This window comes from Seriola aureovittata, chromosome 13 (genome assembly GCF_021018895.1).
Source record: "Seriola aureovittata isolate HTS-2021-v1 ecotype China chromosome 13, ASM2101889v1, whole genome shotgun sequence".
NCBI lineage: Eukaryota > Metazoa > Chordata > Actinopteri > Carangiformes > Carangidae > Seriola > Seriola aureovittata.
In genome coordinates, this window is record NC_079376.1 from 15,748,691 (window position 1) to 15,813,594 (window position 64,904).

The 64,904-nt window shown below is 41.3% G+C and overlaps 4 protein-coding genes across 9 annotated transcripts; 3 read left to right on the top strand and 1 right to left on the bottom strand.

The window, feature by feature from the left end:
• Positions 1 to 543: 543 nt before the first annotated feature.
• Positions 544 to 19,177, bottom strand: LOC130179812 (RAS guanyl-releasing protein 1-like). 6 transcript variants are annotated; one of them, XM_056392885.1, is made up of 20 exons: positions 19,038 to 19,177; positions 18,222 to 18,286; positions 17,954 to 18,006; positions 15,956 to 16,379; positions 15,165 to 15,337; positions 10,681 to 10,788; positions 9,101 to 9,161; positions 8,882 to 9,013; positions 8,051 to 8,204; positions 7,695 to 7,868; positions 6,770 to 6,886; positions 6,369 to 6,644; positions 5,887 to 5,967; positions 4,600 to 4,704; positions 4,306 to 4,415; positions 3,722 to 3,866; positions 3,520 to 3,556; positions 2,965 to 3,096; positions 1,994 to 2,313; positions 544 to 1,896 (listed from the first exon to the last, which is right to left on the bottom strand). In XM_056392885.1, exons 4-20 carry the CDS (start codon positions 16,090 to 16,092, stop codon positions 1,762 to 1,764), a joined length of 2,397 nt encoding a protein of 798 aa, XP_056248860.1. In that variant the 5' UTR covers positions 16,093 to 16,379; positions 17,954 to 18,006; positions 18,222 to 18,286; positions 19,038 to 19,177; the 3' UTR covers positions 544 to 1,761. The 6 variants fall into 6 exon arrangements, with proteins under 6 accessions (XP_056248860.1, XP_056248856.1, XP_056248859.1 ...); XM_056392881.1 differs by having other exon boundaries at positions 15,165 to 15,340; XM_056392884.1 differs by lacking the exon at positions 17,954 to 18,006 and having other exon boundaries at positions 15,165 to 15,340.
• On the top strand, positions 19,173 to 23,238 carry exd1 (exonuclease 3'-5' domain containing 1). The gene is made up of 11 exons (XM_056392888.1): positions 19,173 to 19,425; positions 19,548 to 19,616; positions 19,727 to 19,760; positions 19,840 to 19,916; positions 20,069 to 20,142; positions 20,430 to 20,516; positions 20,652 to 20,756; positions 20,836 to 20,916; positions 21,038 to 21,181; positions 21,292 to 21,483; positions 22,006 to 23,238. The coding sequence occupies exons 1-11, from the start codon at positions 19,296 to 19,298 to the stop codon at positions 22,732 to 22,734; spliced, it is 1,722 nt and encodes a 573-aa protein (XP_056248863.1). The 5' UTR covers positions 19,173 to 19,295; the 3' UTR covers positions 22,735 to 23,238.
• A 20,815-nt stretch (positions 23,239 to 44,053) lies between these two features.
• LOC130179813 (delta-like protein 4) lies at positions 44,054 to 50,929 on the top strand. The gene is made up of 11 exons (XM_056392887.1): positions 44,054 to 44,474; positions 44,566 to 44,817; positions 45,303 to 45,360; positions 45,869 to 46,132; positions 47,027 to 47,087; positions 47,385 to 47,515; positions 47,632 to 47,801; positions 48,059 to 48,278; positions 48,373 to 49,114; positions 49,269 to 49,371; positions 49,489 to 50,929. The coding sequence occupies exons 1-11, from the start codon at positions 44,421 to 44,423 to the stop codon at positions 49,492 to 49,494; spliced, it is 2,061 nt and encodes a 686-aa protein (XP_056248862.1). The 5' UTR covers positions 44,054 to 44,420; the 3' UTR covers positions 49,495 to 50,929.
• An 829-nt stretch (positions 50,930 to 51,758) lies between these two features.
• Positions 51,759 to 53,897, top strand: LOC130179816 (glutathione-specific gamma-glutamylcyclotransferase 1-like). Its single transcript, XM_056392889.1, has 3 exons — positions 51,759 to 52,474; positions 52,679 to 52,714; positions 53,037 to 53,897. The coding sequence occupies exons 1-3, from the start codon at positions 52,304 to 52,306 to the stop codon at positions 53,454 to 53,456; spliced, it is 627 nt and encodes a 208-aa protein (XP_056248864.1). The 5' UTR covers positions 51,759 to 52,303; the 3' UTR covers positions 53,457 to 53,897.
• Positions 53,898 to 64,904: the final 11,007 nt, after the last annotated feature.

Consider the following 64,904-nt stretch of genomic DNA (forward strand, 5'->3'; position numbering starts at 1 on the left):
CTCCAGGAGCAGACATTTGCCCTCTCATTAATGACAGGCCAATGCTAACTTTGGAGATGGGACTCGTTACCAGCAGTAAAGCCCAAGGGACGGGGCAGATTGGCACAGTCTCCAGACAACAGGGTGACACACATTCTGTCTTTAGAAAAGGTTTACGTCTCAGAAATGCATCCATCTCATTCATACTGAGCAAACAATGCACTGCAGATGTTTAGATTTATCTCTTAACTGCAGTTCTACATTAGTTTTTCCCCTATTAAACAGTTTTTCTCTTAATTAAAAATAAACTTGACATTAAAAGCTACCTCATTTAAAGTTAACCACGACATCACAAAGAAAATGATCTGCCTGTGATGTTTTTGGTCTCTAATTTGACAGAAACAGTCTTACAGTTAAACACACAGATAGCTAATTAGAGTGCAACGTTTACAGAGCGGGCAGCTGGGAATCTGCAAACTGAAAGACAACAATCATTAGTAAGAAGCTGAGGAAATATGACAAGGCTTTAGTGACCTCCAGTGGTCAAGTAGAGTAACACAGGCAATGATTTTACAGTTTATTACAACAATAGAACAATACTGAGAGAGAGAGATGAATCTTGATATAGCTAGAATGGCACTGTGTATACTTTGTATTTACAGTACATTACACACAGTACAAACACACCCATCTTGACTGCCGTTCACAGTACAACACTGCTACAGTGGACTGCACAATAATTCGATGACATGGCTGCACAATAAAAATAATAAGGATCAATATGATGCCAACACACACAAGCATAAATAATTCACTGACAGTACCAGCATACTGTACAAAATGTTCATTTGTCTCACTCTTTATATCAACTGTGTAGTGTTTCAGACAATAAATATTAACAGACGCACTGAAAACATCTTGTGCATTGATATGAACAGGGACAATGATGCAGAGCAACAACAGTTGTGTACATCTGAGGCCATTCTGACAGTGCTGAACTTTCATTCTGCTGCTTTAATCAGTGGGCTCGTTAGTACTAATAAAAACAATAGTAGTAACGCACCTGTCATATAAGCCACAATCCTCTTGTTTTTGAAAAATATATAGCTGCATTCATTTTACCGCAGCCCCCGATTTCCATTTTATGTTTAACATAAATATCCAAGGCCATTAATTGATCAAGAATCGATCAAACACATTCTGCCATATTTTGTCTAAAATACTGCACTTCTTCATTCATGTTTTTTTTGTTTACATACTTTTAACAGAAACCCCCATACCAACTGCAACTACTCTTAAGGGTTCATTAAATTCTGTAACTAATGCTCATTGCGATGATTTTCATTCTTCTGTAAAACTGTACAGTAAAGGGGCTCCTTCACTTTTTTAAATACAACACTACAGCCTTTTTTAGCATGTTCATACTATACAGTTATTTTGATATGTTTTTTGTTAATTGGTAAACTGTATTTTCGCTGTACTATGTGCTGTAGCTTCCATACACAGCTTAAAAATGTCCTTAACCTCATTATTGGTGACATACTGACTGGCTTTTTTGATTGGCTGTCTAACATTACAGCATTAGAACACCTCTACTGGATATGTGCAATGTTTCTCACTTCATACCATGGGATGCCATGTTGTCTGGGTCTCATTATACTGATAAATTACTTGCACTGTTCATGACCAATAAGTTAAATATTGGATCCAGAATTATGCATGCTGCCAGAGGGGGCAGCAGCAGTCTCCCTGGAGAAGGTTTAGTATAATGTATGTACAAGTCTAGGACGAGGAATCCTCCTCCACGGGGTGGAGAGCGTGCCTCTTTAGCAGTGTCTTTAGTATCTCCACTTCCCGCTCTGTCTCCTTCAGCTTCCTACGTAGTGTCTCATTGGCTTTCTGCAGCTTCTGGTTGTCCTGGGAAAGACACAGAAGATTTGTATGACATAGCTGTGGTGCATTCAAGTGCTGTAGTAGTTAGAGGGGAAAATAGAAACTTGGTCCTGGCACTTACTGATTCCAGAGTTTCGTAGGTGGGTTTGCTCTCTTCTTCTGGTTCTTTAGGCTTATGCACAACAGAAGCTCTGTTTTCCCACTTGGCACAGTATTTTCTCTGGGGCACCGGGCTGGGACACGAAGTAAGGGTAGGTGTTGTTGGGACTAACAGAGAAGGCTGAGAGCGACTGAGGTCGGCAGCTGCAGAGGATAGCTGGGGTCCCTCTGTCTGGGTGCCACTATGGACCCTCTGGGGCTTCGAATGGGAGGTGAACGGGGAGTCTGGGCTCCAGTCTTTGCCGTCATCTGCTGGATAGGGGAAAGGACATTCTTCTGAACCTGGAGAGTGGGACATCATGAGAAATGATTTCAAATGAGACAAATGAAAAGTGTAGGTTGTTAATCGTGGTATACTTGACTTTTATATCTAAGGAATCAATGACCACAAAACAAAATGACTTCAAGTGAAGTAATGTTTAAATCAGCATAACATAAAGATTGTTTAGATAGGGCCTATGTTAATATAGCCCTGGTGTCTTCATGCGTCAGTAAAACTGAAAGTCCTTCTGATCTTAAGACTAACTTTCTTGTAGCTGGTGGGTGATTCAGTATTACTGTAACTGAAACAGTTTATAATGACAGCTAGAGGGAAATCACCCAGACAGCAGACCCTGTTCTCGTCTTTCAGCTTCTGCAAACTAACGTGAAATTGCGTAAATTCTGAAATTCTGATTTTAACAGTTTTTCTGTAGTGTGTCAGGCAGTGATTACAGGAAATAAGATTTCTTGGTTAAACCACACAGTATATATAACAACTCTCAGCCACCAGATGGCACATCATAGAGATTTAGTGATAACTTCCATGTTAGATGCATGTTATGGTCTGCATACTTCTTTATTTGTTGTGATGAATAATACTGTGTGCGTGCGTGCGTGCGTGCATGCGTGTATTAATAGGACTTTTTATGCTTCAAATGACCTCAAACCCACCCTCTGAGGTGCCCATGGTGACAGGCGTCGAGCTCGGCGTCGGACTGTCAATGGCGTTGGACACTTTGGTGTTCTTCTTGCACTCAAACGCCACCTGGTCCTTGCACAGCTTGTGGCAATTCATCCCACAATCTGAGCAAGCCAAAACAATGCATAACATGTCAGAACAGGAACTAGCATCAGTCTAACTTTGACAAACTGACTTCTAGTGACTTCTGCTTCAACACTATCTGTTCTGCAAATGCAACTGTCAGACCTTTGCATGCTTACTGTCAAGCAAACAAATAGTTCTCAGATCCTTTGAAGGACGGGGGAGGGGGAAAACTGTGGTTCTGACTGCAGACTTTTTTTCTTTTTTTTTCATGTGTTGCAAGGTTCAGCTCGCAATATGCAACATAGAAAACCGCAGTACACCTTCCTAAGATAGCTTCACTTTACCTGCTCCCCACAAGACACTGTGTGCGCCTCTCCACAGTATAAAACTAACATGATACTCACATTTGGCCAAAGATAGACATGCCAAAGTTGCACAATATAGAGTGAGTGAATAACTACCTTTGCATCTGTAGCCTTGCTTGATGACACCCCACAACTGTGAAGGAGAAAAAAACACCCTTCACATAACTTAATATCAACAAGCAACAGCAAGACTAATAACCAAATTAAATATTGTTTGAGTATTTATAGACACCGACACAGCAGTAAACAGTTTTATTTCATCATACACTCTTATCCTTGAGTTTGTGTGTTGACTTACAAATCCTGAGCAGTTGTCACAGAAAGTGGGTTTCATGTAAGTCGCCTCCTGGAAGTTGTGGACAAACCCAAGCCCCAGTTTGGAGCAGATGACACTTGCCCGCATGAAATAGGCTGTGATCTCGTCTCTGCTGACAAGGCCTTCCCTGCACAACCCCAAATCATACACAGTATAATGTAATAAAGGAAACAGAGCTGTAAATGATACAATATTTATGGGAAATAAACATATTAATACACATTTAATTTCATACTTTAATATCTGTTTCTGCCTCATGTGCTTAACACTGTATTCCACTTTGTCACTGTATTGTGACAACATGGTAATATTAACTGTTGTGGTTTTCACATTTAGGTCTAATTGAGGTATCACATGTGCGTCTCTAAGTTGTGAACATCGTACAGCACTGGGTGTGCGTGAGAAATAAAAGAGTGAATATTTAGCGGGGGGGGGGTTATGGTTAGTTCTGCAGCTATTTTATGTTTCCTGTTGCTACAGTCATCACTACAAATACCACTTTTGCTTCCTCTCCACTGAAGTCACAAATGAGCTTGGAGTGAGTGTGCGACCTGTCAAACACTCACTTCTCTTTGTCCATGACACAGAAAGAAAAAGGAAAGCTAGCAGCAATTTTCTCAAAGTCCTCTTGTGAAATGAAGCCATTCTCGTCGTGATCGTAGTTCTTAAACACAGACTGTGAAAGACAGGAGGCAAAACCCATTGTTGCTCGAATGTTAGTGAACAATAGCTGCAACAGCTGTCAAAGGCTGTCAAAATGGCAGCATGCAGAAGAATAGTTAAAATTAATTATTATTATTATATAATAGTTTTACTGAGTAGTTATGTGGAGGCTGCACTTTAAAAACGGAAGCACTTACATCCACCATTCTCTGAACATGTTTGCTGATGGTTCGGGGGTCAGGTTTGGGAGCCACTCCTGGTGCCCAGTCAACAACCACTGGAGGTCTGGAAGGGGTGGCTGGCTGATAGAAAATTATAACATAATAAATATAATAACATGTAAAACAAAAACAAGCAAGACCAGGCAGCTAAACATGTAAAATATGGTCTATTACACTAAATTGATGCACAGTGCTCTTCAGAAGCAAAAGCAACACTGTCAACCGGCTAGGAGTCAAATAATTAGTTGAGCAATGCTTAGAAACACATTTAGGCATTTTGACATTTTGGGATATACACTATACACTAGCTTTATTGCTGAGAGTTAAATGAGAAGATTAATACCACCCTAATGAAAAGTATGTTGCTGTAGCCAGCAGCTTGTTAGCTTAGCTTAGCTTAGCGTAAAGACTGGAAAACATGGAGAATCAGCTAGCCTGGCTCTGTTATTAGATTAGATTAACTTTATTTATCCCACAACTGGGAAATTCATTTACCACAGCAGAAAATAAACATCTATAGAAGAAAACATCTATGGAAATATACAACAAAAATTATACCAATATACACTAATAAATACAATATACACAATACACACGATATGTACATGAAAAAGTGCAAGTTTGCACATGGTCAGGAAGAGCAGGAGTTGTGGAGTCTGACAGCTGCTGGAATGAAGGACCTGCGGAACCTCTCCTTCTTACAGCGAGGATGTAAAAGTCTTGTGTTTTCCAGTCTTTACATTAAGCTGAACTAAGCTTAGCTAAGGGGGTGGCTGTAGCTTCAGTTTTAGTGTGAAGAAATGTGTATTTTCCCCAAATATAAACTATTCCTTTAAGTATTGCTCTGCTTTTTAAAAATAATTTAAATTAAAGAATTTTGACTCCTAGCTTATTAAAAGCTGTTTCCCCATGTATTCTCTTAAGCTAAGCTAACAGCTGCTGGCTCTAGCACCATATTTAGCGTACACCAGAGTGGTATTGATCTCATCATCTAACTCTCAAAAAGAAAGAAAATAAGTATATTTCCCAAAATGTTAAACTATTCCTTTAGCTGTTTCCCACAATTACAGCCTTTAAGCTAAGCTAATATTAACCAGCTGCTGGCTGAAGCTCCAGATTTACTCTACTGACATGAGAGTTAATATTATCATCTAACTGTCGAAAACAAAGCAAATAAAAGGTATTTCCCAAAACGTCAGAGTACTGCTTTAAAGCCAGCTGTTAAACAGGTGTTCATTTAAAGTGTCTGCTTTTATCACTCACAGGTGCTTTACAGTTCTTAGGTTCCCTGGCGTAAGACAGTTCATAGATCTCATCCTCGGTGTAGTAAAGGTCCAAGGACAGCTGTGGGCAAAGAGACAACATATGTCAGCACATGGCTTGTAAACAGAAAGAGAAAGAGCTCTCCGTACCTCTGGATTTCTCCTTGAAACATGTTTTGATGAGGGCAAATTTAGGTCACAGGCTAACTATTATCTCTTCATGGGCATTCTGGCGTTCAAGTGCGATTAAAGCGCTGCACACAGATAGCACAACAATACAGCAATCTCAACTCACTCTCATTCACACTCAGTTCATCACCCACACACTCATAGATCATAGACTCTCATAACACCCACACAAGCGCGGACAATCCACATGCTCTAACATGCTCATTTGCATCTGTGCTTGCGTTTAGTACAATGCAGTGAATCAAATGAAGCTACATAACAATTTAAAAAGACTCTAACTGAAAGGTGCACTACCGTCAACAGATGGACCAAGTCCTTGTTAGCATCCAGCCTGGGTGGGATCTGCTGGAGCTGGATCAGCTCATTAATGTGGCTGTAGAGAGCCTGGAGCTTCTGGACATTGACCTTGTTGTCCTCCACGTAGTCTGACATGGCCTCGTTGACTGAAATCAGGTCTTTAAGGTGGACGCCCAGGATAGGGATTTTAAAACCTGTACACCTGTTGTAAGCTTGCCTATAGTTGTCATAATTTCTGCATGAGGACAGCAGGTCTGTCATCTCGTTCAGTACCTGGGGAGTGAATAGAATTTTTTGAATGTTTTGCTCTTAACTAACACACTGAATTTATTTCATGTATTCGGGTCTTTGTCTCATTTAAAAACCAGTGATCAGAGATGTGTTTAGCTGTCCTTTACCTTGGTGACCTCACTAGGTACATGTGAGGTGGTGTCTTTCAGTCTGGAGATCGAGCTGTGACAAAGGCCTCCTACCACCGCCATTAGTGTGTTGTAGTTGTGCATAAGATGTAGACTCTGGTGGATGCAAACATAAAAAGCACACATATCAGTCTATCCCTACACGTACACACATGCACAATTTAACTTGCTCCAGGTAGGCCAGGTTATGTAATCGCAACACTGCCGTTACATAAGCCACTTGTATTGTTGGCTTTTCTTACTGCCCTGATATCTCACTCTTCTTGGAAGTGCTTTTCTCTTCCCTTCCTTTCAGTTCTGCAATTTGTGCTGTCACTGGAGCATTATGGTGTGAAATTCGTTTCCACACCCATGGGTTTTTGAGGTTCACGGCAGTGAGCAGCAGCAAACTGGTGCATTAGTGTTACAGGGAGGTCCTCCCGAGTACAAGCCTGCCTAACGGCTCCCTGAAGCTGGTGCATCACTTCTCAGCAGGCTGCATGCAGCTTCACATTGAAGTGGTTTTAACAAGCAAGCTCTGATCAGCAGCTACACTCACAAGTCATTTCTCTCTTTTCCGCTTCCACAAACTCCTCAGAGTGTAAGTGTATTCTACCAGATGACTCCATTAGCTTGTATTCAGCTAATATTTTTCTATTGGTAAAATCTTTGGATATGATAAAAGCCTGCAGCAGAGCTCTTGAGAATCATTACCAGCTCTCTATGAATATGCATTATGCAACTGCCAATTATGTAGCATCTATAGTGTTGCTCAGAGTGTGACAATAGACTGTCATTAGTTAGATAAGGTGTGTGAACAATAGCACATAGATGCAAGCAAAAGATGAACGTGTAAAAAAATTTTTTTTCTCAACCAGGAACAGAAATTGTGAGAGTCCTAGTGAGGGGCTGATTGAACCACTACCTGTGCAACGTGGATAAACTTGGTGAAAACTTCAGCTCTCAGCTGAGCAGTCGGCCGGCTCAGCACCATCAGCTGAACCCACTGGGAGATACCATTACACAGGGCAATGGAACGCTCCATCACGGGAATGTCCTTCATGCAGCAGTTGCTAATGTAATTCTGATAGTCTACAAACTGGCAGAGAGAGCAGAGAGAGGAGCATGAACTGCTGCAAGGAAACTGCAATAAATTTACCGTGGGGAGGAAATACTAGGAGAAGCTTGTGCAATAAACAAATCATCAAAGTGCAAAAGATAACCTACGTATATCTGAATGTTTTTTTTTTTTTTTGAGTTGACATGAATGTGTATACTCACTGATATCCTGCAAAAAGATTTAAATTCCAGGTAGGTGAGATGTTCAGCCAATTCAATGGGCTCCAGGTGATCAAAAAGAAGAGAAACTTTCCTCTTTTTACTGCTGTTAGCTTTGATCTTCTGGCTGGCCTTCCATGACCAGTCCCGTTCATTTCTAGAAAACAACATGTTAGCATAACAACATTTACAATCAGCAAAGTTGGCATGACTTTATAATCTGGAAAATTACAGTTTTAGACATTGTTGCGCATATCAGTATAAGCTCAAACAGACATTTCTAAAAGCCACAGAGCATTATTTTTATTTTAGTCAACAAAAACACAAACAAAGATACCAACATGCTCAACTACAACACAGATTACATTTTCACAAATACGTCATTTTGAATTAGAATAGAGCTGGAACAATAAGTTGATTGAAAAATTGATCAATGGACTGAAAATTATTAGCAACAATTTTGTTGCAGTTAATTAAGTCAGTTAAGTTGTTAAAATCACTTTCAAGCAAAATGGCAGAAATTCAGTCCAGTCTGAATATTTCCCTTGACACTGTGGGGTCAAGTGTGAGATATAGCAACACAAGGAAACAAGGAAACACAAATGCAGCATATACATGTGCTGTAAATGTGATGTGAAGCAGTGTGACAAAAGCAAATCAAGCATTTGATCCACTTTAAAGCTCATTTAACAGCCTCAGAGTTAAACAGTTCACAGTTCAAAGTCTGGATTCTTGATCGTGACTGATTGCTGTACTTTCCATGACTCAACAAACAACTGAGAGTCGTGAAGGCCAAATGTCTCAGTTGCCAGCTGGTCAGAGATTAACACTTACATCCATTTGGTCTCTAGAAGAGGGCAAAGATGCTCCTGTCCCTGCTCTCTGATCAGCTCCCGGAACTCGTCCAGGCTGTCTGACAAGCTGTGGTGCAACCGAAACATCATCCAGAATTCCTGGGTCCAATGCCTGGAGGTCGGAGACGAAACCACGTGACTTATACAAAACACACAGCTAACGTTACACTCTGAAATTGTGTCAGTGTGTTGGACTGACCTGATGAGGTAGCATATCCTCTGGCACTCTGTTGGCTGCTCATTGTCCAGCGCTGTTTTGAATGTAAGGACTGTGGTTAAGGAAGTTGACAGATGATGATTATTAACCAGGTTTTATCACCTGAAAGTTAAAGCGGGAATTCAGGTTTCGCCACACTTTTGTTTTAGGTGAAAATATCTCGCCAGTAAATCTGCTGATCCTCGACACTGTTCACGACAGGTACGTTATGAGTAAATAATGAACATATGGCTGATTAAACTGCATAGTGTCTTCCCTACAAACAACTCATTAATAACTACAGCAACTCAACTAAAAGGCAAAGAGAAGTGACATTTGGAAATGTGGGAGGAGGCGACTGCGTGAAGCAAAACCCAGACGAGCATCCCAGAATGAATCATTCTGGCATACAGGAGTAAATGAATAACAAAATGTAAAAAGAAAGTACACAATCAATGTCGCCTATTCTGGAGAAAAACTGTTGATTAATGTGCATTGTTTACTGGCAGGACTCGGAAGATATTTTAATCAATGCCGTCTGCCCATAAGATCATAATTCATAGCTGTGGTTGCTCTGCCCTCCATTTTGCACATGTTGACCACAAAAACACTGGCCTGTCAATTTATATACAGTACGCACAAAAGCAGTTCATTATTATTATACGAAGCAGCTTTTATAAATAGACCAACACGGTGGCTCTCAATCGGCAGAAATCAGCTTGAAGTGTTGCACATAAAAAGGCTAATTGCGTCATGGGAGCAGAAGAACGGCCCACGCAATCCCAAGGCCAGACTGTGATGAAGGCTGTTAATGGCCCCGGTGTCTCTTCCCTGATCCTAACCCACACACTGAATTTATTTGATGTATCCTTTTGGGTCTTCAGCTCAGAGTGAGAGGGTTAAAAATAGCAAAGGGGCCATTCGGCGTTGCACGCTCTGACGTGGGTTCGTGTGAGCAGGGGCCTCTTTAAGCAATAGAGGGTCTATGTTTATATATAGTTGAAGAGGTCTTGTATGTGAAAGAGGCAGAGGTAATTAACACCTGAAACTTCAAGGCTGTTCGTCAGGCCAGTAAGCTCCTCTGAGAGGCTTTTTGACGCCACTGCTGTTTCCTGAATGGAAGCGTAGATTACAGTCCCTCTACTCAAGTCACAAGACACTACAAGAAAAACATGCTTTTTTTTCTAAGTGTGAAGTGGGGAAAATGAAATCAAACATTCTGAAAGAGACCAAATACACAATGAGGACAGATTCCCTGTTACTAGCATGGGATACAGTGAAGGAAATTTACACAGGGCAGCTAAAAATGGCTAAATGACAGAGATGTAAAACGTCTACAGCAACTGGCAGCAGGAGCAAACATGAACTGCCACTCGCCTATCAGATTTTGCACTGACAGCTACAGGCGGCATTGTAAGCCAAGTACAAGCTTGATTGCCCGTTGCTGTTGACAACCAAATGAAAGCAGCACACAGAGAGCCAGTGGCCTGATCCCATGTTGCATTTGGTGCTAAAAACAGGCCAAACGCACTGTTTGAATTGTCTGGCTGTGTTGCGATAGCGGTTATAGCTTGATAAAGGATATAGAGTAATGAGTTTGTCCAGCAGATCACTGGAGGAGATCAGGGAACGGTGCATGGTCAGGGTGATGTTCAACAAATGGCTGCTCCCACATACACAACCGTCCGAGTCTGCAAGACAAAATGCACACACTTGAGTGTACCATCATTTAATCAAAGTGACAACATGTCTGCATCACAGTGACATGGAAATTTGATTTCCCATGTGATTAGATTTTCTTCAGAAATTAAATGAAAATACATACTCTCAGAAAAAGATATAACACATTTCTGAAAGTTTGGCAGCCTTATCTAGAATATATAGGCACATCACTTATGCTACAAAAGGGATGTGATCACGTCTGCTTAGCTACAGGGACTCTTTCAAGGCTATAACACTCTGTTTGTACAGCGTCACTTTGTGTTTCATTCTATGCACTGACCTTAACCCTCTTTTTTTTTTTTTTTAAATAAGGGAAGTGCAGGGAATAGGTGTTTGTTTTTCTCCTGCATATCTTACATTAAATTAACAGTCCACATATGTGTAGCTTATTTCCTATCATTTAAATACTTTCACACACACACAAAATCCCCATTTCCAGTCTCTTAAATGAAAACATCTGCTGTTTGTTGTGATTATTAAGTGAATATGAAGACATTTAAATACATATGTACTTATGTAAATGTTGGACATTTTAAACATGATGAATTGAAAAACATGGATTGGTTGCTGGATTACTTGATAATCAAAATAATCATTAGTTGTCGCTCTAATCAAGTAAAAGACCTGTCTAGTCTTAATTTGGATCAAAACAAAAAGACATAACAGTCAAAATATTAATGACTATTTCCAGGCAATACTGATACGATGGACAGACTGCATTATGTAAATAAATCATTGAGATGAGGATGATGAGGAAATAAAGAAAGATACAACTGTATAAACCTCAGGTGTTATCTATGAGAACTGTAACACAGATTGTTCTTTCCATCAATGGAGAACAGAGGGTTAAGTGAAACCCCGACTGATGCCCACCCTAGTGCATTTGAACATACTATCCACAGACCCCGTCCTTGCCTCATCCTCTGACTGTGTGAACCTCTGCGGCTTGCATGTCTCACTACCTTTGTCGCTTCCTCTCTCCTTACATATTTCGCTTCCTCTCTTTGTGACCAGACTACCTTTCCTTATCTTTCTTGTCTGACTCAAGCACTTTGGGGAAAAAAAAAAAAAAAAAAAAAAGAATACAACATGCGTAAAAAACTATTCCATAACATCACAATACCAGATCTGACCTATAATTGCAGAAAACCCATTTACCAGCCCACTTAAGTGAACCAACACACCACTTATCCTCTGCGAAACTTCAAACCACTGTGACATGCAGTGAATTAGTGGCTGACATAAAGAGGAAGACCATTTAATTGTAGCTCTGAGAATATTATTTATATACCATGGACAGACAGTTTAGGCTGTTTACATCTTCCTCCCACAATCTGTAGAATATGAACACATCGTGCTGAAAATTTGAAGAACATTTGTGAATTGTAGAGCTGAGTTTGCCTTTAAGCTTTGGCAGTATCTTGACACCATCAAGGACAGCAGGAATCTGAGGACCCACTTTTAAACCACATCACCTTGGAAATACCTCAGACGCCATGGCAACATGTTTTCAAATCTTTGTTATCTGTAAGCAACTCACCACTCCAGCCACAGCTGACTAATCCAGCCCTCATATCCTGCATGGGGTGTGTTTCTGTTTGTAAGACACAGCCACTAACAGCTAAATCCAGTGACCTCACCAGTCGAGTCAACAACAGAGTGAAAGAGACAAGTGAAACAATGTCTTGTATTCAAAATGACATGGCTGTTAAAGTAGCAAAGCTTAGATGCAGTTAATATACATAAAGCAATACCGAATCGCCTGTTCTAACAATTTCGACTTTTGTTTTAGCTCACAATCTCCACACAGTCAGGTGTGAATCAGCCAGAGTCAGAACTGCGGCAAATGCACAACAGGAAGTCATGACTCCCCATCAAGTAAACAATTGCTCCATCCTTTTTTTTTTCACAACTTTCCAACCACTAACCCACCCCATGCAGGGTTAATTGCAAGAGGAAATCCCCTCTGGACTGTGTGTTAGTGACTGGAAAAATCAGGAAAGCTGCTGCCCGCTACACTGGAACTGTACGATACTATATGGCGATAAACACTGCCGAGGGCACACAGCGCCTGGCCTGCTTTTAAGGTTATCTTAGACATTCATCAGCCACACGCAGGTCTGGTGTGGCTCATGAATGTTTCCTTGTTATGACAGAGGCTATCAAGCTGGATGGTCCCTTTGTTTTAGAGGAATCCAAGTTAGATGCAGGATGATGGTTATCTCTCTGTATGCTGTGCAAAATTCTCCATAATAATCAGGATCACGATAACTATTTATAGTTTAGAGCAGCGATTCCCGAGCAGGGCTACTATTGCAGCTCTCAGGGATACATCAAAAGACTGTGGAGTAGCTCAACTCATTTGATAAAACAGAAATTATAATTTGGTTTAAATATGTACTGTATATATAAAACACCACTTGATCAAGAGTGCACAAAAAACTAGTTAGCAAGTGAGAAAAGAAGTTGAGGCAGTTGCTAAAGGTAATGGATCAATGGTAAAAACAGATTGATAACTTATTAAAATAAGCAGCTGAAAGTAAATAAATAACTGAAACAGACCAAAATGGCTAAAAGTAATGTAACAGTAACAGTTTGTTAATAGTTGATTCAAGCAATGGATAAATAATTGAAATAGTCAGGTAAAAGTAATGGATGAACAGTTGAAAAGTCGTGGTTCTGCCACTCCAAGTAGTAGTAGCACGAATGCAAACCTTGGCTGCTCAGTTGTGTAAAAAAAAAAAAAAAAATACTGTACCATCCACTGTTATATTGATTTTTATCCAGTATAAAATCAATCAAAATGAACATGTTTGGAACATGACAGGTAGTATTAGTGAAGGCGTGCATGAGTTTATCTGATGGGGTTATACGTCTGATAACAAAGGCTGGGAACCACTGCCGAGGGTGAAAGCGAACTGTCAGCCCAGTAAAAACCTTACTCTATTATTTTGAAGTTTGGGTTTGATGGTTACAGATTTTATACATGATAACTGATAAAAATCTGAAATTAAATCTAACTTTTACAAAAAAAACCCTAACAACAACAAAGTATACATGAATTAGTTTGACGCTGGGCATGATCAGAGCGTGCAGTGAAGCCCAGTGCAGTGTGGTCTAGAGAGACTGATGATGTCAACAGCTATTGATCCACACCTCATAGTGCTCTGCGTTTCAAAGGCTGGTCAGCATCTGAGGACCACTGTTTGGGGAGCTGACCTTTCGGCTCAGCCAGGCTTGAAGCTGCCATCAGGTAATCCTTCAAATAACTCTTACGTGCACTCTCACATTTGAAAAAGGTGGCAGGACTCATGGACCTTCGGGGGTTCGCCTGTGATGTGGGGCAGGAGGAGCAGGACGGAGCTCCATTTTATCAGGAGAGGCCATTCAAGGAAAACCCCAGTTATAACACACCGTACTGACAGATAATATCTCGAGCATGTGCGTATGAATCTAGTATTTTGCATAGTGACACCGAGATCACTTTTTTTTTTTTTTTTTTTTTTTTTTTTATATAAAAGGAAGTGGTTCACGGCACTCAATATTATTGTATTCTGGAGTTACTTAACTCTTCTTCTGATTAATCCTGTTTCCTTCATGAATCTGAAATGAGCGGCATTACTGCCTGGTTCTGCCTCTTTACAGATAAATGTCGTTATGGGATGTCATTTTATGTGCAGCTCATTGTAACACCTCTCCATTGCTCTTGCTCCATTTGTGTAACCAGGCAACGGCAATTTGAAAGCTCATCTCTTCAGAGACGCAATCACCATAACTCTGAGAGCACTCCAGACAACTTGATGAAGCCAATGATCTTTGCTTGATTGATCCAGCTACAGCCTCCTCAATCACTGCTGTGCTTTTTTCATTAAGAAAAAAACCCTCTATTAATCTTGTATCCAGTTGAATATTAATACTAATACAGTAATTGACAAATACAGTGCCGAAAATCACAATATCAGACATTGGCAAGCATCAATGGGAGTGAAAAATCTTACATTAAACAAAAACAAATGCAGCTGTATTAAGAGAATCCATTTTACTTTCAAATGCAAAACACCACCCTCCTCTTCTTTAGAAGCCTGCCCAAACTTGTCAGAGATTTGCAGCAAAGTTCCAGGACAAGTGGTGCGAAAAACAGAGACTTCTTAGAAACTACAACATGTGATAACACAAAGCACGGTTTCAAGTGTCTAAGCTTCCAATCTTATTGTTTCTCAATGGCAGAGACAAGCTCTCCAGAACAGCTCAAGTCAAACATCTCTGCTCCTGCTGTACACTTCACAGCAGTATTTCACCTTGTCACACTCAACAAAACTGCCAAGGCAGGTCAGCATGGACTTACCGAAAGACTGCAGACAGGCCTGGATGAGCTCCTCCCAGCTCGCCCCCTTGGTGAGGTGTCCCAGGGACATCATGGATTTACCCAAGGCGGTCTGGGCCGGGCTGGGTTTGTGGAACCGGTGAGGACGGCCTGGAGGAGAAACTCTAGCCCTGGAGCTGCATCTTGGAGTCACTCTACTTGAGAAACAGAGTGAGGGGGAGGAGGGGTGGTTGTAAGGAAAGTGCGTTTGGTACATGAGGATGTATACTGTGTGCATTTGTTTCAAACCATAATGTTATGAGACCACGGATTATTACACATATGAAATGATTCGTGTAATTGTCAGAGAAAAAAAATTACAGCTATTGTTTGAATTTAACAACCCCCACCCTGGGAATTTGCTATTCATTGTTCTCATTTCCTCCCTTTTAACTTAGGGAAATACCGGTTGATTGCGGACATCCAGTTGAAACTGTTGGGTGAGCAGTAAACAAGAAGGAATTTGGTTCAAGCATAAGCAGTGGAAGTGTGGCAGGTCGGAAAGTAACAGCTGAGGTTAAAGACTTCGTTCACCTGTGGCGCTTCTGTGCGTAAAATACTTCATCAATTCAATTTTTGGCACCGTATTATCATCAAATTAAGACACCTGTTTATTCACAGCTAGAGAAATCATCATAAAATCAACCCCGACGACTGAAATGATCAAGTTACTGTTGAAGGAGTGCGCACATTATCGCCAGAACCACACCTGAAACTCTTCAGCAAAAAAAAAAAAAAAAAAATTATAAAAAAAAGCAGATGATCTGACTTACGTATCGTCCTTTCCCTTCTCATCCGGCGACACACTTTCGTTTTGGTTGTTTTCTTTTGATTGGCATCCCATGGCGAGGTACTGGGCGACGAGCGGCTGTACTAGGCTGTCCATCTGGGTTCTCCTCGCTGGGAGCATTTCATCGCTCTGCTCGGATCAGTGCGCCTCCGCGGTCTCAGCAGCATTGTGCTGACTCGTCAATGAACATTACACAATTAAGATTCACCCAGCTTGTGTGTGAGTGGGCGGCAGTGCTGTTGCCGAGCTTGTCACTCATTCTCTGTCACACACGCACGCGTGCGCGCACACACTCACACACACACACGAGTGGGCTCTGCACTTCACCAGTCCTTACTACTTGCGTCCGAAGTCGTGATCGTACAGGTTTTATCATTTACAACTTTAATCAGAGGAGTAGTTTCTCTCTAGAGGGGAAGATCCAAGAAAATGAGAAGCAGTTAATACACTTTACAATCACCTCACTCATTTGAAAGTGTAATTCTGAAACTGTACTAATTTAAGTCTCCACACCTACATCAAATCATATTTAGAAATTAAAAAAAATATATATCATTACATTCACATAAAGAAATCAGGGTCCAGGTCTCTTCACATCCTGAATAAAACCTCTGCAAATCTGTGAGATAATGTGATCCCTCTGGTAGTTTACTAAAACTTCTTGTTTGTTCAGTCTGCAGAACAGGAAAGGGTGGCCCTTCCTCTACAGATAACATTGGCTGTAGGTTCCATTATGGCTTATATTGTATGAGGGATAACATTATTGTTGGTGGACCAAGGAAGATGTTTCCTGAAGTCTTTCGACTGCTTTAAGAAGTCTGCCGAGTCTTATCACACTCATCCCGGGTGGAGGACTGAGCTCTGTGATAAGGCAGTCTGTATAATGTGGACCGCATGCCAATGAAAAACAATACACTTGTTAACATTTTGATTTGATTTGTTAAACACCCAAGAGACATGGAAAATATTGATCTTAGTGATTTAAGGTCAGTGTTAATCTAGTGTGATGAATGACATTCACACATCAGAGTTGGTTTTTAAATCATACTCCTAATGAAATGAATTTTTTTTTCCAATTTTAGTGCCTTAATTCTTAAGTTGAATGTTTCCCCCTCCTACAAAAAGCACCTTCTTACTCACAAGAAGTGCTCGTCACTTCACACATATATATAAATATAGATAATGTGAAACCCCTAACAAATTACATCACTAGAAATATAGTTAATCAAAGCTTTTTGTTGCACGTAAAGCAACCAGTTTAAGCTTTGTGTTTGCCCCTTTTCACTTGACTTTAACTGAGCATATAAGCTCAGGAGTAACGCACACCATAGGACAAAGCATACAAGGTGCATTGTACATCAGTCTGTGATAACGTCTGAGACAGCTCTGTGCCCCCTGCACCCCAGAGCATCCTCCCTTTGATTAGGTGGCTCCCTGTGTGCTGTCCATGGACACAACAGTGGTTTGAATCCATGTGTCTCCACAGGGAGAATGAAGACATGAGATTCTGTGTATTAGCAGCTGGCAAACTCTGATAAGATAGCTTATCTGTACCCTTTTCTGTTGTTATCAGACTAGCCAGCTATGCCTTAAGCCTGCCCCCATGTGGCTAGACACACATTTAAATCTGATTTCTTTTTTTTTTTTGTCATGACCATGAGCCCAGTAATGCTGACAGGAATCCATTGCTTAAATCAAAAGTAACTGCATGAATTTCCAAGGAATTAGTGAAGCAGCATACATTACCGCTGGGGGTTTGTGTTACAGTACTACCATTGCCTCGTTGTGAGTCACCACCCAACCTTTAACCAACAACAAACTAAATCCTGATAAGAAAAACTGAAAGGTGAACTATTGAATAAAGGACATGTACTTCTACTAAAGAAGAAAGCATTGCTTCTGACATATTTCCATATCTTTAACTGAACAAGGCAGCAACAAAGAAACAAATGTCAAATGTGTTAAAGAGAGTTATAGTTACAGGTCTTTCTTTTTTCATAGAGTCAGCCGTCTGTCTGTGTGGGTTATATTACACTGAAAGACAATTAAAAGGTTTGGATAACAGAAATCACTGTGGTTTTCATGTGCTGTGCATCACTGTTGTTCTTATTCTCATCATCTTTTTTACAATTGTTTTAAGAAAAGTGTATGCACTACCTTCAAATTATTGTTTTTTTATTTGCATCTGATACAAATATGTTGAATATCCAGTACAAAAGTAAAATATCAAGAGTGTTTCCTGCGCATACCTGAACACAGATGATTAAAGATGATCAGGTAGCAGCTCAGGCATCAGCCCTGATGTCTGATGTTGCTGTAAAATATGCACCATGGCAAATTAGTAGTCAGCCATTTGCTGCTGCAGTTGTCAGCATGGTGATTTATGTCTGAAAGATGGCCTCCGCAGACCAACACAGTGCACAGATATGAAATCCACATACACAGAGAGACTTCACAGTCACATGCATGTACTTTGTAATGAGGATTAAAATGAATGGGCCTTTTCCTTTCCTTCAAAAGAGTGACAGACCTGGGACTAACAGCATTTAGCTCAGTGCTTGAGCTGTGGTCACCCCCTGGTGGATATTTTGAGTTATTCACTGACCAACCTTGGAAATATACTGGCCTTTAATATTTTGAATTATAGCTACAGTGTTAAAATGTTTCATTAATGTGTAGTCAGTCGTTACTGTACAAGCTCTGACTGCTCCTGTTGTTATTCCACCACCTCACTCAACACTGAGCAGAATTTAGAAAAGTAGGGCTTGTTAACAGTCTTGGATTTGACAGTATCTTGACTTTTAGCTTGATGTCCTGATTTTTTCGAAAAACGTACATTTGTTGAACTGGCCTGACGTCTAGTAACACAACCCTATTGAAAACAGTTTGAAACACACTAACCTCATCTTCAACTCATATCTGTCCAAATATGATACAAATAAAAAAAACTGTCAACTTATTCAAATGGCAGATTTACACAAATCATCACTATATGCTGATGTGCAGTTTGGTTAGCGAAGTATATAATAGCATGAATACATTTATATCATAACAAAAGATATTACCTTCAATTGGTGTTATTTTGGTCCCGTTAGCCAGGGGCTGTAAAGCTGAATGTGGAAATAACGGGGAGCTTTAAACGCAACGTTAAATTCGTTGATTTGCTTGCAACGGTAGCTAAGCTAACTAGCTAAATGACAAGTTGGAAACTCAACCGAACTAGTTGTTGCTTCGTCTGACGGAAAAGCGTTGACAGGCTTATACAGCAGCTTCACTGTTGTTGTTTTTTTTACTGCTTGAAACAACTCTTTCATGATTTTAAAATGGTTGTTCACGACATCCAGTTCATGAATGTCCTCAAGGGAAAACGCGTCAAACTGACTCTCAAGACTTCGTCCTACCTTGGCGTCGTCCAGCGTATAAATCCCAACAAAACGCTGATTTTGTCAGACGGTTAGAACATTTTTTCATCACATTGTTGAGTTAATATTGGTTTTCTTAATAGGCATTTGCTTCCTGCAGGCCACAAACATTTTGTTGTTGTAATTGACGTTATTTCTTGTATATTGCGTCAGTTGTTAGTGGCAGTAATGGCTGTAAATTTCCTGGCTCAAAAATGTTCTTTGGACATGAGATTCTCAACGGTGAGTACACTGATTACAAGTGATGGTTAAGAAAAAATAGGCTGAATATTTATAATACTTACGTTTTGATAGCTTGCTAACTTGGCGTTTTTGTGTAATTAAATCAACAGTGGAATTTACCAATGAAGTGAACAGTGACAATGGGTGAGTAAGAAACAGATAATGTGTCACTACTGGTGACAAAACACTGGCCATAGACTGTAACAAGCAATGTGTTGCACAGAACTATCAATGACCACAGACTTGAGGACCACTTGACTGTGGAAAAATTTCAGCCATACAGGAAGACAATCACAATGGGTGAGTTTAATTAAAAAAAAAAAAAAAAAACAAAGGACATTCTCTAAAGTCTTTCATATATTTCCCTACAGCTACATTCCCACTAACAGCCTCAAATTCATGTCTTTCAAATAGAAATTATTCATCACTTTCCTCTTCTTTTTTTTTTGCAGATGAAGATGAAGATGATGAGGAGTATATCAACTTTGTAGTCATTGATGAGTTTCATGAGAAGTTTGGACCTGCTGTATGTTGATTTAAAGTTTCTTTTCTGTTGCATAAATCACTGAAGTGTTTTTGACATAAATTTTTCTGAATGCATTTACGATAAACACAAGAAGCTTGTGCTACAGAAAATGGACCAGACTCAGTGAATAGCTCCCTAAGCTTAACATGTCCTATGATAACTATTAATTTAGCTATACAGACTAATGAGCAGTGATAATATTTATATGGACAGTAAATAACAGTGGAGATGTGTGTGTACTGAGACATCTTATCTTAAAAACGTAATCTCGAGTTGCCATCATTTAGGTGATGCACATCAAGAAGCAGTCTGTGATCAGTGTGGGAGCTGATGGAGTTGAGATATATCAGCATGGGAGACTGTGTTGGCTGCAGGTGAGAAGTCCTGTGAAGCACACACCTAGATTAAATTCCTGCTTTGTTGATTTCTTCCTTCCGACCCTCCTGCCTTTCTTCTTCCATTACGTTTCTCTTTAAAACAATAACTTTGGCTCACTTTCATTTTTGTAGATTGCCACTAAAAACAAGGTATACCTGTTTGATATTCTGTTACTCGGAGCTCGGGCCTTTAAGAATGGTCTTTCCATGATCCTGGAAAATAAGCACATATTAAAGGTAAGCAGTTTAGAAATCATCTTTAGTCACAGCATTGATTACTATCACAACATCTGGGTTGATTTTACATTTGGTACAGGTGATTCATGACTGCCGAGCCATCTCTGGATGTCTGATTGCTCAGTTTGGAGTAAAATTAACCAATGTCTTTGACATACAGGTAAATGCATACTGATATAAAGAGTAGCCTACACATTTCAGAAGGGAACATGACTTGTGGCCTGTGTCTCACTTACAGTTTCCATGTTTATCTTGTGTTTTTTTCCCCCGCATGTGTTAAGGTGGCAGATGTCATGTGCTTCTACTCAGAGACAGGTGGGTTTCTGCCTGACAGAGTCAGTACTCTGCAGGAAGTGGTGAGTCACCATCTGAAGGTGCCTTCCTCCCAGCTCTTATCCCTTCAGATGAAGTCACAGCTCACCAAGGTACAACACATACACACACCTATCTCAACATCCTCATGGTACGGCAGGAAAGCTGTTTTACTATATAGTTGTATCTGTATGTGCTTGAATCCATGTGTGTGTTTTTACAGGAGGAAAAGGAGATGTGGTACAAGCGTCCATGTCCTGTAACCCTGCTGAAGGTCATGGCTCTGTCAGTGATCCACCTGCAGCCTCTCAGACTAGTGCTGCTGGATGCTCTCATGACAGACTATATGGCCCTGGTGGATTCATACCTCAACAGCAGCCACTATGAACCTGATGAACTGGAGCATGTCAGCATGGTGAGTAATTCAAAAATGGGTTGTTTATTTATTTTTTTTGTCCACTTTGTACTTTCTGGCCACGGTTCTATGACAAATTAAGTAAAAGAAAAACAATATTTCTGCATCTAGGCTGGCCTCCGATTGGTTCCCTTTTACCCTGGTCCATTCAAAGAGTTGACATCTAAACGTCCTTTTCCTTCTTTCTGGGTAGTTAACTAGTCTGACATCGAAAGTAAACAAATATTGAAGTGAAGATCCATGTGATTATATATATATTTTTTAAATAAATATTTCACACACTACCTGCCTGTGTATGCATGTACCAAAACATATAAAAGTTTTGTCAAACACTGACACAAAGATTATTGATATGTATTTAAGCTGTTAAGTACACTAATGTTTTGGTTAGCACCTCAGTATTGATTTTAAGTTATGTAGTGTCTGAATTGATGACCAGAACTGTCTCTTTTCTAATACACAGTAATGCAGAAGCATCCAGGCTAATAGGTTAACCTCCCGTCTACTTGTTTACATCCATAGGAGAGTGTGTTGGAGTTGCCCAGAGAGCTCAGGCAGCTGCAGCAAATGCACCATGAGCGTCAGGAGTGGGCCGCTAACCACTACCCTGTCACACAGCACGGTCTGCTTGCTCGCTTCAACCCCCGAGCCAAGTCTCCATCCCAGACTTCACTTACAGCAGAGGAGGATAGCCAGAAACAGACAGACTCCTTTGGACCTGTAAATGTGAAGTCACCTTCATCAGCACAACTGGAACCTCTCCTCGCTGCAGAGGTCACTAGAGTTTCTTCGGTGGATGTTCATGCCTCTCCTGTCCCGCCAGCTCAGGCTCCAGTCACAGCCTCGATGTCAGACTTTGGGAAACAAATGCCCCCTGTCAATCCCTTGTCTGTAGGTGTAGGCAGAGGATGCACAGAGTTGCTGATTGACACACTAGGTAGAGGAAGATCCCTTGGGAAAGACCAGTCAAGCCTACATTCCTTACCTGCGATAGGAAGAGGCTTTTTTCTCCAGGTGCCCCCAGCCCATAACCCCAGAGAGAGCACTGGGGTCAAGAAAAGTCCAGGCAGGGCAGAGATGACTCCCTCTAGCCCCAGCTTCACACCATCCCAAAACGTGAACCCCCTGCCTGGCACCAGTGCTACTGACCTGCCCAACGTCACTTCTGGCTTGAGAGGAGACCTTTCTTCACCAACTCCCCAGTCCCTCACATCTTCACTGAGGCAGTCATTCAGGTCTTTCAGATATTAAAGGAGGAGTCACGAGGCCATAGAAGGACATGCCTTACAAATGTTTGCTGTTCCAGACTTTGTGATTTCATAGAGTGACCAGTAGATGGCAGTAAATATTCTGTGTTGTGCAAAGGTTTGTTTGATACCAGGTGTTTGTGAAAAATCATTTATGTTTGAAAAAATAAGAGAATAAGATTTTGTTGTTCAGACATTGTATTCTAGTTTACTTAAAATATATTTGTTTTGTTTTTGACAAAAGGCCTCCTTGTCTCTATATTTGCTTGTATTTTATGAGCTTTATGTCTGTAAATCCTTCTCATTTTTATATTTTTTAGTTTTTGATTGAGGGATAATTGATTGCACTCTTAATAGCAACACCCAGATAATTGATACAGTGTTTATAACTAATTATTTTTATCATGCTGAATGTGCTCTGATAGTACTTCAAAGTGCCAAGAAACAATAGCTTTGGCTGGTGGGACACAAACTACAACCAAAAACAGCACCGCATGCCCATTAAACCATAATGTGCTAAGCTTAGCGTGATTGATTACCCATACAGCTTGGCTTCTGTGTTGCAGTTAATTGATTGTGAAAAGCTGAAGCGGGCATTGATGGATCTGTTGTTAATTGAGCAAAAACATTGCTAGCTGACACTTATTTGGATTACTGGCAAAAAAAACCCCAAAAAACATTAGACTTGGCACCAGCTAAACAGTGATACTGACTCTGCTGCTTCAGTCATCGCTGCAGTTCAGATGTACATGATCACACTTGGCCAGCACCTGTGATGTCCTACAAAAGCAGATCTGGTCAATGTAATTTGCTGCTTGAGGTGCCCTGCAGACTTTGTGGAGAGCCACTGTTCAGCCCTCCTTGCCTGGATCATCAGAGGTTGGTGGCTGGGATCAAAACAAGGCATGGACACAACAGCAGGGCGTTGCTGCAGCCTGCAGCGCAAATGGGGCCCCCTTATATTAATCACATCTTATTGCTATGGTTATCTACATGCAGAGGATTGGGCCCTTTCCAGAGCTTTCTAATTGAAAGCATGAAACAGATAAAGTAGGATTTTAATTAACTGGGAGGGAGCCCGGCATAAAGCCTTGCATCTCTCTTAGCAACCAGCTCCTCCTCAGCTTCTGCTAAACACAAGCACGATGGATCCTACCCATATGCCTCCTTTAACCCTTTGAAGCGCTTTTGTTGCTCAATCTGTATGTGGGTGGGTCCAGCAAGGAACAAAAGGTTTAACACAATATCTTAATGCTGATTCATTTGATGTAAATTGCTGCACTCAAATCCTCCCAAAGTTACTCTTATGATACAGAATGGAGGCTTGTTGTATATGTCTGCATCACTTAACAGTGAAGCTGTGGGGGGGGGGGGGGGGGGGGTTATGTGTCAGGGGGTTCAGGTCTCTGTGGGGCTGTGGAGGACAGGCTCCTGTCATTGACAACCAGATTGGGGCTCTTATTTTAGAGGACCTTGCATTTCCTCTCCGTCACAATAATGCCTTATGTGTAGCACTTCCTGTTTCTCAGGCCTGGGAGGAAGGAACAGGGCGCTTGTCACACGGTAGTCACCGCTTCCTCCCTCCCTCCCACCCGGCCCCCCCGCTCCCTCTGCTCCCAAACTTCAGACAGTGTTGTGTCCTTCAGAGAGGAAAGATGACTGCACCTTCAGCATCACAGCAGGATGCGGCCGATCTATTTTTAGACTCAAGGCGGAAAGGTAGCGAACAGACATAAACACAAACTTTAGGATGTCCAGCTGTGTTGATTTAGCATCTGAAAATGGAGGTTCAACCGTGTAGGGCCGATTATTGTTTTGACTAAGCAGTGGGAACCAGGGGGGCCGCTGTTTGCTCAAGGTGTAATGGAAATAGGTCACACGCAAACAGTGATTAGCGCTTTCAAATGTTTCACATGCTTTCCTATTTACAGTTTTGAACCACGCACAACACTGCAGATATTTTGGTCTATCAACAGCAACAAATCCAAACGGACACATGCCAGACTTCATTATTGATCACCTGGGCTTGTGGCACCCATCGTGACAGCACACATAACAAAGGTCTTGCTGCCCCCCAACCCACCATCTTATTTAATTTCCACCTTATAAATGTCACACTCCAGTTACCAACAACACCGAAGTGACAAGGTATTCAGAACAGGCCGATGCTCCTAGGCAACCCGTCCTCCTCTTGATGAGTGTTAGGCTACAAATTTGTTCATAATTAATAGGCTTTCGTTAATTATTAAGAACAGAGGGATAATTTACCAATAACAAAAACAACTCCCTTTAAATGGCAGCGTGTAAGAATTGTCATGTTGTAAGCTGGTTTGCACTTCTAAGCACACCGGTCGTTGAGTTCGCTGACAAAGTGCGCATTCAGATCACGGTGCATTTCTTTAATACTGCTGAAGGGAGGGAAAAGGTGATCACAGAGTTTGGCCCACTGGACTGTCAGTAATCAGACTGTTTGTGAGCTTTACCCGTGACTGAGTCCTGCCACACAGACATTTTTCAACCACTTATTTCATGAAGGAGTTGAATTGAGCTTTAGGTGGCAGAATTGTCCAGAAGCGACTTCTTTGATTGGCTTGTTGAAAGAACATCATCTGTTGGTCTTACCTGAGTAGTGCGGTACAAAGAGACAGATTGATAGACGGCATTCAACAGTTCACAACTGTGGCACAACAAATTAGACACGTGTCAACAAAATAATCTCATTTTCATTATTCATGTAACCACATGTAATCCCTTTGTATTTATAGGGAGGGAGGAATATAATCAGATATCAGGTTCCACTATGACACTGAACTATATCCCTGCAGCCAATCTTCCATCTGTTAGGAAAAAGCTATTGTTGAATCCTGCTCAACTCCCCCCTCAACCACCACCACCACATCTCCCCCTTTCTTTCTCTCACATTACAAAATGACCCTCTTTCGCTCTCCCCGGCCGTATTCAACGGGAGGATGAATATTTAACGTGAGAAAGGCTGACCTACCCAGATGGCCTCTCAAGTACAGCAAAAATGAGAACAAAACACAGCATCAATATTTCAGCCGGGCTTACCAATGGCATGTATGTATCCCTGCAGTCAGGAAACCAAACTCAGGAAGACCCCTCAACATGCACGCATTCATTTAAACACACACGTACACAGATGCAGGCACACAATATGCATCTTTATGAACTGCTGTGCAATGTTTACTCTGGCAGCATGGAGCACTGGGACCTTAAAGGCCTCTCCAAAGGAATCAGCCATATTGTGACCTTCAGCTGGGACGGACGAGCTCAGATAGAGGATGAGTGACAGGTGAAGGAGCAGATGAGAATGTGTTTGAATGGTGTTTGGAATGTCACTCTTCAGCTGTACGATGTTAGTTTGTTTTTGTGTGATATGTTCAATAAAGCTGGAAAAGTCCTGGAGGGAAGGAGGAGATCGGATAGCATGCGACAAAGATCCCATGCTGGATTCAAAGACATTCTTGTTACAGGTAATTCTTTCGCCAACAAAATACTCTAATCCATTCACTCTCTGTAAAGAAAAAGGTTTGTTCTTCCAACCTCAAGCTTAGCTCATGGGGAGAAGGCCGAGGACACAGCAGGATTTAACCACAGAAACTCGCATCAGAAGAGCAGCTGAACGCTTCTAAGCATTTTGGCCGTCACTTAACCAACCGCAGAGTCACTGGCCTGGCCACAGTCCCCGGGGCTCGGGGACTGCGCTCTCACTCACAGGAGATAATGACAAAACGAGCGGGATGTTAATGATTTGTGCAATGAACATGGACATGTGTTAATAACAAGCATGCAAATTAATGATGCAAGACTCCCAATGAGCTTGTAATGTTCAGGAATAATTCAACTTTTTACGATATGATACCTTTGGCCACATCTGTGAGAATCTACTCATGTAGTTCTTTTACAAGAGCATCAGAGGGTTTCAAAAGGAAAACCTGTCCTCCAGATTTTTTTGCACTGCTGGCTTTTGGAAGATTTTCAGGCTTTGCTTGATTGAGAAAGGCCACTGTTGGTCAAAGGAAAAAGTGTTTATTCACCAGAATTTTTGGTAATTTGTCATTAGAATATTGGCAACCCCCTCAGCTACAAATGTCTTTGATTAAAAAGATTGAAGATTAGCTTTTGGCAAGTTTGTCATAATTAAAGCCTGCATTGTATAAGGTGTGTGTGTGTGTGTGTCTGTATGGATGAGGGGGCGTTGTAGCCACAGGGAGGGCCTGGAAGAAGAAGGGGTGCAGGGGGGTGGTTCCCTGTGGCTGGCTGAATTAGTGCCCGCTGGTTTGGCCTGGCAGCTGCTCTCTGAGCCTGGCACACTGACAGCCTGGCACTGTGGCGTTGTGTTGTCAGGGCCAACCAGCAGACTGGAGGTGGCAACGCCAGGTCCACCAAACACAAACTCTTTCACCATCACAGGCTTTGTCTTCCAACCAGCCATACTTGCGTTACTTGTTATGGCAATATCACTGGATTAGTATGAGATTAAGTTGGGTAATTAAAAAGGGCAAATTAAACTCATGTCATCAGGGAAAATGTAAATGCCACACTAAGCCGGTCATGATATTTAGCCTTAATGAAAAATGTGACCATTGTGTTTGTTAAGCAGCGATTGGTTCCAAAACAGTCAGGTGTCACATTCACTGTGCTGTGCCTTGGCTTGGCTGAGTGAGTGAAGTGAATGTCTGTATGATTCACTTAAGTGAAATTCAATTTAATTTAAAGTGCTTTGTCAAGAGTGCTCAGCAAAAGCACTAAACGGTAAATTAAATGTGATACACAAAGCAATGCCATCTGTTTCAACACCTGCTTTTGACTGCAGTAATATGAAAACTGCCTTGGCAACCATATGCATTTAGTCACACCTTAAAGTTCTATTTGAATGAAATGGTAAATCTGTATTCATCTTGAATGTGACGCAGCATACTTGTGAAAACACATGTATTTAGATTAATATACATGCCCACCTGTCATTTCAAGCACCATATATCCAGCTAATTCATCACCATAATAGTGCCATACTGAAAGTGTCATCAAGTATCTGCTGCATGCTGCTAAAGGTGTTTATTGAGTCTTTGGCCACCCTTGAGTAGTAGAGGGTGTCACTACTGGGATTTGGGGAGATTCTGGGTCTGGATGGGCCTGCCAGGGCCGGCTGGGCCTGTCTTGGCCCAGATGCAGCGGCTTCTGTCCAGGCATGGCACCGGGATATCTGTGGGGCCCAAGCACACCAGCTGCTATCTCTGTGTCACAGACAGCTGTATCTGAATATTCATACAAAGTGCAGATTAATGTGTGTTTGTTTGGCCCCACATGGTGTGCCGTCAAACAGGCCAAGGTGTGAAACTGTCCAAAGAGGTCGCATAGGTGTAAAAGAAATACAGTGTGTCTACATCTACTGCAGCGTGAGTGGAAAACTCCCTCAGCCTTTGAATCTAACCTCTGCCTGAGAGGGAGTTGTTTACCATTGTGTACAATTCAGAAATCGATTTAAGCTGTTGTGGCATGCTGGCTCATTACTTGTGTTTATATTTTGGCCATTTGATGTCTGGCTATGGGAGGACCAGAGAGCAGCTGCCCATCCTCTTTTACTAGTGGCTACTCTTGTGGCTGTAATGCCTCCGCTCGTTCTCAGTCCAACTTTTCCTTTGGTCGATTCCATTCATCTTCAGCCAGTAGGAGATGAAGCAAAGACCCGCTGACTCTCACGTTCACATTCAAAGCAATGGCCTCTGTTCACAGCTGTGGTTTGACCAACCTTGGCCTTCTTTGAGGTGTATTTTGGAGGGAGTTTCGGTGGTCAAATAATCTGCTGGCCAGTGGCAACAGAACCTGTGAATACGCATCAGTGAGTGTTTTTTGAGACTGGAGTTCTATACAATGAGCAGATGGTCTTTACTTCCCTGCCTGAGTAAGTGGAGTGAACCAGTGGGCACACAGAGTCAGATTTGTGGGTAAACTGTTTTTACCTCCCCTCTCTTTGTGTTATAATGGGAGAAGGCAAAATGGTTGCTAACTGCTGACGGACAATGGCTCGACCCTAATGAGAGCAAAGTGTTGTGGTGCTGCTGGTATAATGAGGATGAAGTGGGGAAGCTAATTATTGAAACCATCTGAAGGTATCAGAGCCAGATGAGCCCATATTTTGTTTCCACCATAACATAATACAACTGATGATATTGTTCAGTATTGTATAATTCACATATCTTCAATACAAATGTATTTAAAACACATGTAGGAAATACTGTGTGAGGGCAAAAGTGAAACGGAAAGTATCTTATCACTGCAGTAAGTAACCATCCCAGGATAGTAAAGCAATGAGATGATTGGGTGTATTATAGTGTATTTGCTCAGGCAGGTGTGCTATAGCTCTTATCTGCTGTCAGGTTCCTTTTTGACCCTGAGAACTTGTAAGGTTGACACAATACCAGTAACACCAGCTGTAAACCCCACAGGTCGTGAAAGCTTTGTTTCTTACTGGTGAAGATCTCCCTGGCAGCCATGTTTGTCTGGTGGGTGTCCTGGTGATTTATGGAGGAAATAGTGAGTGGGTGTTCCTCTTCTGTTCTAACCAGTGTCCTCCACGCACCCATAACTGGAGCCCAATCTGTCAGGAGTCTTAGAAGGACATCAGAAATTGTTAGTATAAAGACAATAAACAACCACAGTTTTTTCCATGTTTTTTTATGCCAATTGTGGATCGTTCTAGTTTGAATGTTTTGTCCAGAAAAACCTTATTTTGTTTTCAATTTGTGATGTATTACATCATTCCGCAGTAATCACTCCGTAATGATCTCTGATAATGAGCTCGATTTTTGCTTCCAGCACATAATTGACTATTGGTTGATTACAGAATGGGTTATATCCTTGGATAAGCAGCGTAAACCCTCCTCATCAACAACAAGCTTGCAGTGATTGTTGTACCAGTGCCCAGGCAGAGTCAAACTGGATGGTGATTGCCCTTGCAGAGTGGGTACAACAACACATAAACAGCTCATTTATAAACAAAAGAGGCCATCTAATTCAAATTGTTGGAGATTCTTTCAAGTGTAGAGTCATGGGAGACAGAGAAAACAAGATAACATTTTATCCCTCATATTTTAAATCTAATGAATATCAACTATAATGACTTAAAGCGTGTACGATGAACCTGCAAGAACTTGCACTTCACCAGTTGGCATAAAAGACAGCCAAACTTTGCTCTTTTTTAAAATTAAATTACAGAACTAGCTCAAGTTCCTCCATGAGAAGTTAAGGCTTTCTAAACTCTAGAGGTCTTTTTTTCCCCATTCTCTCTTATGTACAAAAATACTTTATATTGTGTAACTAAAGATAAGAGCCACATGCTATTTCATCTTTTGAAATTTATGGTTGCAGAGTGTGGGTGTAACAGAGTTGACAGAGCCCTAAAAGGAGACATTTTTGCAGAGGCTTACAGTTTCCCATCAAGCCTGTGCCTTTGCTCTCTGTGGCAGCAGGGCCAGAGCACTTTCCCGTCATTATGAGGGCTCCAGAGGAAAAAGAGAAGCAAAATGGTTTCCAGGTTTTAGTGTAATCTGGAGAGGGAGGGGTGAGAGGAGGTGGGGGCTTGGTCACAGGTAGCCGTGTCGACCTGTGAAGAGACTCTGGGCTGTGGGAAACCAAAAGGAACCAGTGCACAGTAGCAGTGGGTCACAGTGACATGACATGATACAGAGAAGGCTCTACCATGTCTCGTCGAACACACACACACACACACACACACACACACACACACACACACACACACACACACACACACACACACACACACACACACACACACACACACACACACACACACACACGTATACACAGCAAACAAACACACACAAGCAAAAACTGAATGCAGAACTACACGTATTAACTAACTGTATTTTGGACAGTGCATACATATTTCACTACTAAGATTATCAGTCGTATATCAGTCTTTCATGCATTATTCTCAGGCTGTCAGCCAGAGGCAGCCACTAGAACAATGAGCATTGTGAGGTCTGACAGCGACAAACCCCTGCAATTCTCTGAGTTACACCGGGGGATGACACCCATATGAGGGGGAAATGGGTGCAGATTAGGAAGGGAAATGACACAATTTCCAAATGTAATTGTGTCACAGACAAAACGACAGCAGGGGTCCTGAGTTTCAGTAAGTTTCATGTCAGCAGGTTTTCACAGCAACGTGATGTCATTACATTTATTGTTTCAAAGTTGTTGTTGTTGTTGTTGCTGTTTTTGGTTTTTTCTCATGTACTTTACTCTTTGGTGTTTTCATGCAAAACAATAAAGATAAATGTATGTTAAACAAGTCCCATAGTTTAGATAATGATCATAACAAATGAATGACATGCTTTTTTAGAAGGCTTGTATTCAACACTAGGAGGAAACTTCAATTCAGCACACTCAGCAGGCAAGGTGGGTCCTCCAGTAGGACTCCCACATTGTCCCCCGTCCAGAGGAGAGCCTTATTGTCTGAAGAGGAGCCATATTGTCTACAGAGGGTCCCATTCTCCTTTGTGCCCTGATAGGTTTACCAGCAGCAGCGTGGAATAAGGAGTCACTCTCTCCCATAGGACAAACAGGAACCAACCTGAATGTGGCCCTGATGCTTATCTGCTTCTCCCATGACTACTGTCTGTGCTTTGGAAACTAAATGGCACTAATATTATTTGACAGTTCTTCATGTCAGACTATAACTCAGACCCTGTACAGTATAGCAGGAAAATATCAAAAAGTAGATTTTGATGTTTCGAGAAATATATATATTTTTGTATCTTGCTGAGAGTTAAATCAGAAGATTTACACCGACATCATGCTCGTATGCTACATATAAATCTACAGCCAGGAGACAGTTATCTTAGCTCAAAGACTGGAAACCACTCGCCTCTTGGCTCTGTACAGTGTAATTTTATGTAATGTAATTTTAACAAGATATAACATGTTAGTTATAGTCACAAATCTAGAGGTGCTGTCTAGCTATGCTATCCTTCGTATCCAGTCTTTGTCCTAAGTTAAGTGTAAGCTAACACGAACGTTGGCTTCATATTTACTATACAGATGTGAGAATTGTATCGATCTCATTTGCAAGAAAACATTTCTAAAAAGTCTATTCTGTCAGCCTGTGAACAAACAATAGATGCAATGCCAAATTTCCAGGGTGACCCCAAACTGAACAAAACCTCATTTAAAATCTTTTGTTGGTTTTACTTTTTCTCATTAATTAACTGTCTTACATCATGTTCTCTATCTAAATTTTACATCTGCAGTGTGTGTGACATCTTGCCAAATGTGAGGCTTACAAAACGTCCACCTCAAACACTCGAGATGTCCAAACAGCTCTAAGCCAAGTTAGCAGTACTTTTACATTTGAATCTGTTTGTCTCCCCAACACCTGCAATGAAAGGGGAGAAAGGGGAGCTTCCAGTGTGGTCCTGCATCACTCTAAGCATCACCTGCTTTAACGCTGTCATCTTGCCATCTTCTCCTACAGAACATTGGATGCCATGGTAACAGCTTTTTAAGGATAGTGATAGTAGTTAGTAAGAGTTGGGTTTGTCTGGACTATTTAGCCTATCCATACACCGTGGAGAAGAAATATGGGGACCTGCAGAGCAAGATCACACCACTGAAAGAAATTGAATGAATGACAGGAATCATGGGAGAGAGACTTGAGCTGAGGATATGAAGTTTTAAAAGTAGACTATGCATTGTAAACTGCTAGCCAAACAGGACAACCCTCACCTAATAATGTATGATAAACACTGCCAAGAAAACCAACAGTGAAAGCTAAAGTAGACAAGAAAAGAACCAAAATATACTGGATCTCAAATACAGTGTGCGAATTGTTCTGGTGATGAGCTTCCATCCGTAGTGTTTTTCATGCCCCCAGGGGTTAATCCTTGCTGATAAGGAAATCCAGAGATGCAGAGCTAAACAAATGCACACTCATTCCAAATGAGGTATGCAGTATTTGTTCCTGTACAAAACTGGAAGCACTCCTGTGATACATTGTGACATAATTTAAAGCAAACATGCTTAGCTTTGCATAAACAATCAAAGCCGGAGAACAATCCTCTCTCCTATAAGGGAGGAACTTCCTTCTGATTTCCCCTACACTTGCAGGAATACTGTTATTTTACAGAGCGGGAAGTTGTTTTCGTACTGAATCACAGTCATTTTTCATTCTCCAGGGTCCCTTTCCCCTCGCCTTGCAACATTTCCTTATCAAAGTAATTTTGTAAAACTGTTACTTATTTGGCTTTTTATCAAAAGCCGTGTGAGGTTGTGCGTGGCTAATCTCAAGGTTGTGTGCTTAACTTGGTTGGTTCCCAGCACAGCTCAGCCTGGCATGAGGTAGCAGAGAGTGACCCAGCTGTGAATAGGGCCTCATGTGTGACCTACCCCTACTGTCCAGGGGGGAATGACTACAGGCATAGTTTTGGGGTGGGGGGTTCCCATGTCACAGCTAAGGCCATGCTGATGTTATGGGCTTACTTTACCGCATGTTTTTATTCTAGCTCCTCTGACAAGCCTCTTGACTCTTCAGAGACCTTTAATTCCTGGTCCCTCTCTGCTCACTGTCAATCACAGCCTCCCCGGGGTCATTTCCATCCATGGGAACATTGGTTGTGACACTTGGATTCCCCAAGGGGATGGCACAGGGAAGAACTTGACAGAAACGCATGGTTTTATAGTTTAAAATTTCTCTGCTGCAGCCAAACTGAAGCAGTTTGAGGTTCAATGTGGGTGGCGGTATATTTCATAAGGAGTCAGCACTCTGTCAGCCTTTGGCTCCCTGCATGGACAGACCATGTGCTTCTTCCCGGAGACTTAGGGACAGTAACAATAATAATATTGATAATAATAATAAACTTTATTTATATAGTACTTTTCTTAACAAAATGCTTTACACAAGACCAGACAAAGCGAAAAGAACATGAGCACAGGAGGATGTGTCACCTCTGCCTAGAATAGGTCACTGCTGCGGGACCTTGATGATATAGGTGAGAGCATGAGGGCTGATTAAGGGCCAGGATGTGCGTGAGACATCCTCTGATGTTCAGGAATTCCCTCATTAAAGAGGGTCATGTTGATGTACAGTCTGCGGAATAAACAGGGGTGGTTCTTCCAACAATTACAAATAAACACACTTTTCATTTAGTCAACATGGAAATGGTGCTCACAAATTTTGTGCCATTGTATTAAACCCTTTGAATTATATAGGAAAATAGCAATTTGTCCCTTTGCATGAAGTAAATGTATTATTATAGCCCATATAATCCATCCATACATACTGTATAATAACTTCTCACTCTATCAGCCTGTCACAAAAAGTGATAAATATGGAAATACCATGGAAGTGAAATAGCCTCAAGCATCTGAGTAAAGCATAAAATTAGAAAATTTCTTCCAGTTAGCCGATAGTTGAACAATCTGGATAATATTTTTCTTAATAGCCTGAATTGCAGCCATTAGAGCAACCGTTAACTCAATGTATGGTCCAGTGCTGGGGCTCACATCAGGGCCCTGATTTTGTTGTTGTTTTTTTCCCTTTCCTGGCTCCCCCATATCCCCCTTCTCATGTCTGACAAATCGTTTCCAGCTAATTTACGATGGTCAAACTGTGGGAGAACAATACCCCTATGGACGTAACGTAGCGCAAGCTCTACCACATGTCCCAGAGAAGAGCGCGGTGCTCGCAGGAAACACTTGCTGAGATAACAAGATAGTAAGGAAAGCAGGGGCACTGAAAGGCCATGCAGAGGGCTGCAGAGGCAGAGACAGGGGTTGGGGGGGGGGTTGCTTTAGTCTGACCACTATGAGGATAAGCATCACATGCAAGTATTGAACATGACTTCAATCTGAACTATGTGTTTCCTTTCTTTCTTCTTACTTCTTTTACGGAGTGTAACTCAGCTGATTGAGATGAAATTGTTGGATATCGTTGTTCTTGCGTCTTCAATGATCCACTTGGCTGACCATCAGTCTGTGATGTCAGACCAGCAAGAGCCTTGTCAGGACAAATAGAGCTCGAATAATATGATGGAGCATCTTGGGTACAACCCCTGCAACCAAGAAGGGACCCACTGTACCATATGGGGGTTTGTATCCATGCTAACGCACAACACATCATTTTCACTGCCTCTGTCTACCACACACACAGACACACACACACATACACACACACACACACACACACACACACACACACACACACACACACACACAGACACACACACACACACACACACACACACACACACACACACACACACACACACACACACACACACACACACACACACACACACACACACACACACACTGCTCAGCTCTGCCTCCTGGTGAGAATAAACATTTGATAAAACAGTTTAGATGTGCATCTGCAGAGGTTGATTATATGTATTTAGCCCAGATAATCATTTCTGGATCTCATGTGCACAATAATTACAGACAGCACCTGTGCCTGGCCCACCTGCAGTCATTACCACGAATGCCAAGCAGCAATTTAACTATAATTATATCAACAGGGGAAAAGGAAACATTCAGCAGCAGTGCAACTCAATAACTTTACTATTAAAAATGCTGCTGGGTTTTCATCGTGGAGGAAAAGCGCTGTCTCAATAGGATTTACTGGAATAATGAACTACCAGAAACCAGTGCATGAAAACATTCTAAAACCCTGCCACCCCCCAGGGCAGAGCAGTGTTTAAATCTTTCCAGCTGGGTTAGGGTTGAGCAATACAGGTGACACACAGGACAGCAGGATCAAGGTTATCAGTCAGGCTAATTGATGAGCCTACTTGTTTTCACTGAGCCCAAGTATAGGCATGAGGAGGAAAAGGAAGGTAGTCGTCAAGGCTGCCATGTTTGTGTTGTGAGGACAGAGGTGAGAGGTCAGGTGTTTGCTTTGAGTTTGTAGCTTATTAATCGGATCCTTCCATTTGCCAGCGAGCGCCAGGGTGGTGAGGGGCACATTTCTCCTCTGTACAGTCATTCTGGTGGGAAAGGAGAAGCAGGGAAGTGGCAAGCCCTCTTAAGATCAATGAATGCGGTGGAAAAAGGAGTGGCCCAGGGCAGCCAATAGGGGCTGGACCACAGGGAGCTGCATGGAGATAACGTAAACAAGGAAACCACCTGATGTGAGCGGGGTCAGATAAATGCTCAGCCCTCCACACAGGCAGGTGCTTCCTGAGTCCTGCTCTCTCAATCAGTTGAGCCTCACTGCCCTCCTCACTTGCTTTCCTCATTCTTTTTCTGTTTTCCCAATCTGTCACAAAGTACTTTCCTAAAAGTATAACTCATGGCATGATAGCAAGGTTTAAGATCAACCCACAATCACCGCCTGTTTTCCTCACACTGACAGCAAACATTCAGGGACAGTAAAAAGCCAAGTGCATTGAGAGTCACTGAAGTGATGACGGTCACACAGGCAGTAAAGATAAGAAGATCAGCCGGCTGGTTTGTCACTAGGATAACATACAGTGCATAATGGTGAGAGCATTTTTTTGCAGGGGCTCTGTGTCTGCAGATAAAAGCCCTTTACCTTTGAAAGAGAAAGTCAGGTGAATATTGGAGATTGCAGAGATAATCTGCGTTTGCAGCACAACCTGCACAGACTGAGAATACCCAAGCTCGACTCTCCTGCTGCTCTTTTTCCTTCTCTCTCTTTCTTTTTCGCTTTGCTGGTTGGTCTGTGATTGTTTTGTGCTGTCCAGTGAGGAAGGAAGTCGGTGTGAGAAAGTGCCTGTTTTTTTGGGACCAACAGGAATTGGCCTCATCACAAGCGGTTCCTTTTTTTGCCGCTGGAACAATGCACTGGCGTCACACCCCTCGACTGGACCTCGGCATTTCACATGGAAAAATGTTCCCAGAATTCCGCTCCCAGGCTTGGGGTAAGGCCGAGGATGGGGTGAGGGTGAGAGGGCGGGAGGTGGAGGGCGGAGGGTAACGGCTGGAAGCGGAGCGAGTGACACAAAGTCACCAATGGACACTTGTCACTACCACAACCAGGGAAAGTAAAGTACCACTTCCAAAATCATAGCATGTCAACAAAAGCAAATTAAATCTTCAAACCTTTGACTTTCAATGCAAACCTTGGAAGCAGTAGAATCATGACTGAACACATGGTCCATATATGGTCCGATAATCTATGGTCCATCACACAAACTGCAGCACTAAATTCTAATAGTTTTAGCTTTTCAATTGAACCCATACAAAATAAAATCCTGATCCCTCCACTTGCACAAATGGTTTCCCCCATTTTCCTCCATAAGTGAGGCCACACCTCTGCAGACTTTACCATGTAGTGCCGAGCCAGCATCTGACCACACAGATGAAAGGCTGAGTGAGTTGTATTGTGTGACAGGTCGGCTGAATGCTCCTCAGGGGTTACATAAGCTTCTCATAGCACTGTGTTTGTAATTACCGTGAGAGGGTACACACTGCCGCTCTCTCAGAGCCTTATCAGCTCCAACATGTTATACAGATTTTGTGAGCATTTTATGGCATAAAGAAATCATTTTATACAATGTGGAAAATAATATAAAATTCATGTAAGTTATATACTGATAAAATTATATAAATTAATTCAATAGATTCGATTCTTTGGGTCACTTTGGTAGACGTTGATCTAATGCTGGCACTGATCAAAAGAGTAGCATCAACTTGGAAACCACTGCTGAGACTGTAAAACTGATATTAATATTAGTAATATTAGTAAAAGTATATATACAGGTTGTAATACTAATAGTAACACTTATGAACCATTTTCTTTACTGAAAAAACATCACTTTGAAATGACTTGAGGCTTGGACATATAAGAAATCTATGTAATATGGTTGGCATCACAGTATTTAGTATTTCTCCTACAGCACAGGGCTGCAATATAAACAAATTAGTGCTGCTCAAATGTGCTAGGTCTGCACTTATACTATCAGTGTAATTCATCATTCTGGCTAATAAATCATCATGGAGTGTGTGAGAACACAAACTCTGAACAGAAAGATAAATTTTCATGGCATAGTTAACTAGTCATCTGAATCCATTAGACATGTTCCAGCCTTGAAAGAAAACATCGAAAATCCACGTGTGCATGTAGGAGCGGCATAAAAGGCATCATTGTGTCACTTGAATGTTGATGAGCAATCGCTCCTCTTACACACTCCTTTTGCACAGTTTTTCCACATAAGGAAGAAATTGGTTGTTTAAAATGCGACCATTGCGCAGTGGTGCATTTTTGAAATGATGGCATATTAAAAGTATGAGTATGGTCTGGAGAGCACAGAGTTCTTGAGAGATGTCAAATATTGGACAGAGACATGAAAATTGCCTATGAGAGCCAAGTCAGAGGAGTAAGAACTAGGGCAACTTGGGATTCATGGGGTCAAGTTGGAACAACACTCCACAGCTATTAGGCCTGGCAGCGAGGGAGCTCCTCCTGCGCTGCAGGCCCGACTTCAGAAATTAGGCTGAATGCATCACTGCTGCAGCCTGCTATGGGCACTGGGAGAACATATTCATCACTGTAAACATGAGGTCCTTCTACACAAACTCATCAGTGAAGATTCAAACCTCAATGAGCCTTTACTAGACAAACAGGCTGCACCCAGACTCCTCACCAGTGAGAGAATTAATCACGCAGCACCCAGTCATCCCCTGCTGTCTAAATGCGGACAGAGGCCTGAATGATGTCAACATGGCGTGGAGCCCACTAACTCATTGACCACAGGAACACACACTGGCTGTGGAAATGTATACATCTTCCATCTGTGCGGTACACTTCTGTTAACATCATGTCCAGGTCTTAAGTTGACTTGGATAACAATCATTCTACACAAAAGGATTTGTATCTGTTGTTTGTCCTGCAGAGTGGAGATACACAGTGAGCAGTTATGAGGTCAACTACAGTTCAGCTAACTACATGGAATCCAAACAAATGGTCACATTTCACCCTGATGGCTGCTGAAAGCTCCTGATGACTCTTTGGTGGGACAAAGAGAAGGCCTTGCACTGGCACTCTGAGTCCTTACACTCACAAGACACACATCCATGTGCATTATCCTAAAACATAACTTTCCCACACACACCAGCAGAACAAACTCCCATGACTCTCATGAAATCGGAAGCACAGGTAGGAAACTGCTTGTGTACAGACCGAATGGGAGAAGAATTTATAGGAATTTCAAATCATCTAAGGAAAAAACAACTGAGCCTCCTAAAATAGTTCTGTGTCTAAATAAACAATAATATGTGTGGGTGTAGTGTACTTTGGGTCATGTGCCCCTGGGTCAGGAAGTAGAGGAACAACAGCAGATAAGAGATCATTAAGTCTCTGGATAATTAAACCAGAATCACAGGCCCTCATCACACCAAATCACAGCATCTAACAGCATGGCATGCCAAGGTGAAATTACTGGATGTTAATGACGCTGATGGTGTTCAGTGATTATGCTGAATTTCCCCTGTTCTGACTCTGAGGCCACAACCTTTGCAACTTTGAAGATTAATATTGGTTTTAAAATTTCCCCTGATTCACAAAACCAGGCAACTTCAATAAAAGACAATTAATAGGAGCTATTTAAAACTCCTGCCCAGGGGCCCATCTGTGCTGCCAAAACCACTTGAGGACACAAAGACACACAGTGTGAAGCACATAAAGGGCATGCACCTGTTCACACCTCATATTAACAGGTAAATTAGTGTGTGAATTGGGGGCTGGTGAGGCCTGAGGATTCATAGTCTCAGGATGGTCTTCCTGATTGGCTTACTGGTGCGGTTTTAACAGCCCTCTTCACACCAGCACGCTCTTCCCTCTCCTCCATTTATCTCTTTCCTTTTCCTGCTGTGAGGTTTTGTCTTGCGTAAAGCAATGATGCTTTGACTCTGGCCAGGGAGGATTTCCTCAAGGCTACAGTAGCTTCTTCCACACACACACACACACACACACACACACACACACACACACACACACAGACACACACACACACACACACACACACACACACACACACACACACAATTAGACTTGCATTGGTAATCACTCAATAACTGCTTGGACACAAAAACATGTTTGGCTTTTGTGTGCTGTGCCGGGAAGTATCCTTCACATATTTATTTTCTGTCCAAGTGCAACACAAACAGCAGTAACAGGGGTGAAAAAAAGACATAAAAGGGAAATGCATCTGCTAAAATGTAGCAGAAGATGACATCATTTGGATAGAGTGACAGATGTGGTGATGCCTGTGGTCCCAGCTGACAGCCCATGTGTTAAAGGTGGAGCTGCTCTGTTAGGATCAATATTGAGTATTGAAAAAGTAGTTGTTCCTGATGGTTGGGGTAACCAAAGCCCCTGTCTGGTGGGAGGGAGGTATGTGCTGCTGTCTCTTGGCACACTGGCACAAAGACAGCTGTTACACACATGGCCTCAGATCACCTCGACCTGATTCACTCACTTCAGCTTCAGAAGAAGCTTTTTAAAAGAAAAGTGTGTTGTTGAGCTGTAAATTACACTCCAGGCATAAATGATGTCATGAATGACCATGAATCAGGTGTCTTTTCAATAACCCAACATCTTCAATCAGGTGTAGTGACACCTACATGCATCACAATGTGATCTCAGTGACCTAAGTGTGTTGTTGGTTGCACTGTAAGGGCAGAGGAGTGCTGGCATGGCTGTGTTTTGTCAACATTTTAGCAAGAGGGTGGCTGGAAAAATCCACAACAGACTGCAGGCTCTTATTAGACAGACAACCATAATGTCAGGAGCCCTGAATCCAACCTAATGTCAGCTGAAGTTTTGGAGGTTTAAACTGAGTGAACACAGACATCCGTAACAACTATTTACACTAGCTAATGTAAGACATATGTTTAACCTCTTGCAAACATATGCAGAGGCCAGTCTGTAACCACAAAGGTACACATTAAATTATATTAACTTAACTCTCTGCCTCTGCCATACATTTGTGCATTTAATTAAAAGGCCGTCTCAAAGCAACTACGAACATATCGTCATGTTTCCTAAGAAATTCCAACATTTAACTTTCTTCTTACGCCCATAAAGTCTCTCTGGAAATTCTCTTTTACTCTCTTACACCTACACAAACACTTTTCAGTTGAAACAAATGCTCATTAAAAAACTATGCAACCATAGTATTTCTCTATCTGAAGGCAGCCTTAAGCTCATACAGGATGGCTTGGTGCTGTGAGAGATGGAAAACACCCCTTCCCTCTCTAATTGTGCTCTGAGGGGGACATGCTCAGATGCCTCAGATCCATTGGCAGTGCACATCAAAAGCCCCATTGATTGGCCAGACAGATTGAGGCATAGAGATCAAATGCGCTGTAAAGAAGTGTTAAACTGCTGTGCATTAAACAGGGCAGATTTCTGGACTAAAAGGTGCCATCTGTTAGCACTGTAGCTAATTTCCTATTAGCACTTGCCCACATTGTTGATACTATTGGAACAGTGTCCAGAGCAAGCCTAAACCACTACAACCCACTGACACTGGAGAGCACAGATAAAGAGGAGAAAGTGCTCTGACCAGTCTTAGTGCATTTAAGGAAACACAAATATGTAAGAAAAAGCTAAATATTAAAGCGACACATAATCATACAGCATGACACATGTGACTGCATTTCACATGTGACTGTATATCTCTTTCAGGGGACTATTTATACTTGTATCATTACCTTCCATTGTAAATGAACAGTAAATACATATTGGCATTTAGCAAACAGCAATTTAATTTAGGATTGTCTTTGATCTCTGTTATATTGATGTGGGACACAATCATCTTCATGTGTTTTGGAAATAATAAGTATCAACAATATGTTGGTGGACTATATTTTCAGTAAATGTGTTTTGAGTCAGTCCGGGGTTGAGGGCAGTCAAAACAGCACCAGCATTTTAGATCGGGTCAGAGTATTAGTATTTTGAGTAGCCTAATGAGATTCATGCATCTTGTTCAAATGTATAACTTATGAACAATCCTTGGAACAAACATTAGTCTGCCAGAGAACCAAACAATTGCATCAGACAGCTTCTCATAAATAGCACCTTACCTAATAAATCAGAATCCAAAGACACTTTTCATACCTCTTCATTTCCCAATCAAAATGTTATTTTTAAGCTTTGGATGCCAGCTGAAAAGCCATAGAACAATCAGAAGTCAGCTTTACAAAACACTGTCACAAAGAAAAATGATGTCCTATACAAGGCTGCAGATGGAACTGTAGTGGGCCGATGTGTGCTTCCAAGGCTGTGTTTATTCTAGAGCAACGCAGCAGAAAAAAGCCTGTTACATTATTGTTTGCATTGGCCTAGAGTAAATAACCCATACAGCTAAGGACTAAAATGTCCCATTAATTCAGGCCGGGTTTTCTGTGTATTCATTTACACAAAAAAATGTTTAAATAAAAAGAGCAATAAAATCAGGGGATTAATATGTAAATATTAAGAAAGTCTGGCGAGTGCATCACCAGTCAATGTTTTCCTTCATGCTGCACCAAGAAGTTCCAATCTAAGCACCACTGCTTGTTTAGCACAGTCCAAAGCTTTACAAGGAAATGTAACCTGAGCTGCATTGGGGAAACCGTAACCATGGTCCATCAAATATTAAAGTGTATGGATGTTTTGATGTGTATAAAGGAAAGGCAGGAGCACCATTACTCTATACACTTCTCTCTACAAAAGAGATTGATGAGGCTCTAGAGTCCATATAAACTAGTGTGATACCTCATAGATAAGTGTGATAACTGAAGTCATTTTTATACTCTAAACAGAACAGGAATACAGGGTTAAAACACTGTACAGGGCTGCACTGATCCTCCACAATATCTGTGTGATTCAATGGTGGGAACTCGAAATGCTTCAATAAGGCAGAGCTATGAGATGTCCGGGCCTCTTACTCACACTGCTCCAGACTCAATAGTCTATTGTCTCTACCATACAGTGGAACCTCAAACCTATAAGTCAAAGGTGGGGGTTTAGAGATGAAGTCATCTCGGCAGGAGAGCTGTTGAGCCAGACACCTTCATGGCCAGGGAACAGTTCCTAAATCCTGTTCCCTCACTGTAAATCCTCCCGGACAAGTTGGCCTGCTGCAGGGGTGATAAAGGTAACAATGCCTGTGCCCAGCATGAGTTTACATGTGATAAAAATGTATATGGCATTTGAATTTATTTGCACAGCGGCCTCTATATACTGTTTGGAGTTCATTTTTCTTTTCCCTCTTGGAACAATTATACATACACTTGAAAGGAGAAAAAAAAGTTTTTTCAACCAGCTCATGTGGAAGTTAGTTCAACAAACATTGTTACGCTACATGTAGGATACAATCTAAGCTTTAATTTATACAAATGTGCTTTCAATTGAGGGTATTATGAGTTGTGATTTTAAATAAAGTGCCTGAACAGCTGGGTGCTCGCAATTGTTATGGTATTTTTCTAAAGAATAATAAACAGTAACCTGAAGTAAAATATATGGTCTCTTATCCTCCCTATAGAGGAACACAGAACGCATGTGCAAATACATGCCCGTGTGTTCATGTGTGTGTGTTTCTGTGTGTCTATCCTCAAAACCTTGCCCAATAATAACTACACAATTATAAAAAAAAAAGTCAGTTAATGGCATGTGGCTCAGATCTGTTTTACATGATTAATTTCAAACAGTTTTTACACAGTTACAGTTACTTTTCCTCAGTTGATTTATGATTGATACGATGTGTTTGTAGAGTGAATCCATTATCATACAGCTGTGGAGTTATCTCGCTCTCCATCTTCTTCATCTAAAATAAACACAAGAAACAAGAGAGAAGGCTGCGAGGTCACAAGCGTAAAAAGGCACATGGGCCGTCCAGGCGCGTAAAGACGCACCAACAATCATTGATCCCTTAAGGAGAGTGACTAATTTTCCTTCTGCTTACCGTTTCTACCGAAGCCGTTTAGTTTCGGTGTATCAACAATCTATCTCTATCTATAATATCCCAATTAATTACTGTAATCTGGTTCTGCAATACAGTTTCGTTTTGTTTTTAGGATTGAACAACCTGCATGTAAAGCGCAGAAAAGTGCATTTTCTTCTGGACCAGGTGAAGCAAAAGACAATCTCCCCTCCAAAATCATAATAAATGTTGATGATATATTTCAAGCAAAAAAAAAGAAAAAAAAAAAGAAGAAGAAGGTGGAGAGGGGAGTGGGCGGTGTTTACTGACTGACAGTGTCTGTAATGACACTACACTGCGGTATATAAACTGGGAGGGACGTCAAACATCCTTCACTGGGAGTCACTATGCGCTGATGCTCCACCACATGCTCGCATTACTGTTGGCAGCACAAGCCTCGCATCAGCACAGCAAACTCAAACAACATCTGACCGGCACGATGGATGGGCAACATAAAGACCGCAGAATGACTCACTTGTGGATATTGACGTTACTGATATTTGTCTAACCTCTAGCACTGGATAACTCGGTCTTTTCCAACTTCTGGATACGGATTGTGGAGCTGGATCTTGTCCTACAGGCTTTTGAAGGATTATATTTATTCTGATCACTTTATTTTGTCATCACTCCTTTTTTGCCATCACCACTTGGAATAGGAGCGTGTTTTTGTGGGAGGACTAACTGATTTTTTAAGGATACGCACATCAAACTCTAAAGGATGGCCGTTTGGTTCACCTCTATCCTTGCAATAGTTGTATTATTATTTACTCAGGTACATCCCATGTTTGCAATTTAGGAAAGAATAATTTTGGGGAAAAAAATGTTGCATTATTTTGTTTTGCTCACTGTTTGTATCCTTGTAGGTTCTGGGATCAGGTGTGTTCGAGCTCGATCTCCATCACTTTCAGAATACTAAAGGTTTGCTGGCCACTGGACTTAGTTGCAGCATGACCGGCTGCAGGACTTATTTCAGGGTTTGTTTGAAGAACTTCCAGACGAGGGTGTCTCCTGGACACTGTATATTTGGCAAAGTCACCACACCTGTTCTGGGCACCGACTCCTTCAGCATCCAGCAGGACGCCAGGCTGCGTCTGCCGCTCAACTTCACCTGGCCGGTAAGAGCACCTGTCCTGCCGTGCGGACTGATGGTTTCACGCGCTTCTGTGCTAAAAACAGCAAAACGTGAACAAACCAAATTCAGTAGTTTTCAGATGATTAAGAACTGAGAAGAACTGAGAAGGGGAAAAAAAAATCTGACTTCCTCTCAGGGTCAAAAAGTGCCTAATATATATATATATATATATATATATATATATATATATATATATATATAGGTAAATTAACACACAAAACATCGTGCTGCGCAATTAATTAAAGACATCATCTTTGATTTAATGTCGTATTATCAAATGTTAAGTGGTTTATTGCATCCCTGTCTTGTCCCCGCTGTGCTTAAAGCAACTATGACAGCATGCACTTTTAGGCTACATTTATTTTATCTAGGTTTTTCAAGTGCAACAAAGTTAAAGATAAATCAATAATTTTTTATATAATTTTCTTTGTTTTTTGGTGACGCTTATCTCCTCATTTGTCCCCACAGGGTGCTTTCTCATTGGTGATCGAAGCTTGGTATACTCCAACTGCGGACCCACCTGGAGGTGAAGAGATGTAGCTATACTTTCTGTGCACCACTAGAGGGAGATATGCCTTTGTGTAGCCTACATGACTTATTAACTATCACACATTTTAATCTGTAGCCCTCACTTAAGGTATTAAGCGCTGCCAAATGCATCTGGCATTTCAGCGTCATGGATCCGTGTTTGTTAGGATGCCTTATGAGTCACACGACAATTCTTTACAATCAAATCTCTCCAACACAATTGCACTTCCCTTGTTTTATTTTTGGCATGCATGGGAAAGTGTACAGGCCTAAGTGATAATATGCAGCCTTGCCAAAAAATCCCATGACAGCCTTTTCCTGGATTTTACACCTTTTTAGTTAGGTCCTTCATAAAGGGGGGTAGGGGAATACAGATTGTCACACAAATCACTAAATCACTAAACAGTTAGATTTATTAACCACAATATAGGTTGATTTAAATTTGATCTGCTTCATGCAATCAATCCATTTTTTTTATTATATCTGGTGTGTTTTTTTCTCCACAGATCCCACCAACCCTGATTCCTTGATTAGTTCTTTTGCCATCCAAAGACAGTTGGGAATAGGGCCTGAGTGGTCCCAGGTTGTGCAGAACGGGACGCAGACGGAGCTAAGGTACTCATACCGGTTCATCTGCAATGAAAATTACTACGGGGACACTTGTTCCAAAATATGCGCTCCGAGAGACGACCATTTTGGCCACTACACCTGCAAGCCTGACGGGCAAATAGCCTGTCTACCGGGATGGAAGGGAGAATACTGCGAAGAACGTAAGCAAGAGTAAAGACACCATATGGACACTTTTCTTTGTTTGTGATTAAAGGTCACGAGTCAGATTTTAGGCAAAAGGTCCAGTAAAGGTGAAGTAAAGTAGGCGTAAAATTGATCTATTAAGGCCATGACATAATTTAGAGAACAGAATATAAAGTTAAATCCACTTGTAGGCTACTATATCAAAGTTTTTTGTGAAATTTGTGGGTATCTTACCTTTTGATGTAGGCCTATTCTTCCGCCACGCAATGTTCTTAAACATTAGGCTAAATAATCTGCAAAGTGACACGTTTTGTAAATTTCACAACACATAATACGTTTCGTTCAGAGCTGTATTGTCTGAATCACCTGCTACATGATCCCAGGTGTGTATTTTCGGCTGAAACACAACGGCAGAGAGGAGCTGTTCAGGTGAAATTTGAAGACACACAGAGCCCCAACACTACCTACTTGGCGCACTTTCTATTTGGGCGCGAGCGGTTTAATCCAGGGCGGTGGTCGCCCAGCAGCACGCGCCGGGGTTAATCGCGGCATTATCGCCCGCCACGCGCCACTAAATTGTGGGCTCTATTGTTGAGGCGGTGTAGGGCAGCAGCTGCAAACGGGGCTCGAACTGCCCACCGATAACAATGGGGCAGCTGTCCTGCTTTTTTTTTTTTTTTTTTTTTTTAAGAACAAGCATCTGCTCTGCACTAACCAGCCGTTTAACACCATTAAACCATGTACATATACAACACAGAGCAGGCGCAGCAATCTATATATTTTTCCATTGATATGGTCAGGTAGGCTAACAGGTTTTCTTGTGCAAAAAAACATGATAAGGTGATAAAAGGTGATAAACCTTGAGATTTAAATATCTCTGTCTTTTGTCTCTCTTTGTCTCTTTCTTTTAGCAATCTGTCTTGATGGCTGTAACGAAAGGAATGGAAACTGCACATTACCTGGAGAGTGCAAGTGAGTACTCACTTAGGCCTAGCTACTTGTATGTTTACTGTCTGATTAAAGAGCAGATAAATCACTATAAAATCTTTTAGTGTTGTCATTATATTATTATGTAACAAAAAGGGAACATTGTGCTTCATATTATTATTTATTTCTATTTTCTGTTTAAAATCATTTCCAGCAGTATCAAAGCTAAGTTATTTGGATTAAAAAAATTTTAATAATATATATTTTTAGTTTTTTCTCTCAGTCATGTTAACCTGTGTGTGAGAGCAAACAGTCATGTTGTACTGTTTTATGTGTGAACAGATGCAGAGAGGGCTGGCAGGGACTCTTTTGTGATGTGTGTAAACTCCATCCGTCCTGTAAACATGGTACCTGTAAAGAACCGTGGCAGTGCACCTGCAAAGAAGGCTGGGGAGGCATCTTCTGTGACCAAGGTGTGTAACTGCTTCTTTCTCTAAACTGAATGATATGTTATTACTGTACATAAAAGCCTCAATATGGTGCCTCTGTTCAGTTCCCTTTAGTAATGTTTCCACCCATTTGTTTACAGATCTGAACTACTGCACCCATCACAAACCCTGTGCCAACGGGGCCACATGTATGAACACGGGCCATGGCAGCTACAGCTGCACCTGCCTGCCAGGCTTCACCGGGGTTAACTGTGATTCGGAGGTCAGGGAGTGTGACAGCCAGCCCTGTCACAACGGAGGCCACTGCCTGGTGAGTCCGGAAGTCTCTCTCTCTCCTTTCCCACAACACAGGCTTTCCTGTTTTTGTTTTTGCCTCAGTCTATCTGCTAGTCCAGGAGGATGCTATCGATTGTCAAGTCAGTAGATGACCCAGTTCACAGACTATGTACTGTAAATAGAATTCAAACTAAGGATAATGGGGTTCGTTGGGGCAGCCGTGAACAGGATACGATAAAAAAACATCTGACAGGGAGCTTTTTGATAAACTTTACATCTTTCTCCCTGCAGGACTCTGAGAATGGCTATAGGTGTGTATGCCCACAGGGGTATGAAGGGACTCACTGTGAACACAAGACGCTGACCTGCGCAGATACACCCTGCTTCCATGGTGGCAAGTGCAGAGAGAGGGATAATGGGAATACTTACATATGTGAGTGTCCAGCAGGATACACTGGACTCAACTGTGAGAAGAAAGTGGATAAATGTACCTCACTGCAATGCACCAATGGTAATACATAATTTTCTCTATATCAAACACAAATGTTAGAAATGATGATAAATACGAGCGAGAGGCCTCTATAATACTGTTTTGTTTTGCATAGGTGGACATTGTGTGATCAATGGTAACCTCCGAACGTGCAGCTGTCGGTCAGGCTTCACAGGACTGCGCTGTGAGATCAACATCAACGAGTGTGCCAGGAACCCCTGTGCAAATGGCTCCACCTGCATAGACAGCATCAACGACTACTCCTGCATCTGCCCCCCAGGGTACACAGGCCACCACTGTGACAAGCCAACAGACCGATGTGCATCTCGGCCCTGCTCGAACGGAGGCACCTGCACCATTGAAGCTGAAGGCCAGCCTACATGCATCTGCCCTGTCCGTTACAGCGGACCCCAGTGCCAGTTCAGTGATGTGTCTTTAGCCAACACCCCCATCCCCAAAATAGTATGGAAGTCCAGTGACAAACTGACCTTGGCAGCCATCAGCTTGGGAGTAGGCCTGGTGGTTGTTCTAGTGCTTTTGTGCATGGTAGTGGTGGTAAAATGTCACGTCAAGAAGCAGAGAAACAAGGAGCAGGACTCAGAGACTATGAACAACCTCTCCAAGGTTGACTCTCAGAAAGAGAACCTCATCTCTACTCTAGAGCCCAAGAATACCAATAAAAAGGTTGATTTGGAGGTGGACTGTCCCAGGGAAAAGTCTAATCACAAACACAACAACCACTACCACCTGGACTATAAAACCTCCATGGGGTACAAGGACGATCTGTCCCTTCTGGACAAAGAGGAAAACTGTGAAAAGACAAGAGAAGACAAAAAGCATTTGAGTAGAATGTACAGGTAAGCGCACATGAAAAGATTAAATGAGTAGTTGTATTATAGTTTTTGGGAATGTATTTGTTACTGTGTAGTAATGAAGGTGTTGGCCACTTATTTTGTGACACAACTGCTTCAGGTCAATGTAAGACTGACGTTATGTACCTTTACTTTACAGTGAAAGGCCAGAGTGTAGAATATCAACAATATCCAGAGATTCAATGAACCAGTCTGTCTTTGTAATAGCAGAGGAGAAAAACGAATTCATCATTGCAACTGAGGTAAGTTTTGTTCTAATGAATAGATTTTTTCTGTTTCTTGCACGTCTAACACAGTGCATGACTTGCGCTGTTTGTGCTGAAATAGTCACTTAGTCTCTCTGTCTTCTTCTCTTTCAGGTATAATACATGGAAGACCTTATTCATTGTCGACCTTGGATTTCTTTTGGACTGTTTACAAGTGTGGAGAGACTGGGATATATTTAAATGAAAGTTGCTGCTCTTGAAAACTTGATAACTGGATGGAGCCGGTGCGCTCGTCGAATGCAATAGAACTAAAGCTACTAAACTTTGTGAGAATGTAAAGACTGAAAAAAAGACTGCAGGAAATAATGAGCAAATCTGACTTGTGGATGCGCCTTTTGATGTTTTCGACTCAAACCCTTGTCTGCTCCGTCCAAGTTCATCCAAGGGCAACAGGCCGAGATGTTTATGCCTGCGTGTTGATTAGAAGAAGAGGACTATCTTTATGTACTCCTCTCCACCTTATTGCAGTAATCAGCAATCAACAAATCAACTTACTGCCAACAAGCCTGTGGAAGGAGCCAGCCTTTTCCATTTTTTTTGTGGCCTGCAACGCGCTATGCAAACAACAACAACAAAAAAAAATCAGCATCAAAAAGGGACAAAAACTACTGAAAACGGTTCATTTTTGAAGGATAATAAGGTTATCAGTTTTTGTAAATCAAAGCCTTTTTTATAAAGAATGTATGCAGCCTAGATCAGGAAGCCTTATATATGTGTTTAAGAAAAACATTGTGCCCCGCCTTATCTTGATTCCTTTGCACAGCAACATGGTGGAAACTGAAAGATCAAAAGATGCAATATGCTATAGCGCCATGCAGAGAAACTCATGACAGGGCCTTGTTTTACCTTATGCAAGATCACCCTTAAATAAAGACAAAGAAATAGATGAAGTGACTATCGTACCAAGGACGCCTTCAAAGGAAATTACTGAACCAATAATGTTATTTTGTAAGATTAGTATTTCATTAGTAATTTAAGAATATGAAGCACTGATCTTTCTCTTTCTATGTTTTATAAGATTATTTTGTATATACTGTATATTTATATGTTGAGATTAGAAGTATGAATTGTACATCTGTTTTTAAGTTGATGCCCCAAAAAGGTGAATTTATTTTTAAAGTGTTGTTGTTGTTTTATTTTATTATTATTTTTTGTTATAAAAAGAAACAATGAATACATATCTGGTACACTGTTTGTTTGTTGGTCTTCGATGGTTGAGTGTACATGTGGTCAGATAGTGATTCTAATTTAAATGTTGGAATCATCTAGAAACTTTATTTGTGTTCAGCCGGTGTGGAAGTGGCTTCATTGTGTATAGATACAGTCATATTTGGCCTGGTAGCAGTTTTAATGATTCCATGTCTACTGTATGTCCATGACATATGTGTCAGTGTGATGTAAAATCAATGTGCTAGCAATCATTCAGTGGACGGTATTGTAATTGGCAGCAATGTAAGGAAATAAACAAAAAGATATATATTTGAAAAAAAATCTGTATGTGAAAATAAAGAGTCCTTGTGGTCTTTCTATTTAACTGCTCCTCTGAACTGCTACTGTATCTGTATATATCACATGTTTGAGTAACTAGAGCTCTTAAGCACAAAGCGCTAGAGACTAGGTGTGATATTTAGTGTTAAGACATCTCTTATGGCTCTGGCTGTGAGATGAGAGGAGGACAGGATAGAGTGTGGTGTGATGAATTTAGACAGTGAGAAAATCTCCATATGCCCTTTCACTACTAGAGCATGAGCACAGCAAACAGGGGCCCCGCATCCCAGGGGGTGCCAAGCCTCCATGAAGCACAAGGACCATAACAACCCATCAGACCCCTGTCACTTTGACTGTCTTGCTCTTAATATGCCTGAACTCCTGCAGCTAATGTCAAAGCATCAATCTAGAGTTTTGTTGTTTCCAGTCTCAAGACTGGAGCTATGTCTTTTACTACCACTTGGTGGCAGTAAGCTTTGTATGAAGTTTCCTCCACTGTAACATCTTGGCTCATCAAATATCATGTACAGTGAGTGACAGGCAGAGGACACATTAGCTCAAGCAGTCAGTCGTTAGTGATCAGCCTGAATGGACACAACAATGTGCGAGACACGTACATGCCGAACACAGACACCTAATGAGCTTACGAGAGAACAGATATAACATTGCCAGCTATTTATAGGTAATGTGATTACCTGCTGGACTATCACTGACTGTTGGACACTGAAGGAGACAATAGGTGCTCCCTAAGGGAATGAAATGGTAGTAACAGTGCAGGCTTGCATACCTTTGATGATATTGTGAGAAAGAAAGAAAGAAAGAAAGAAAGAAAGAAAGAAAGAAAGAAAGAAAGAAAGAAAGAAAGAAAGAAAGAAAGAAAGAAAGAAAGAAAGAAAGAAAGAAAGAAAGAAAAACTATTTTAAATTTAAATTACCACTTCAAATTGGAACCTACTCTACTTGCTATTGCAACATGTTTTCCAGTTTCACTGACTAATAACACTGGTGTGAGGTGTCACTACTAAAATGACCCTGATTGGTTTATGCGTTAGCTAAGCCCGCCCCCTGTGTCATTTCATTGGCCGAGACTGTCTCGCTCTGACGTACTCTGAACAACAAATACACGTGTTTGTGCATCAAGATACAGAAGGGAAACGACTATATCTAAGAATATCTACACACCTTTTGGACGGAACTGGACCTAACTCTACGCTGTGTACAAGACTGTGTCAAGGTTTGGGAGATGATTTTTGCCTTTAGCACTTTATCATAGCGGCAGTCTGGTGCATTGGAATGTATAGGACAGAAAAAAGAGAGGAAATACCAGAGAGCTGCTGCTTGTTGACAGAAGTAGCGACATAAACGTATTTGTCTTGCTTTTGAAAAATAAAATAATAATAAAACCCAATCAAGTGACAACAATGAAACCTCGTGATATTATAAAGGAGAAGAGCAGCATGTGGATATTTGGTTATGGCTCCTTAGTGTGGAAACCTGATTTTGCTTACAAAAAGAGCAAAGTCGGTTATATTAAAGGATACAAAAGACGCTTCTGGCATGGGGACGACTTTTATCGAGGGGACAAGGAAAAGGTAAGATTTGTGGATGCACTTTCCATTGAAACATTCATCTCTTATTATGCTGTATTGCTCTCCAGGTCGTTCAAATGTTTTTTTTTTTTTTCTGTTGAATGTGTATGTGTATAAGTATAGTATAATAATAATAATATAAGTATTTCTTGTTGCTGATGTGTGCTTTGCATGTTCTCACTGTGTTTGTGCTCCTGCTCTCTACAGCCAGGCAGAGTGGTCACACTGGTGGAGGATCAGGAGGTGAGTGTGTCCTTGTTTTGGAAGCTCTCAGTCAAGTTTAATCTGGTACACAGCATGCAGTGGTGAATTTTATTTGTATACCCCTACCATTATAGGACAAACCATAAAGGTGCCATAACTAATTCAGTTGGGCCAGTCTCAGAAAGGGTCCCCAGAAATTCATCCATCTCATTTTTGTCTTTTCAAACTGTGGTTGCTCACTAAATACATATCATTGCCTTAGGTGTTGGCAGAATACTCATGTATATGACATGACATGTATAAACATTATATACTTAATTCAGTCATGTTATGCTAATTACTGCACTTGCTTTCCCTGCAGGCTTGCACATGGGGAGTGGCCTATGAAGTCACCGACTGCCAGATTGAAGAATCCCTTCAGTACCTGAACATGAGAGAGGTTGTTTTGGGGGGTTACATAACACAGATGGTAGAGTTCATCCCGAAGGAGAAAGGCCAGGGTTCGCTGTTGGCCCTTGTCTACATCGCTACTTCTAATAACCCCATCTACCTCGGCCCGGCCTCGGACAAAGAGATTGCCGCCCAGATTGCCATCTGCAGCGGCAACACGGGCCACAATATTGAGTACCTGATCCGCCTGGCAGACTTCATGAGGATCTCCTGTCCTGAGGTGGAGGACGAGCACCTCTTTTCCATCGAGGCGGCACTTTTAAACATATTCAGTGACTGTGGAGGGATCAAACTTCTAGACCCAAAACCCATACTGCTGGGAGCTACATAAAAGACTCTACATCACAGAAATATTAATGTTTTTATACTGGGTGAAAGGAAAATGAAGTCCTGCGACGTATGTTTAAGGGTATTCAGTGCTTGAAACAGGCCTACCTAATTTGACATTTAGGGTGGCACACAATGTTTAGGTCATAACTTTACAGACTTATCTCATGTTACTCAGCACTCTACTTCTGAACTTCTCACTTTGACATCTTTCCACTGTGAAGACAGGGAATTTAAATACGTAGGTTATACATGCTGTTCCGCATATACATGTAGGCTACTGTATAAAAACTCAAGAAGCATTTGATGCTTTTAGAAATTCACACTAAGAGGTGACTTCTCTTTTTAAATCCTATGTTCTACACCTTTGTTGTAAAAGGGTCTCAAAAGTTATTGTTTACTGTGTTTTTAAAGATTGTTTTAATAAAAAGGAAGGAAATTTGCTCACTTGAGTTTGAAGAAGTGTATATATTTATGTCTGTGGTTGAATCCCCCACCCCTTCTTCCTCATGCTCCCATACCACGTGGCTGAGGAATGTACAGCTGTACTGTTTGGCTCATATGAAACACTTCTTTCATCACAGAGCTGTTAACCACACAGGCCAAGCAACTTTTTGATATTTTTGTGCTGTTACACTGTTTTACAGACCTGCTCTGTTCAGTTCTTGTGTTCATGTCACAAACAGCAGGCTGGAAAAACATTTTATTTCATGAGGTCTTTAACCTCTGAAGCTGTGGCAGGCACAGTGGTGGGTCCATCTTTTTAAATTCCTGCTGTGAGGCCAAGCATTCCTCAAACCCATAAAATTTTATTTTAAAATCTAGTTTGGATCACACTGTTCCCAAAGACAACAACTATACCAGCGTGAAGTACATGCATATAAACTAATTCACAAACACAAAGTGTAGTGGGTATTGTTATGTTTTACTCAGTGTAAAGAAACCTATAGGCAAACCTAAAGGAACCATCAAGCATTAAACATGCACCACTTGACCAGTGTAATGTCCAGTTCTTGTGTTGGGAGTAATGCCGTGTACATTTGAGTGTGCACAGTCAGCTGTAGATGAAACCACATGGAAGACTGCCTGATTTTACAGTACAGACAGAGTGTATAATTACCTAGCTGGGGGGCTGGGGGGGGGGGGGGGGGGGGTGCAGATAGGGGTTTTCTCCCTGTCTGGTCTTTGATCACGTTGCAATAACATGTACATAAGCCACAAGTCAGACTTTTTTTTTTTTTTTTTCTTAAAAAAAAAAATGGATAAGCACGCCCACGTTTTAAGCTGTACAGTTCTGTGGCACACTGTTCTACTTTCCTAGAAATTAGCTGAAAACTAGGTCAAAGGTTTGAGCTCTGGACGCAACAGAGCAAAGGAATTTACACTTCAAGAGGAACTCACATGTACAGAACATATAATATGGACAGACATAGGAAGAACTGTAACCTGCCATCATAGTACAACACTGTGTCCAGTGGTTATCCTTTTACAGGAAACAATGATATAACTGATATATCGAGGATCTGTTGTTGCTCAATGACCATTTAAAAACAGTTTGACACTCAGAACATTAAAAGCACACTGTGTGAGTCTTGATGGTGTTTTGAGAAAATGTTTTGTTACCAGCTGTGACAGCAAGTTGCTGGTACTGTCGTCATGACAAACGTGATTTCTGAGGAAACCTACTGTAGAGGGAATTACCACAGAGGTTGTTGTCTGTCTGTCTGTGGACAGATTTTGTCACTGCAATGTTGTCACAGCTTTGCCAGAATCAACACGAAACTTCATTGGTAGGTAGTTGAGATCAAAATGACGAGTACTCATGTAATATTGTAATAACTACTACTGAGTAATCATGGGTCAGAATGTCATCATGTTTATGGGCGTTGCGGATTGTTTAATCACATTAGGAGAACGTCACTAGTTTTCAATGAGATCATTCAGACAGAGAGTGAGTCAACAACGCAATGTTTTGACTGTGATATTATGCAACACGACATGGTAACGTTGTACATGCAACAAGTCCTGGTACAATAAAACATTAAAAAAATCTCCTGTCTCAGTGAACCTGGTTCTCTTTTTGCTTCCCAGTTCCCACCCAACAGTTCGTTTGTTCTCTCCACCTATTACCTCTGCCTACAAAGGTTTGTTTTCACCGGTCTCTGTTGGTTTACCAGCAGTGTTACTAAAAAAAAAGCACTTAACTGATTTACGTTGAACTGGGTGGAGGGATGGGGCATGCGCCAGGGAAGAACCCATTAAATTTTTGGTGCTGATCCAGTGAAAGGGGCAGTTGCAAGAACTGGATTGAATTGGATTTCCTAAACATTGAGAGATTGGGCATATTGTAAGGACCATGATGTAAAAAAGCAGACATATTTATGGTGTTGAGAGCTATGACTTTGTACAGGCTGGTACAGATCCAGATACCTGGATCTCACAGTGTAGGATTGTTTGGCTTTGGAGGGGGTATGTGCCCCACTGAGTGCCATTCTAGTTTACTATGAAGTAGAATTTTTCTTTCTTATATGAAGTCTGGTCTACATTGTTTGACACTGGCCTTGGCGGTGGTCTGCAGTCTACTGAGCGCATCTTCTAGTTTGTCTTTAAATCCCCAGTAAATGTATTCTCTGAAGAGTAACATGAACAGCTAATCTCAACCGGGGTTTGCTATTTAAAAATGTCCCCCATTTAATAATACTGAAAGCATGATCGATTTTAAGTTCTTTTAATTTGATGAGCTTCTATTCTTTCCCTGTTCTTCACCGTCATATAAAAACAATACCAAAGCTCAGCCTCTCCACCCATACTTCCCTAAACATCTACTGCTCTACAAAGGCTGTTATAATGTGTTTATGAAGGCTGACATAAGCATCTGAGCATTATTATTTACAACTCACTCTGGCACCTCCCATTAGAGCTATATCAGTAAAGATAAATCAATCAATAAATGTCCCTTACCACACAGTTATGGCTCCATGGAGAGGGGCAGAGGGAATATGAGAACCTGGGATCACCAGGATAGCAGATTCTTACTAACTAAAGGAGCGAACATCATAACATGTATAACCATTATATACTTACTTTTCTCTACCGTGAATATTAAGTCATGTTACACTAACCACTGTGTGTCCACTGCCCTTGCTTTCCCTGCAGAATTGCACATGGGGAGTGGCCTATGAAGTCACTGACTCCCAGATTGAAGAATCCCTTCAGTGCCAGAACACGAGAGAGGTTGTTTTGGGGGGGGGGGGGGGGGGGGGGGGGGGTTACATAACACAGATGGTAGAGTTCATCCCGAAGGAGAAAGGCCAGGGTCTACATCGCTACTCCTAACAACCCCATCTACCTCGGCCCGGCCTTGGACAGAGAGACTGCGGCCCAGATTACCATCTGCGGCAGCAACATGGGCCACAATATTCAACCTGATCCGCCACGCGGACTTCATGAGGATCTCCTGTCCTGAGGTGGAGGACGAGCACCTCTTCTCCATCGAGGCGGCAGTTTTAAACATATTCAGTGACTGTGGAGGGATCAAACTTCCAGACCGAAAACACATACTGTTGGGAGCTAAAAGAGTCCACATCATAAAAATATTAATGTTTTTATAGGAAATTTACAATTCAAGAAGAGCTCACATGTACAGAACGTGTTATGTGGAAAAACAAGTACAGAACTGTAACCTGTCAACCTGTCAACGGTGTCCAGTGGTTGTGCTTTTACAGGAAACAATGATAAAACTAAAACTGATGTTGATACGGATTTAGAGGAACTATTTGTTGCTCAATGACCATTTAAAAATAGCTTAATGCTTGGAACATTAAAACCACACCATGTACTCAGTGCTTTCTGTGTTTTTTTACCTCCGCCAAGAAGGTTATGTTTGTTTGTTTGAAACACTGAGAGATTTTTCTACATTTTTGTCAATTTCTTGGGAAGTAATGTTTTGATCTTCGTCTAAACAATGATACATATTTTGGCCTTGGTGAAGGTACACAGTCTACTGAGTTCTATTCTAGTTCAATGAACTTTTATTCATTCCCTGTTCTTCACTGTCTCATAAAAACAACACCAAAGCTCTCCACCGGTACTTTGTACATTGGTACAAGTCAGCGTGATACAAAGACACATTTAGTGCCTTGTCAAACTTGTCAAACAATGTCAAAATCCCACTGTATGGAGAAAACTGCAGCTTCCCCCAAACATCTGCTGCGCTATAAAGGCTGTTATAATGTGTTTATGAAGGCTGACATAAGCATTTATTTATTCATCTATTTGCAGTGAAAGATCACTTACGCTGCATTGGAGCATTATGATTTACAACTCACTCTGGCACCTCTCATTGGAGCTATATCAATAAAGACAAGTCAATCAATAAATGCCCCTTACCACACTGTTACGGCTCCTTGGAGAGGGGCAGAGGGAATATGAGACCTTGAGGTCACCAAGCAGCAGTAGCAGATACTTACTAACAGAAACAGGAAAACATTTCCATATATTTGACTTTGTCCATACTTGGAACATCTTCAGTGGATAGGCTATAAAACTCAATAAAATCTTCAATAAAAAGCTTAATATATTGACATACATGGATGGACTGAGCTCCCTATGCACTTTGAACCCCTAATCAACATTATTACCTGAGGTCACTCGCTCTCCACGAAAAGATGTCAGTCATTATCTTCTCAACAGAGCATACACACTGATTATGAGGAAAATACACAATACGGCAAAGTGGGGGACAGAGGTCATGTCCTCAGGATGTGTGTTTGGTCTATCACCACCCAGTATAGTGGTCACACATTCCGAAAACATTATTCCTACTAATGCATTTTGGAGCCTCCACCTGCATGCTAATGTGTACCCAGCCTGAACCTTGACCTCTGGCCTTGGCTTGGTCAGTGCGGGGCTGAAGGTCGGCCCTGGAAGTGTGTTAAAGAGAAAGTGATTGGGCCACTAATGGAGGCCATCCGCTTTAGAGCCCTATAGCCCCTTCATATTGAGAGTTCAGCTCCGTCCACGCCGAGGGTCACCTCACCCCTCTCTGGGCTCCTGCCAGTGGACATGAGTGCTGTGCGGTCATGGAGGCCACTTCACCACAAGAGGAAGACTGTCCATTAATAGGGCACAAACAATGGCTAATGATTTGGCTGTAAAGCACATGCCGTATTTCACCCCTCGATCAATCAACAAATAGAAGCTGAAACTAATGCTCCAGATGTTATATATTTTACTAAAAGAACTGGTTTCTTAGATCAAAAGACTGAATCTGTTTTCTGGCATGGGCAAGAGCTTCTGCTGTCCTCGTTTCATGACGCAGAAGGGATACAGCAGTTCAGGCTCATCCATCATTGTGCAATCATAAACACTATTCTTTAATCCATTCATCATCACCAGTGGTTGATGTGGAAATTCTTTCTTCTCATCTAAACAGAAACATGACTCACACCCACTGGATCTTTTAATCCAATCTGTTTGGAGCAGGACCGGGGACTGAACCAGGCTTGACAAAATTAAAGCTCCAGCCAGGGAGCTGCCTCCTGCTTCATTAGCCTGCTCTATCCCTGAGGAATGGCACTTTTGCTGCTCTTAATTTCATTTCCCTAATCTCATTTACACTCAGACCCACCACAGCTGCCCGGGCATGGCCGAGGGGTGTCAGGCCCTGAGGGGTAAATGGCTCTGTGAGTGTGTCTGCGAGTGAACTTTTTTATCTGTTTCAACTTGAAACATTACAAACGCTGCACTGTATAAACATGAGCTGAGACTTTATTGTCCTGATGATAATTATTAGTAGATATACCATGTTACACACCATAACTTACACTAATTGGACAGGAATTCACATTTACCTGTGATCTGGATGCTATGTTTTATTTGTCTGGTGAAGGATCAGCATGCTCTCAAGGATCCTTCTGTTGTGACATCCAGAAGTTAGAAACTTTCCCAGGAGGTCGTTATATCATTTGGTTTCATGACACATATAACACATTTTATCATAAGCATATTTGAGTTGACAGTAATATTAATGGGAAGAGAGGTAACAGGGTGTGTACATGCTCCTAAGTTTGCTTTGCAAGAATGCCAGGAAATATCTGAGTCCAACTCAATTAAGCAGTGCAAACTTCTTTCACTTCTGCAGATGGCTCAGTATGAGCACCCGCAGGTGCAAACGTCTAAGTGTGTTGTTTGACGAAGGCCTGCTCCACTTTGGCAGCATGCACGCCAGCAACTGCTGTAGTTATCACATGCTGCGAAGTCAAATTAACCTCTTGTGGTGTTAACATTATGAAGGCAGAACAATTGAGTGAAGCAGGTGGCATCCAGTGCTAAGTGCAGTGCCACAGTGACATTTCCAGTTTTTCCCCTACAGTGAAATGCTAAAGTTACTGTTATTCATCTCATTAAGTTTGTCTGAATGCCCACAAATAATGCATTCTATTATTTATCTGTCAGATTAGATTTTCACTTCTGTCTCACGTATAAATCAGTCAAGACAGTAAAGTGCAATCTCTCTGCTGAACTGCCTCGTTGGGAGGGAATGCAGGTAAGAGACACTAAGGGTATCGGTGCAGATACCGTCACACCCTGTGCCTGGAGGAACAGGTGAATGTTTTGATAAAAAACACACGCTGTGTTTGTATGGCAGACTGTGCCACAGATGATTGGGCAACTCACTAAAGATGTCTTTAACATGGTTGGCTTACTTAGTGAATGATGTTATCTACACTGTGGATGTCAACACATGCCAAAAATAAAATGGTTGCGCAATACCCCCCCCCCCCCAAAAAAAGGTCACACCAGAAGAAGTCTGACACATTGGCAGCTGCTAAACATGAACAGTGAATTCTGGGGAACAGCAAGGACGTCATGAAACGATGGAAGTGGTAAAAACAGTGGTTTAAAACAGTGGTGTGGTGTAAATATTTCCTCGAATGAATGCGTTATACTTCCTAATTGTTTGGCTTCCCGCTAACCCCACTGCTGTATATGTAATAACAACAACAACAACAACAACAACAACAACAACCATAATAATAATAATAATAATAATAATAATAATAATAAATTATTTAAATATCTGCTTTCTTTTGTTATAATGAGACCATAATATGTAGAAAAGTATTGAAGTGGTAAACTTTCCCTTTGCCACTAACTTTACTTGTACATTTAATGTAGGTGACAAAATACTGAAAATATAAAGCACCATTATTACACAATGTTTTGAAGGTTTTATGGGCATATATGTCAATTTCTTTGCTTATAAGTCTAACAAAGAAATATATATTATGTGTGTATGTCCAACATAGTGATGTTATTTATTTTTGGGATCATCTTGTCAAGACAAAGTACTGTCAAGAACAATCACAGATACAGAGTCTATGAAAATCAGCTGTATTTAACAGTTTGAAGCTGGAGTGGACTTAATGTCCACTGTCCACTGTCCTCAGTGGAATGAGGCTCTAAGTGGATGTAATGCAGATGAGAGATGAGGCTCCAGCCCCCCCTGTTGGCGGATACATGCTGTACTGGAAACAGCAAGCACAACTTGCTTAAAAGTTGAACTTTGATATGCTTAACCAAAACTTCACTCTGTAATAACACATCATACTTGGGCAATACAGATGGGGTGGCTGACTGGTATCATGCTTTATGATGAATGATGCATATGTCATCAGTATTCTCTCTACCTGACCCTGCTGGGACTTTCAAATCATAACAAGAAGACCTTGTGATTTATGAGTCCTTGTTGGACTTTCTTACCCAATGCTTGACTTTGACGTTTTGACTTTAAAGATGGCCTTGACATTATGACGACTCCAAGCTCTCAGGTACTATGACTCACTTTCTTAGCCTGAATCAAAAGGCCCTGGAGGTTTCCTGCCATTTTTCTCTGGAGTGTTTTCTCTCAAAGAACAGGAAAGGGAGCTCTGTTTCCCACACACTCACAGAGGTTCGATATCAATGCCATTTTTTCGACTGCAGCCCGCAGTCAAGCAGCTGCACAATCATTGTGACAGTCTCTGTGCTGCAAAACACTTAGCTAACAATGCTGCAGTTTTTAGAGGGAAACATATCTTTTGCTAGAGTATAATTATAACCCCACCGTAGCACATTCTAACACTAATAATAAGGTTTCATTTCATTCTATTCTGATGAAATTTACCCGAAGCTTATTTCATCTTCTAATCACTCCTTTTATCTGGAACTAATTGTTAAGTTTTGCTAAACTTGTGCAATGAAAAGGCATTTATTAAATGCAAAAGTAAAAAAAAAAAAAAAAAAAAAATCTCACCAACATGACGTTTGTTCCTGTTGCTTAAATGTTTACAAACATAAACAAGCTTCACACAACACTTCTTTTTTTTTATTCCAGTGTGAGTCAAATGTTTCCTAATTGTGTAATAGCAAATAATGATGCTTTGTGTTTGTTTGGAAAGTTTTATCCCTTTGAAAAGATCATGTTCTCATGTTAATCAGCCAATTGCGACAGAGTTTCCTGTTTAAATAGATTCTAATCATGCTCTGCAAGAACATATGCTGCTGTGTGGATTGATGTGGAGCCAATTGAAACTAAAATAAAAAGAAAACACAGATGCTTCAAAGGCCAAAGGGTGAGATCCCTGTTGATATTGTTATCAGTTCCCTGTAATGCCTGGGATCAAACATTCAGACGCTGAGTTACTGATGTTTTTATTTGTATGTGAAATTATTATGATTTGTATAGCTTTGTAAGAAAAAAAATCTTCAGTTCTAAATCTCTTGTACTTTTCATGCAAATCATTAATTTAAACTATAAGGCTACGCTCAATTACTCATGACAAAACCTGTGCCGTCACACCTGACCCACTTGGAAACACTGATCATTAGGTTTTTCCTGATGTTTTGTAAATCTGTGACTGAACGACATTCTCTCTCACTAACATAGTCATCAGCTACGACTGGGAAACAACTTAAACAGCAGTTAGAGTATTATGAGGCTCATCACAGACATGCACAGACATGTGTAGGCCTGGAACCAGGTGACGCTGTATTCAACATGGAAATCCGCACTGTAATTCCCAGTCTTGGGAAACACGTCACATAGGAAGTTTACTAACCATTTAATTTGCTGTGGAAATTTTTTTGCAAGGCACCTTATATATTTCCTAATAAAATTTTGTTTTATATTGATCTGCATTCTACTTCTGCTAATTAGCTGCTCAGTTTAACATATACTATGATAATTATTATTTAATTTTTGTTAGAGGAAAGCTACATTTTGGGAAATACATTCTTGCTGGAAGCTAGAGGAGAGGACTGATACCGCTTTCATGTCTGTACAGTAAATATGAAGCTACAGCAAGCAGCCGGTTAGCTTAGCTTAACACGAAGACTGGAAACTGGAAAACAGCTAGCCTAGCCCTGTCCAAAGGTAACAAAAATACGAAAGCGACTTAAGATTATTCATTTACACGGTACTTCCTTCATTTTTTTGTTAAGAGCAACTTTAGTTTTTTTTTTTAATTAGTATGCTTGACGGCGTTGAGTGACGTCATGAATAGCGTGGGCTCATGGGAGTCGTTGTCTTCACCACCGTTACCGTAAGCTTCTCCCGTTTTGATTTCCTTCTGTGTCAGTCGTTCAGGACACGGACCCGGTGATTATAACCGTTAAAAACAATGACTTAGGCATTTTCACATTTAAAGTCAGTGTTTTGTACAGTGGACAAGAGAGTCAGGGAAGGGTTGCTACTAACCTTTATTCCTCAGATTGTTTCTCTGATAACTTCTGAACCAAACGTTCAGCAGGTTTTTACCGGCAGACGAATTAACCGCAGAGGTGTCCTCCACGAAGAACGGACCAGGGTATGACAGCCGGTAAATTAATAAAGCAGCTTCACTTACAAAAGTTACGGATTCGCAGATGTTCTTTGGCAGACACAGGGCAGGTTACTAGCAGCCGGGAACTGAGCTGTCTAACATTTGCCTGTTTTTCTTCTTTTTTTTTTTTTTAGTAATAACTTAAGATCCAGACGTCCGATGACTGAAATCCTTCATCTGGTTAAAATATATAGTTGAAAACGACCAAGATGTTAAAAGTGTATATGGCTAAAAACTACTACTACAAAAGTCCATTTTGAGCATCTGGCAAGCAACCACAACTCTGACCCATGTACATAGTGGATATGATGTCATTGATAGGCGACAGAATGACATAGGCACTTTTTTTTTTTTTTGAGAATTGCAGGAAACATTTGGGATGATGTATGTACACAACTCATAAAATATATAACCGGTCTAGTCATTTTAGATATTTTAATGTGGAAAAGTTCCACATTGTAACTTTAAATGTGTGTTAAATCAAATAATTTACAAATTATAATGTGCATATTCCCGTGGTCACCACCAAGCCGATCAATTGAGGGATTCTTGTCTGACAGTTTTGGAGCAAGTCTATACTGTGTATCTCACGTGGGACAGAGGACTGACCCCCTGTGATGCTCTCTGGAGGGTACAAGGGGGATTAGTCCACTGCTCCTGGACTCCTGCCAGGGTTTAATGGAGCAGTAGTAACTAAATTGACAGGGATGCTTGCTGGCCAACAAAAGCCCCAAAACACTCAGGCTTTACTTAAAAACTGGGACAGACTGGTTTACCCTAAGCTGGTTCACATCCAAATGATACAATACTTGTTATGAAATTGATTCAGATTAACTGCAAATGCACTGATCCAACAAAAAAGGCAAGGAAGTGTATCCGATTCACACGATCACAATGTATTCACAGTCAGAGTTTATGCTTTCCTGCAATAACTGTTGGCTACAATTCAAGAATGTGAACAACAGGGGTCGGCTAGGAGGTAGGGCAGAGGTGGGAGAGATCCACAGTGGTCTGGATTCCCATGAATCACTTTGTGAAGTGACCACAAGGTGCTAGAATTCGAGTTGACCTGGGAGGGGGGCTGTATCCTGTTGCCAATAAACTGGAGATATACACGGTATGACTCTCATGGCGAAACCCCACCACTCAAACCAGTGCTCTGGGTAATACTGTATAAGTAATATGAGGATAAATGGGAATTTAACTTTAACTTTAATACTGAAATAGCTCAACAACAACAACAACAACAATTGGATGGATTGCTATGAAATCTGTTGCAGACATTCACGATCCACAGAAGATGAATTCGAAAGACTTTGGTGATCCCCTGACTTTTCCTCTACCACTAACATAAAGTTCACATTGTGGTTTTGATCGTTATCGGGTGTTTTTGTTTGGTAGCTTTTACTACTCCTACTACTACAGCCTCAGAGCTGTTAGCATGGTTGTAGATCCTTAGTGGTAGCATGCTGTGTTTTTGTAGGCCTGCTACAAGCGTCTGGAATGTGAAACTTGTTCAGGGAGTAATATTTAGTGTCTCAACATGCACATATGTTGAAATGTGGCTCATCAGTAAAGGGGTTAAAACT

Coding starts and splice junctions, on each gene's coding strand:
- exd1 (XM_056392888.1), top strand. CDS start 19,296: ATGGTTGTTCACGACATCCAGTTCATGAATGTCCTCAAGGGAAAACGC. Junction 19,617..19,726: donor TGGACATGAGATTCTCAACG/GTGAGTACACTG, acceptor TTAAATCAACAG/TGGAATTTACCAATGAAGTG. Junction 20,517..20,651: donor GGAGACTGTGTTGGCTGCAG/GTGAGAAGTCCT, acceptor TCATTTTTGTAG/ATTGCCACTAAAAACAAGGT.
- LOC130179816 (XM_056392889.1), top strand. CDS start 52,304: ATGAAACCTCGTGATATTATAAAGGAGAAGAGCAGCATGTGGATATTT. Junction 52,475..52,678: donor ATCGAGGGGACAAGGAAAAG/GTAAGATTTGTG, acceptor TGCTCTCTACAG/CCAGGCAGAGTGGTCACACT. Junction 52,715..53,036: donor CACTGGTGGAGGATCAGGAG/GTGAGTGTGTCC, acceptor CTTTCCCTGCAG/GCTTGCACATGGGGAGTGGC.
- LOC130179813 (XM_056392887.1), top strand. CDS start 44,421: ATGGCCGTTTGGTTCACCTCTATCCTTGCAATAGTTGTATTATTATTT. Junction 44,475..44,565: donor TTGTATTATTATTTACTCAG/GTACATCCCATG, acceptor GTATCCTTGTAG/GTTCTGGGATCAGGTGTGTT. Junction 46,133..47,026: donor GGGAGAATACTGCGAAGAAC/GTAAGCAAGAGT, acceptor TCTTTCTTTTAG/CAATCTGTCTTGATGGCTGT.
- LOC130179812 (XM_056392884.1), bottom strand. CDS start 16,092: ATGCTCCCAGCGAGGAGAACCCAGATGGACAGCCTAGTACAGCCGCTC. Junction 9,162..10,680: donor GGACAAACTCATTACTCTAT/ATCCTTTATCAA, acceptor CAGTCCTTACAT/TCAAAACAGCGCTGGACAAT. Junction 3,867..4,305: donor TGTGTCATGGACAAAGAGAA/GTGAGTGTTTGA, acceptor GGGGTTGTGCAG/GGAAGGCCTTGTCAGCAGAG.